General features: G+C 42.5%; 5 protein-coding genes across 6 annotated transcripts; 2 read left to right on the top strand and 3 right to left on the bottom strand.

Annotated features, from left to right (window-relative positions):
- Nucleotides 1-39,230: 39,230 nt before the first annotated feature.
- LOC147460597 (calcium uniporter protein 1, mitochondrial-like) lies at nucleotides 39,231-42,207 on the top strand. 2 transcript variants are annotated; one of them, XM_086508059.1, is made up of 4 exons: nucleotides 39,231-40,043; nucleotides 40,129-40,160; nucleotides 40,205-40,232; nucleotides 41,311-42,207. In XM_086508059.1, exons 1-4 carry the CDS (start codon nucleotides 39,714-39,716, stop codon nucleotides 41,752-41,754), a joined length of 834 nt encoding a protein of 277 aa, XP_086364185.1. In that variant the 5' UTR covers nucleotides 39,231-39,713; the 3' UTR covers nucleotides 41,755-42,207. The 2 variants fall into 2 exon arrangements, with proteins under 2 accessions (XP_086364185.1, XP_086364183.1); XM_086508057.1 differs by having other exon boundaries at nucleotides 39,235-40,232.
- A 2,380-nt stretch (nucleotides 42,208-44,587) lies between these two features.
- On the bottom strand, nucleotides 44,588-45,191 carry LOC147460596 (uncharacterized). The gene is made up of 2 exons (XM_086499035.1): nucleotides 44,971-45,191; nucleotides 44,588-44,841 (listed from the first exon to the last, which is right to left on the bottom strand). The coding sequence occupies exons 1-2, from the start codon at nucleotides 45,142-45,144 to the stop codon at nucleotides 44,617-44,619; spliced, it is 399 nt and encodes a 132-aa protein (XP_086355161.1). The 5' UTR covers nucleotides 45,145-45,191; the 3' UTR covers nucleotides 44,588-44,616.
- A 631-nt stretch (nucleotides 45,192-45,822) lies between these two features.
- Nucleotides 45,823-46,374, bottom strand: LOC147460595 (uncharacterized). The gene has a single exon (XM_086499022.1). It carries the CDS (start codon nucleotides 46,372-46,374, stop codon nucleotides 45,823-45,825), a length of 552 nt encoding a protein of 183 aa, XP_086355148.1.
- A 20,671-nt stretch (nucleotides 46,375-67,045) lies between these two features.
- On the bottom strand, nucleotides 67,046-67,540 carry LOC147460594 (uncharacterized). The gene has a single exon (XM_086499010.1). The coding sequence runs from the start codon at nucleotides 67,538-67,540 to the stop codon at nucleotides 67,046-67,048; it is 495 nt and encodes a 164-aa protein (XP_086355136.1).
- Nucleotides 67,541-67,545: 5 nt separating this feature from the next.
- Nucleotides 67,546-69,224, top strand: LOC147460593 (uncharacterized). Its single transcript, XM_086498999.1, has one exon. It carries the CDS (start codon nucleotides 67,546-67,548, stop codon nucleotides 68,980-68,982), a length of 1,437 nt encoding a protein of 478 aa, XP_086355125.1. The 3' UTR covers nucleotides 68,983-69,224.
- The last annotated feature ends 2,865 nt before the right edge of the window (nucleotides 69,225-72,089 follow it).

Genomic DNA, 72,089 nt, shown 5'->3' with positions numbered 1-72,089 from the left:
TTGGATGTGTGGAGCTTCAGAAAACGAAAGCTTAAGACGAGAAGAATGTATCATAGAAAGGGACTACACAGACAAAGCCTATGTACCTAAGCCCTTTCCAGAGCATTTGTTTGAGCCATTCAAGTGGACTCAAATTTTAGCGACAATGGATGTATGTGTGAATACGTCTATGCTTACTCAATTTTGCAATGAGGATGGCTACGACATAATTCCCATCCAAATGATTTCAATCCTCAATATTGAAGACAAAGATGAGGAACCCAAGGACTTAATGAAAGCTCAACAAGTCTTTTCAGACCTCTATTACGATGCAATTGATGAGTTAGATGAACACTCAGCTACCTCAGAAGGTTCGGGGTCAGAAAAAGAGCATATGAGAGCTAAGCTACTCTTAAAAGGAGGAGAGGAAAAGTTTTTTGACTTTCTACACCAGAAATCAAGAAGACAAAAATGGTATAGACGAAAAAGAGACACCAGAATTGTGAAAACACGACCTATGCCATCAGTCTCTAGTAAAACATAATTCCTGATGCAAATAGATGCAAATGATTGTGTCAATGACAAAATAACTAGCAGATATCCTTCAAACAAAAACTCAGAAATGTCTCAAACATTGAGAAAAACAAGGAAGGATACTCAAGCAAACCCACAGGATGAGAAACCACTCATGACCAGAGTCGAGCGAAAAAAGAAATATCAAGAGTTGAAAAAAGCTCTAAAAGAGATATACACGATTGAAATGGAAACTACGGAAGAGGATGGTGAGGTTAGACATGCGTCCCACATTTGGCAAAAAGTATACTCTCCAAGATCGAAAAATTATAGTTGAACAACCTGTTAGGGAATTACGAAAACATGGCGAGTCTTACGAAGGACTTGAAAATGCTAAAATGATAGATTTGGCTAAACCAGGAGACGAGGCCAGATCTAATTACATTGCAAATGACCTAACAGAAGAAGAAGAAGATCTCTTGCTGAGCTTGTTAAAGGAATACCAAGATATCTTCGCTTGGTCTTACAAGGATCTCAAGGGTGTTGATCCAGAAATCTGTCAATATACCATACCCATGAGAGATTATGCAAAACCAAGTAGACAAAGGCCATACACGTACAAGTGAAACATTTTCCAGGAAGATAAAAGAAGAGATTGAAAAACTAAAGGAAGCCGAATTCATTTACGAAATTGAACACACAGATTGGGTGTCTCCAATTGTGGTAGTACCCAAGAAGAATGGAAAATTACGAGTGTGTGTTAATCTCAAAAAGTTGAATTCAACTACTATTAGAGACAACTTTCCTCTTCCAATCATTGAGCATGTTTTAGAACGAGTTGCAAGAAAAGAAGCTTACAGCTTCTTAGACGACTTTTTGGGATACAATCAACTTTTGGTTGGTATATTTTCCTATTGGGTTATGTCGTTTGGGTTAACTAATGCTCCAGCCACATTTTAAAGGTTGATGAGCCATGCTTTCAAAGAATATCTTAGGAAATTCCTAGAAGTATATATAGATGATATATGCGTACATTCATCAATCCGAGCTGATCACTTTGAACACCTCAAAAAGGTATTTGAAAAATGTAGACTTTATAGGATTTTCTTAAATCCTGAAAAGTGCACATTCATAGGTAGACAAGGAAAAACTTTTGGACATATAGCCTCTAAAAATGACATAGATACTGATATTGAGAAGATTCATGTCATTGTTGATTTGCCTAGACCAACAATAGTCAAGGGGGTATAAGCCTTCATGGGGCATTGTGGATATTACCGACGGTTCATCTACATGTATGCTATAATTGCAAAACCCATGTATAGCTTGATTACACACTTTGAATGGACCAAGACATGTGAAGAATCCTTCATGAAGCTTAAGCAAGTTCTCACCTCAGCACCAATATTGAAAGCACCAGGTTGGAATAAGGTATTCCACGTACATGTAGATGCTTCCAATTTTGCTATCGTTTACATACTAGCTCAACCAGGAGACGGGAAAATTGACTTTTCTATTTCTTATGCTAGCCGACAATTGAACATGGCGGAAAATAATTACACCACCATCGAAAGGGAAGGATTAGGAATGATCTATGCCATTAAAAAGTATAGACATTACCTATTAGCCAACAAGTTTGTGTTCTTTGTGGACAACCAAGCTTTGTTGTATTTGGTCAACAAGCCATGCAGCACAGGGAGAATAGTGAGATGGTTCATCATTCTTCTCGAATTTGATTTCACTGTGGTTGTAAAAAAGGGCACTACACATCAACGAGCAGATCATTTGTCAAGGATTGTTTCAGGAGAATCACCTAAAGGAGTAGACGATGATCTACCAGATGCCTATTTGTTCTCCGTGGAAATAATACCTAGATGGTCGGAAAACATTGTGTCATTGATGACAATAGCTCAAGTGGATTCACAAATACCACTTTCTATCGCGATCAGATTAATCGATCAATCGGCTATGTATCAATTACTAGATAGTAGGCTCTTATGTATTAATCTTGAAGAAAAAGAACAGTACCTAAGTCAAGCACATGTTACCATAGTAGGATTTCACTTTGCGGAAGACCAAACTATGCAATGAATCTTGAGACTTGGAGTATTTTGGCCGACTATGAGGAGAGATGTTAGATCTTTTGTAAAGGATTGCCCTTAATGTCAAAAAAAACACCCATACCTCATGTAACATTGTTTCAAATGTCATTGTTCTTAAGTGGAGTAACTATCTAGTTACTTACTTATCGAGCCGAACATTTTCTGAGGATATGAGTAAACGTTGTCAAAGAGTAATTGAAACTGAAGTAAGAGACTATGCTCTTATTGGGAGCCAATTGTATCGGAGAGGTAAAGATCAACATTTGCGTCTTTGTGCAAATGAAAACAATTATATTCCGATTATAGAACAAGCACATGTTGGATTAGCTGGAGGTCACTTTTCTAGTGAGACCACCACAAAAGCAATCTTGATGGTAGGCATATGGTGGCCAACACTTTTTACAGATGCCAAAGAATATGTTCGAAGGTGTGATGCTTGTCAACGAGCAAAAATGCCAACACGAGTAGATAGCATGCCCTGAAGACCAATAATGGGGGCTAGAGCTTTCGCAAAATGGGGTATAGATTTTGTTGGACCAATACAGCCACCTGCTTATAGAACCCAAGCTCAATATATCATTGTAGCTACGGATCATTTGACCAAGTGGGCTGAGGCTAAAGCAACTCAAAGGAATGATGCCAGAACCACTGTTGCATTCTTATATGAGTATGTATTCATGAGATATGGACTACCAATAGAAATTGTTAGTGATCGGGGAACTCATTTCCTCAATGAGGTAATCGAGTATTTGCTTAATGAGTTTATGGTAATCCATAACAAATCAGCTCCCTATCACCCACAAGCAAACGGATAAGTTGAGCATACGAATAAAATTCTCAGCTCTCAGTGCTGACTAAAGCGGTTAGTTCAGGAAGGACAGACTGGGAAATGAATCTCCATGCTGCTCTATGGGCTTACCGAGTTTCATTCAAAACAGCTTTAAATGCTACACCCTTTAACCTTGTTTATGGTCTTGATGCCATACTTCCAGTAGAATTTCTATTGCCGACATTAAGGGTAGCACAGAATCTTGAGTGGATTGGATATGAATTGTCAGAAAGACTTGAAGATTTGCAAAAGCTAGATGAGCAAAGGCTAACTGCTGTAGCTCATATCTATGCACAAAAGCAGAAACAAAAATAGTTTTTTGATTCCCACTTAATCACAAAAATCTTCAAGAAAGGGGACTTAGTTTTAATCTATTCCCTTAAACACATTCCCAAGTGTAAGAAAAAAAGAAACGGACAGTTTATCATTGAAGATGTATCTCCAAGTAGTGCAGTAAAATTGTCCACCCTAGATGGTGAACCAATGGCTAATTGGATTAGTGGATGTCGTTTAAAGAAATACAAATTGCCACTAACCAATGAATTGCTAGAAAGAATGCATGATTCATCCAAGTATAGAAAGATTAAACGATAGCAGGTTATTGATGAAGCCCAAGAGGAAGCTCGGCTTCGGGTACTCAAGCGGAAAGCTGCTCTCAAGAATCAATAGATACCGATTCCCATCAACACTCTGGAAATAGATTACCGACAATGGGAATTACCTAAAGATGTAGTTTCAATAGATGATGACTGGTTAGACGGACTGGAACTACGTATCAAAGTACAGTTCAACAATCATAGCACCAATGCTTTGGTCGACACATGAGCCAGAGTAAATGCAGTAAGTTATTCCATGTACAAAAAGGCAACAAGTCAAGCATTGACAGCCGGAATAGCGACAATCAGTGGATGTAACAAGAACCCAACTCCAACATTGGGAGTAGTCAACTTGAACGTGATAGTACATGGATGTTCATGTCCTCAGTTTGTATGTTTACTAGATGAACACATGAATGAGACGATGATTCTTGGAATTCCCTGGATGCAAACATACAAAGCAGTACTAGATTGGGATACAAATCAGCCAAAGCTATCACCTAAAGGAGGGCAACTCATTGTTCCAATTGCACCAAGCAAGGAGGAATAAAAAATAAGCAATCAGCAGACCAAAACACGAAGTAGTCAATCTTCTCCATCCCCTCGACAATCAAATGCTACAAGTAGCATGCAAGGAGTCAGGTAAATTTGGGTACCAAAAGCACAACTTAAGGATAAACCGATTCAATTCTAGGTGCCTAAAACTTCACCGACAAAACAAAAGAAGGTTCCAAGGGTTAAAACACAAAGACGAGCATCTCTAAGCAAGGAACCTAACATGGAAATGGTTTGGAAGAAAAAAGAGCACTTATCTTCTCCACAAATCGTAAAACCAATCAAGCAATTGCGAGTTAAGTCTCAAAGGACTCCACCACACCATACAGCACCAAGCAGACCAAGCTACCAATGGCGAGAAAAAGCTCGACAACAGTCAAAAGTGCTACCAACAGCTCAAGCAATCAGTGTGCTAAAGCATCCTGATGGTACAATTAAAAAGAGAGCACACAAGCTACAAGATTTGCTCTTTGGAAGACATCAGCAGCAAACCTCTACATCAGAAACCCTTGAGTTAATTACTCAAGACCCACCTCTTGCACAACATATTGGTTTGAACTGCATTGATCTTCAAAGCATGGTAGAGCCAACCATGGCTATGCATAGACGCGATTGTTCAACCCATGCAAAACAGTCGTCCCGGAGTACGCCATCTAGGAGGGGTGGAAGAAGGGCACTAAGTACTAAGTAATTAAGGGCAATGTTTGAAGAGGAGGAAAAAGTTCGATGTTAACGTGTGATTTTTTGCAAATTATCTAATAATGCCCTTATAATTCATCATCAAGGAAAAATTCATTGATAATATCTTTTCGATGAGTGTAAATAGTGTATATACTATCAGAAAATCATCAAAAATAATCCTTTTTGGATATTTTTCATCATTTTTATTGTAAATGAGGCTTAGAAATAAAAAAATTCAACAAAAAACAATAAAGGTGTGTTTTTCAATGGATTCTTTTAATTATTGGATTTTCACTTTACTTGTTTAGAGCATTTTGCTATTTTCTTTGATTTTTTCAAATAAACAGGTCAAAAATTAATAATAAATAGCAGGGAAGCTCAGATGGAAAAACAGAAGATACGATGGTGATCAAAAAGACAAGGCGGACAAGTATAAAAATTTTCAGTGAAATCAGAAGATGGAAGCGGAAAGCCTAAATTAGGTGGCCAAGCCTACTTTTGCAAAATTCTTGTAGAATGAGCTACAGGAATCCCATCAAGGAAATTTTTGAGTCTAACATAGATTTCACGGCCTAGTAGGACTAACGGGGGAAACTGGGGAAAATTGGTTCGGGAAGTCCAGGTATAGATATCCAAGGTAGGCTAAAACCACCTCATTTCCACTTGCAGCCTTTACAGAGAGAGATTTCGACCTCTTTCGCGCGACTTTTTCGGAGTCCACAGTTGACCGTTTTCAGCGCCGTCTCATACGAGACATGAGGGGTAAGTTCTTTACTCATCAATGATCCATTTTGTACGGCCGGTAGCTAGTCTAAAGCCCTATAAAAAAACCTAAAAACCGAGCAGTGCACGAAGACCTACGACCAAAAACTGACCATAGCGGCCTGCCAGCTTGACCAAATCAGATGGGATTTGAACCATAGCATGCCCTAACATGATAGAACCCTTCTATATCATCAGTTGACCATTCGGCAGGGGTTGAGGGGGTCCCCAGTAGAAAAGCTAGGTTTTTGGCAAATACCAAAATTCTGATCTGACTCCACATATGGCTTGCTTATGAGGTCCATATACAATGTATATGATTAATTTGGTGAAATCAATCAAGCAAATCCCTCGAAAAGCAGAAAACGGCTCGAAGGCTATAAAGCGTCATATTCGACATACGGGGTCAAACTGACTCCAAATAAGCCAGAATTGGACAAGTTGCTTCACGACTATGTTGCGGATAAGTCCAAAGCCTCAAAGTTGACCGACCAACCCAACAGACAGTGTAGTCACAAAAAACGATGATTTCAGAGTCGAAAAAGCACAAAGTGATGACGGCATGACCAAACTTGACCAAATTCAATTTAGAACTTGTTTTAGGTGTATAGAATATATCTAGGTCAAAATTTGTAAGTTTTGCAAAGAATTTGTCATTGTTGTAAATAATCGCGATTATTTACTTTTGCATCATTTTTGCTTGGAAATTGTCACATCACCTCATCTATCATGTGTACACACCTATTACATGCCAAAAATCAAGTATGAGCCAAAATGACCACCCATTATGTGGAAAATTGTCAAAAAATGCAAAGAAGTCTTTGCAAGCCAATTTTTGGGTTATGAACAACATTTCTTGATCCAAATCACCTTATATCTCATACATAGGGTCTATACAATGCCTAGAACTGGTTTGTACCAAAAAATGTTAATTTTGAAAGAAAAGTTAATAATCCCGATTATTTACTTTCTAGCCAAAATTGATTTTTTTTTATATTTTGCAATCATACATCCAAATTACATGATGTGTTAAGCCCACTAGCCAAGTTTGAACCAATTTGGAGCTCAAAATCTCAAATTTCTTTTATATCTATTGTTTCAGAGACCTAAAGCCCAAATTTGGTACCATTTTCATCATATGCATCCAAATGAGCCTATATTTCACTAAGAGCATGTATTTGGTATATACTTCAAGCCTATGAAGCCAAGTTTGCAAAAAGTTGAAAAATTTGCTCAGCTGTAAATATTCGCGATTATTTACTTTGGTTGCAAAATTTTGTTTTGACTCTATAGTTTTGTTCCTTGCATGTTTTTATGCATCTATGCTTGTTCAGAAATTGATTTGAAGCAAATTGGACCAAAATTGTCAGCATTTCAGACTAAAGGACACTTCAAAGAAAATTCCAACAAATCTGCTAACTTTGCACTCTATTAACTGAACAGGAGCCATGCAAGCAGCAGAGAGGGCCAAGAAAAAGCTCAACCAGAAGGAGAAGTTGCAGGAACTGCCCGCTTATCAACTAGACCCCGATTAAGTCAAAGCAGCCAAGGCAGCATACCTCTCTAGAGAACAGCTAGAAGAGCATCACACTACAGTCTTCACCGGTAGATTCAAGAGTGAAGAGGGGCATCAGGTGGAGTTGCAACTCCTACCTAAGGAAGTATATGATGTTGCTGCGAATCCAGAGACCAAAGAAGCCGAAGCCCTCAAGCTGAAAGAAGCCGAAGAAGCGGCTAGAAAAGCCAAAGAGGCAGAGGAACAGAGACGAGCTGAAGAAACGGCAAGGGAAGAAGCACAAGAACAGGGCTAAGAGTCTCCCAGACCCACCTCACCTCCTACAGAGCAACATGACCATCCTATGCCAAGCCCACCACCATCACCTGCAGGCAAAGACACCAATAAAGAAGCGGAGCCTGAGAAAGAGACAGAATCTGAGTCTACCAAAGAAACAGAATCTGCACAAGAGGCTGACCAGCACAAGAAACAAAAAGATAGAAGCAGAGCCAGAACAAGAGGCTACCACTGCTCAAGAGGCCACTACTACACAAGAGCAAAAGGAAGTGAGCCCTGCACCTGAAAAGACTACACAGTCTAAGCCAGCACCCTCTACTTCCACACAGCAAGAAACGACTGAGCATCAAAGCCTTAGGAAGACAAATAAGCAGAAGACCAACTTTCTACCTCCACGCAAAAAGAACCAGCAGCTACGACACATCCAAAAGACTCACGAGGCTGCAGGCACATCCACTCAGCTAGCAAGACAGGAGGATTGGCAGTCAAATAACGAGGTCATATTGCAAGTAAACGAATATGCAAGGCAGATGCAAGAAATGACGGAAAGACTCCGCTCAGCCGCACTTGGCCTCATCACAAAGGCCAAAGAGCTCGAGATGGTGATTGATGCTCTCCAAGGAGAGTTAGAAGACAGAATGATTGTCATCACCAATCTTCAGAGGCAAGTGCATGAGATGAAAGACGAAGCTGAAGAGCATCAGCTAGCAAGAGACCATCAACAGAAGAAATGGAAGAGTTAGGTGATCTGCTCACCAAGTTATCCGATGCTTGCAAAGCAAAAGATGAGCAGCTGACAGAAGTTACAGATGAACTTCTTACGACATCCCTGTCAGCTCAAAAAATTCAAGTGCAATTGGATGTTGCAATTGCCTCTTTACAGTACTCTGAACAGTGAATCAATGATCATGCAATCTTCTTATGGCAAATAAGAGAAAATCCATCCGTGGCCTCGATCAAGGGGACTAATGAGTATACAAGGCACTAGAAAAGAAGAATAATGACCTTGAGTTAGAATTAAAGCTAAAGCAATCACAACGCAGGGGCCTGGCTTTGATGCGGGTCACGAGAGAAGAAGAGCTCCTTAAAGAAATAGCTGATCTCAAGAGAGTTAACCAGCTCCTCAGAGATGGAAAGCTAGAAACGCAGGATGAGGCAGGCACTTCAGAGCCGCCACCGCAGATAAATATACCCTTGGTCTCATTTGCTGAGTTGGAGACACAGTCCACAGGAGAGCCGACTGTGATGAAGAGGATTTTCAAATTAACATCACAGATGTAGACACAGTGCCTATGGTCCAGCTCTCAAAAGCTGAGGAGGACGCACTGAAAGAGAAAATCACCCAAGAGGTGGATGAGCAGTGGAAAGCTGCAATGGATTGGGAGTTGAGAGTTCTACACTCTGTCAACGTTACTCAACTCACTCCCAACCAGATCAATGCGCAATGGCATCAGCAATCCCTACCATACCCTCTCATAAAAGTGGAATTACTACAGGTAAAAGAGAGGATGTACAAAGATATGCAAGAAGATGGCACAGATAAAGACCACCCAAAGTGGAGATTAAGCTGGCTGAACAAGAATCCGTGGTATTTGATTCTATTTACAAGAGCACTTACAGCCCTTCAAAGAGATCCAACATTTTGTCATGTACCCAGAGTAAGGCATGGCAAGAGCATGAGGCACTGACAAAGAAGAGGCCAACCTTGCTAAACTACCCAAGACTACCAGCTCTAGAGAAAGGACAAGCAATAGAGGAATACATGGTGAAAACCCTAATGGGCACCATGTCTTTCTTCAAGAGTCTACCGGATCTCTCATGCACCATGTTATATAAAATATTCCGAATATTGCTCACTTGTATTGAAGTATTTCATGAGCCGGAGCAAGCAGGCATCCCGTGGATGTCATTTCTCGAGGGAAATAAGGGGTTATGCTATGATCTAAGTAGTCAGCCTTCCGAAGAAGTACTCTATGGCTTCTACGCCCGGTGTATGTTCTTGCCATCACATAATATGCTGGCGTTTGAGGAAGCTTTCTACACTGGATTCTTCACTTGGTGAACGAAGATCTTTGTGCCAGTGATCAGCAACCTCACATCCAAATTTGTAGGCTACTCAGCGATGGAGCTGAAGAACAGAGTGACCATGCAATTTCTGCAAGTTCCAAATAAAGAAAGAAAAATCAGATACCAGAAGGCACTGGATGCGCTTAAAGACCACCTCGCCAGCCGTCAACCCGAAGATTATTTCAGCCCATAAAGCTGTGTCAACGGACGGCACATGTGAGGAGGGGGGAATGTAAGCAGCAAGCTAGCACGGATACCATTTTTCGGAGTTCTCTTTGTAAAACATTTATTATTTTGATAAATCAAGAATATTATAGCTCTTATTTTCTCGGATAAACTCTGTAATTAATGATCCAGGGCTACAAGCTTCCAGATTGTATCAACCAGTCACTTCCCAGCTTTGGTAGAACTCCAGATTATTAGTTTTGACCACCCAAAAACCTTGGCTAAGGTATAAAAGCCAATTTTTGTAAGTTTTTGGATAAAAAATACACAGCGTGAGCTAACGGAACTCACTCCTCTCCTTCTTGCGCTTCCTACTCCCTCCCCGGTTGTCACATTGCAATTGCGTTTGTTGCATTGCAACCGTAGGTAAGAGCTCTAGCATTGATGTAAGCAGTTCACAGTATTTCGTAGCTTTTGGCATCGCCAACCCGCGGCCTAATTTCATCATAACTAGGAATTTACACTTTCAAATCAAAAACTAAACATAGGCGGCGTATTAGGGCATCATTGCTAAGCATTTAGATGCATTCTGGGTCGAAAACGACTAGGTCAAAAATCCATAATACTCGCGATTTTGGAACTTGACCTAAAGTGGGGTTTGAGACCATAAGCATGTGTGCTTAGGTCTTATAAACATGTCCTAGAAGTTTCGTTACGTTTGGATGTCATTTGATGCTGTAACAGATGTGATTTTTTTGCCGATGAGCGATTGGCTTTTGGTGATTTCAGTCACTTGAGTGTAGCTTGAGTTAGATGCGAGTTTTTAGTTGTTTTCCGAGAGATTGACACCCTCTTGTAGCCTCTATGCACTAGTCGAGTCAGCTTCGTCCCATGGATTGACAAATTAATCGTGGTTCTCACTAATACTGCAATAAGGTAGGATGGTGAGGTTAGACATGCGTCTCACAGCACCTTGCTTACATCCTAACATACACTTGAGAGTTTTCAAGTCTCCTGCCAAATGCCACTCCACTTGGAACGTACCCAGACCTGAAACCTGCAATCGTTGTCCTTCTTGTTGTTGTCGAATGACGTCAACGATTGGGGTGTGATTAAAATACCATTTGAGAGACTCATGTGTCTCATGTGGGAGATGAAAAGCTGTCAGCCACCAAATATTCTTCTCGGATTGAACACCTTAACAGGTGTTTCCCTTCATGCTGGTATTTAGCTCAACATCAACACCCACCAAGGCTCTGTTCATAAGCGTAACACTTATCCTTTTGAGCCGTTGACCTTTAACAATTTGGCACTCATCAAGCTTCATCACAAATATAACTTTGCCATCACACTCTTCCCGTGTCAACTCATAATCTCATCGTTGACTCCTGGAGCTTCAACAAGTCAACATAGACATTATTGAACTCGTTGTAACGAAAATATTTGTTCTCTTCTAGTAGCAGGACATCCTCCACATATTAAAATCCATCGAACAAGCTTGCAACATTATTATTGGTGCACCTTTTTGCGACACTAACACTGTAAGGTGTTGGCAGCAACCTAAACAAACCTTTTTCTCTGTGACCTAGTGTGACAAGCCTATACAAAGCTTTGTAGGCCTTGAAACTTATTCATGTGCTGTCACACACCTCCATCATCTCCTGAGGTCAAACAATGTTCTTCAGCTCACTGAAATACTTTTGGCGCACAACTTTAGCAATGCCAGCATTGGATGGATCATCCAATAGCTCCACCTACTCCTTTGGTTTGATGATATGCTGCAGCAGACTATGTACGATCGTTTCATCATTGGACTCGATTCCCATCATCGTCCGAGCCAAGTTCCTACATATCGAAATAATATTACAGCAACCTACAAAAAATGTATGAAATTAGAAGCTTGCATTTGTATTCCTACCGAGTTTGACGGATACGTGTCTTTCGAGCTCCAACACTTGAAGATAGCATAGACATCGCATGTCTCTTGCGCTTGCGAATGTGATAGCCCAATGGAATGTGTGTGAGATGATCGATTCGCCGACGCATATTATGTGTAGTGTGTTGTAGCTGAACATAATTGTCTAGATGACGCTCTTGCTCCATTTTTTGATGCTCTGCCTTTGTAATAAGCTTTGAAATCTCGTCATTAAGCTGCTTCGTCTTCTCATTGGCTTCCTCTCTGACTTGTTGAATGTCTTTCACGTACTTCTCTTGCAATGAAGAATAGGAAGCACATAGATGTTTTCTTGCTTCCCTTTCATTGAAAAAATCTGAATGTAATCTCCAACAGTAGCCAAACAGTACGTCTCTCCCATCTCCAATAAATCGCAGTAGTTCAGTGACATTATGGAAAGGCGGTGATGTATTGGTCATTGGATCTCCATGGTAAATATAGCCATGAACCCATAAGTTGATTGCCTTGAATCCATGGTTCCGTAGTAGCTGGTCTCTAGCATTAGGATTAGATGTGCCAAGTCGCACAGTTGCATACTCTTGCTCTAAATCAGTGTTTAATCGATATTGTTTTGATTTGTTAGTAATGTCTTGCAGTGGTAGGGGATTAAATGACATTATGTTAGTTAATCAAGCAAATTAGTGAGAATGTGTAATGGTGACTGCTATAAGTAGGTGAAGGTGTCTATGGAGGAAAGAAGTGGAGAGTACTCAGGGTTAAGAGAAAAAGATTATGTTGTGGAGGGAAGAAAGAGAGGGAGTGCAGCTCAATCTCCTTTGAATTCAAATTGTTGATCATGACTGTAGAGAGACAAATGCTGCAGTACATAGAGGTAATGGAGTTTTCCATTGCACTCAGCTGGAGTTGGAGTGGGAGAAGCATGAGAGAGAGAGAGAGAGAGAGAGAGAGAGAGAATAAAGGAAGAGAGAGTGGGAGAGAGGATGGGTCTGCAACCTTGGAGGATCTGCACTTTTTCAAAAAGAGACAGCCAAGAATGTTCCTTAATGATTGGAAGAGGAAGTGACATGAGAGAAAAGGGGGGAAAGAGAGAGAGAGAGAGAGAGAGAGAGAGAGAGAGAGAGAGAGAGAGTTGGCTCACGTTTTAGAGAGAGAATGCAGTGAGAGAATGTGAAAATTTTGCTTTTCTGGCAGGGGCGGCTAAAAAGTGCCTCCTTTAATGAGTTCTAAGTGAGAGAGAATGTTTTATATGTTAGAGAGAGAAGAGGGGTGGAAAAAGGACATTTGAAAATTCATTTACCCCCCTCTCTTTTGGGTTACTAAATAATCTATTTTCAAATTCAAAATATGGAAATGGCTTTTTTTAAAATCTTAGCATAGGCCTTTTTGCCCTCTCTTTTAGGCTTGGTCAAATAAAGAGGCCCTCCTATACCTCATCACTTCCTAATGTTGACCAGAGAAAATTGAGAAGCTTGCCAATGGTATTATTAGTTGACGTCTAGTGCCTTTCGACCGTTAAATTAGCGACCCCATACTTGTTTAGTTTTTTACCTTTACAATTGTTTATGCATTTGATTATATTATAGTTTAATGTTTATTGCTAACAAATTGTTTAATATTCTATTACCAATCAATTTGCCTGCCTACAACTGCATATACTTTTTAATTGTATATGAGAATGCAGTTACTGTGCCAATTTTGGTTGATTTTGCAGTGATTGAAGACGGCTAAGGACATCCAATCTCGGATGCTCTTCCACCTCGATAAACGTGCTTCATCTCAATAGCTTTCGAGGACGGAATCTACATGAGGAAGGGGGGACATGTTAACCCTCATGGACACCGTATCACCTTCAACGGACACATATTATTTACTTGATTGGGTCATGGGCCGGGCTTGTCGGTCCAATAGGTGTGTAGGTGATCGCCAATGAGAGGTGCACCATTTATATTTTTTTTAAAGTAGTTTTGCAACAATCGGTCACTGTGAGCGTCCATGTGTATATAGGTCAAACACTTATAAAAGGTCCATTTGACCTAAAAATCCTCATTCTTTGAGGTGTAAGCTAAGAAGTTCTCTTGCTCCATCTCTATCTCCTTCTCCTTTGTGTGCTCGCATGTGTGTGTGTGTGTGTGTGTGTGTGTGTGTGTGTGTGTGTGTGTGTGTGTGTGTGTGTGTGTGTGTGTTTTTGCTTGAGAGAGAGAGAGAGAGAGAGAGAGAGAGAGAGAGAGAGAGAGATCGAGCATTGCGGTGGCATCGGCGGCGGCAAGGCGGTTGAGCACAGCATTGACGGTGGCTCCTTCTTCTTCACAGCACATGATCCTTCATGATGGAAGCATTGAGCGGTGAGTGACACACACCTGCCCCTTTGAGCTTGCTAGGTTCTTCTAGTTGTGTGATTTCAGCCTTTCAAGGCTCGCACACAGTGCACATGCAAGTTCCCAGCTTCGACACGTATTATGGCAAAGCGTACACTAATGATTTGCTAGAAAAGATGCATGCATCAAAGCATAGAAAGATGAAACGACAACAGGTTATTGATGAAGCCGGAGGAGGAAGCTCGACTTCGAGTACTCAAGAGGGAAGCTGCTTTCAGACAAACTCCTATTTCCATCAACACTTTGGAACCAAATGAAAGACTATTGGAATTGAAGAATGATGCAGTGTCAACGGATGATGAATGGTTAGATGGAATGGACCTTCGCATCAAAGTGCAACTAAACAATCATAGCACAAATGCACTGGTAGATATCGGAGCTTGAATGAATGCAGTTAGTTATTTCACTTACAAGAAAGCAACGAATCAGTCTTTAGCATGGGGAATATCTTCTATCACAGGATGCAACAAAAACCCAACATTGGCATTGAGAGTAGTCAACTTAAATGTGATAGTACATGGATGTTCATGCCCTCATCAATTTGTATGCATACTAGACGAGCACATGAATGAAGCAATGATTGTTGGAATCTCATGGATGCGGACGTACAAGACAGTACCACATTGGGAAACCAATCAACTCAAGATATCACCTAAAGGAGGACAACTCATTGTTCCAATTGCACCAAGCAAAGAGGCATGGAAAAGAGGTCACCCACAGAAGAAACAAGGGAGTAAGAAACCTTCTTCATCCTCTAGACCAGCAAATGCTACAAGCAGCATGCAAGGAGTCAGGAAAATATGGGTACCAAAAGCACAACTTAAGGACAATTCGTCTCAAATCTGGGTGGCTAAAAACTCATCTACCATACCAAAGGATGTTTCACAGCTATCGACTCAGAGAAAAACATCTTCGAGAAGAGAAACTATATCTAGATGGATCTAGAGAAAAAAGGAGCATTTATCTTCTCTACAAACTATAAAGCCGATGAAGCAGTGGAAAGTTAAGTCTACAAACACTCAACCACAATAGTTCATCAACATAAAACCAAGCTACTAGTGGAGAGTTAAAGCTCAACAATCTTCATCATTGATACCTACAGCTCAAGAAATCAGTATGCCAAAGCATTCAGATGGTACAATCAGACAAAGAGCACACAAACTACAAAATTTTCTCTTTGGGAAACATCCATAGGAAACCTCGACCACGGAAATCCTTGAGTTAACTACTCAAGACCAAACTCTTGTACATCATACTGGTTTGAATTACATTCAAAGCACGGTAGAGCCAACCACGGCTATGCATAGACACGATTGTTCAACCCATGCACACAGTCGTCCCAGAGTACTCCATCTAGGAGGGGTGGAAGGGAACTTCAATAATTAAGGGCAATGCTTGAAAAGGGAGGAAAAAGTTGGATGTTAAAATGTGATTTTTTGCAAAATTACCTAATAATGCCCTTAAAAAATCATCACCAGGGGAATTTCAACTAATAACACCTCCTTGATGAGTGTAAATAGTGTATATACTATCAAAAAATATATTTTCTTAATTATTGAATTTTCACTTTGGTTTTTTAGTGCATTTTATTACTTTCTTTGATTTTTTCAATAAACATGTCAAAAATTAATAATAAATAGCAAATGAGCTCAGATGGAGAAATTGAAGATACGCTGATGATTAGAAGAACAAGGCGGACATGCATAAAAATTTTCAATCAAAACGACAAATGGAAGCGAGAAGCCTAAATTAGGTTGCCAAGGACTGCTTTTGCAAATTCTTACAGAATGTGCTAATGGAATCTGATAACGTTGATTTTCACGGCCTAGTAGGACTAACAAGGGAATCTGGGAAAAAATAGTTTGGGAACATATCCAAGGTAGCCCAAAATCACCTCATTTGCACTAGTCACTCTTGGAGGAGAGAGCTTTCTACCTTCTTCACGCGCGATTTTTGGAGTCCATAGTCGCCCATTTTCAGCATCGTCTCACACAAGACATGAGGGGTAAGTTCTAAACTCATTAAAGAACGTTTCTATACAGTCGAATAGCAGGTCTAGGCTCAGGAAAAAACCCTAGAATCCCAGCTGCGCACGAACTCCTTCGACACAAAATTGACCATAGCGGCCTGTCAACTCAACCGAATGGACGAGACTTGAACTATAGCATGCCCCTATGTAGTAGAACATTTCCATATCATTAGATGACCATTTGGCAGGGGTCGAGGGGGTCCCAAGTAAATAATCTAGGTTTTTATCATATACCAGAATTGGATTCTAACTCCACGGGCAGCTTATAGACAAGTCTATACACAATGTACCTAGATGGTTTCAAGGAAACAGTCAAGGCAAGCTCTCAAATAGCAGGAAACAGCTCAAAGGCTGCAAAGTATCAAATTTGGCATATGACGTCAAACTGACTCCGAATGAGCCCAAACTGGATGAGCAGCATGAGGACTATGTAGTGGACAAGTCCATGGCTTCAAAAGTGACAAAACAACTCTACATGCCAAGTAGTCACAAAAAGTGGTGATTTTAGAGTCGACAAAAGCACGAAGTGATGCCAACATGACCAAACTTTACCAAATTAATTTTAGGACTTGCTTTAGATGTATTAAAGATGTTTCGATCATCCAATTATCTTTTCATACAAAAAAAGTGACTGCTGTGAATAATCGTGATTGTTTATTTCTGTGTTGGCTTGAAAATTATCCTGTCACTTCACCTATTATCCTGTACACATCTATTACATGCCACATGTCAAGTATGAGCCAAAAAGATCAAGAAAATCTCTGATTTTGTCAAAAAATCGCACTAAAGGCTTTTCAGTCCAATTTTTGAATTAATTGTCACATTTTTTGATCCAAATCCCCCCATATCTCACACACAGACTCTATGTCATGTCTGGAACCAACGTGCAACAAAAAATGTACAAATTGATGCAAAAGTTAATAATCACGATTATTTACTTTTCTACCAAAATGGGGTCAAATTTCAACTTTGACCTTATGGGACCAAACTACATGATGTTCCAAGCCTACCAATCAAGTTTGATCAAATTTGAATCTCAAAAACTCAAAATCCCTTTATATCTACTGTTTTAAAGTTTGAAGCCTAAATATGGCACCATTTTTACCCAGTGCACTCAAATGAGCCCACACTTCACTCAGAGTACCTAAATACCACATGTTTCAAGCCTATGATGTAAAAGATGCAAAAACTTGGAAAAATTTCCCAGTTGTAAATAATCACGACTATGTACTTTTGGTGCAAATTTTGCCTAGACTGCATGATTTTGATCTCTACATGTTTTTATGCATCTATGTATGCTCCAAAATTGATTTGAAGCAAAATGGACATCATTTGCCAATCAATTCAGAATTAGGTCATTTCAAAGTGGAATCCATGAAATTTTATAACTTTGACACTGTATTCTCGTAATAGGTGTAGTACAAGCGACTGAGAAGGCAAAGAAGAGGATGTCTCAGAAAGATAAGCGGCAAGAATTGCCACCATACTAGTTGGATCCAAGTTCTGTGAAGACGGCAAAGGCAACCTACCTGTCCAAATAGCAGCTTGAAAAAAACAACACTACGGTCTTCACCGGCAGATTCAAGAGTGAATATAGACACCGGGTGGAGTTGCAAATGCTACCCAAGGAGGTTTATGATGTAGCTGCAAGGCCAGACACTAAAGAAGCTAACAAAAGACTGGGACTTCGGGAATTCTACGACCAAGAGCCATGTGGGGTAGATTTCCAAAGAGCCTATGCACTGTTGTCCACAATTAAAGAAGATGGATCTGCTCAGATCTCGGATCAGCAGGGGCAAAAAGTTAAAGTGGTTATCAACAAAGATATAGTGGCCGAGGCATTGAAGCTGCCAACAGAAGGTATGACAATGCGGACCAGGGATAGGAAAACAACAGGTACTTTTACCAAGGACATCGCTGCCGCCACCTTCTCCAATCTCATCCTAAAGCAAGTGGAGGATCCAGCCCATCTTTACCACCAACATTTCCACTTCCTTTCAAAGAGACCGCCACAATACACAACTCCGAATCATGCAGTTGCAACTACTTTCACACAAGTGTTGAAGTCAACAACAAGGCAAGCAATAGATCACGCGTAGTACGTGCTGACCACACTCAAGAGCACAAAGAAGGAAGGAAAGATAACATATATGGGTGCTCCAAAAGTTCTAACAAGGATTGCATATCATGCTATTGGAATGGAAAATAACTTGCTACTAGCCCCATATCAGAATACATGGATAGTATGAGCTCAACCTTCTCCAAGAACCACTAGATCAACGAAGAAAAGGGTACATAAATCAGATGAGGAATCAGTAGAAAGCTTGCATGAATCCCACAACAGTGAAAGCTCTGACAATGAAAAAACAAGGGCACGAAGAGAAGAAATGAAGAAGGAAGCAGTGGTAGCTCATCAAGAGGAACTCAACAGAAAAGGGCACGGTTTGAAAGAGAGAAACAATCTTATGAAAGAAGCCTCCAAGCTGTAAGAGAAAACCTGGAATCATGGAGTCCGAGGGAGATTAGGGGTCCAAGTACCCTGCAAAGAAAGTCCCAGAAGATCCAAAGGATTTACTTGAGCGGATGTATACAGAAGCCAAAGCGTTGAAGATTCAGGAAGCTCTAGAAGTGCAAAGGAAAGCAAGAGAAGAATCGGTTGAGCAACAAAGGCAAGCAGAAGCTGCACAACAAAGTGAATCACATCATGAACAAGGAGAGAATTCCTCAAGACCCACTTCCCCCACTACAGAACAAGAAGATCATCCCATGCCAAGTCCAAGCCCTTCACCAACTGCTAAATCCAATGAAGGCGAGGAAGCAAAGGAAAAAGAGAAGCAACAGGAAGAAGCAAGTTTTGAACAGCCCAAGGAAGCAAAAAAAATTGAAGCTGGACCTTCTACAACAACACAACCAGAATCAGCCGAAGCAGCTACAAAGCCTCAAGAAACATTAGCTGAAGCATCTACAAAGCCACAAGCAGAATGTGTTGCATTGTCGAAAGCGCCGTAAGCCAAATCTACTGGAACTTCTAAGCAGCCGTGGATAGAACCTGAAGAATGGGAAACGACGGATGAAGTGATCATTCAGGTTAATGAGTATGCAAAGCAAATGCAACTAATGACAAAAAAGATGCGAGCAGTAGCACTTGGCCGCAGTGCCAAGGCTAGAGAATTGGAACAGGTAAGAGATGCTCTACAAGGTGAGCTCGAAGATAGGATGAACATTATTGAAGATCTTCAGAGACAGATTAAAGAGCTAAAAAACAAAGCAGAACAACACCAAACAGTCAAGGAAAGACATCAGAAAGAAATGGAAGATTTGGGGGAGCTCCTCACGAAGTTGTTTGATGCATGCAATAGTAAGGACCAACAACTGACTGAAGTGACCAAAGAACTTAAAATCACTACTCAGTCAGTCCAAAAGATCCAAGTGCAACTAGATGTAGCCAATGCCTCCTTGCAGTACTCCAAGCAAAGAATCAATGACCAAGGGGCATTTCTAAGGCAGATAAGGGAAAACCCAGTTGTAGCTTCACTCAAGGGAACAAATGAAGTCTACAAGACTTTGGAAAAGAGGAACAAGGACCTGGAACTTGAGTTGAATCTTGAACAAGCACAAAGACGAGACCTTGCATTGATGCGGGTACAAAGAGAAGAGCAATTGCTCAAGGAGACAGAGGATTTGAAGAGAGCCAACCAACTGCTAAGAGAAGGACATACAGAAGCTCAAGAGGAGGGAGGAACCTCTGAACAGCCAAGCATAGACATACCATCAGTCTCCTTTGCAGATATGGAAACACAGTCATCAAAAGGGATAGTAGGAGATTTTGAGTTTCAAGTACCGATCATAGAAGAAGATCGTGCTAATGGTCCAGCTTTCTAAAGCTGAAGAAGATGCACTAAAAGAACAAATAGCCCAAGAGGCAGATGCTAAATGGAAAGAGGCAATGGATTGGGAGTTGAGAGTTCTCCACTCAATCAATGTAACTCAGCTCACTCCCAACGAAATCAATGCTCAATGGCATCAACACTCGTTGCCCTACCCTTTGATAAAGGTGGAGCTACTGTAAGTCAAAGAAATATTTTACAAGGATATGCAGGAAGAAGGTTCAGATGCTCTCCACCCAAAATGGAGAAAGAACTGGCTCAACAAGAAGTCACGATATATCATTCTGTTTACAAGAGCACCTGCAACGATACATAAAGACTCTACATTTTTTCCTTTATCAAGGGTAAGGACATGGCAGGCATACGATGCATTGAGGAAGAAGGGACCAACATGGCTCTAGAGCAAGGATAGCAATGGAGGAATACATGGTGAAAACCCTAACGGGCGCCATGAACTCCTTCAAAAGTCTACCTGACCTCTCATGTGCAATACTCTATCAAATCTACCGAATGCTGCTTACATGCATTCAAGCTTTTCATGAGCCTGAGCAAGCAGGAGACCCATGGATGTCTTTCCTAGAAGGTAACAGAGGTTTATGCTATGATCTGAGTGGACAGCCCTCAGAAGAAGTCCTCCACTATGGATTCTACGCCAGATGCATGTTCCTGCCATCAAGCAATATGTTGGCATTCGAAGAGGCTTTTTACACAAGATTCTTCACATGGCGGACAAAGATTTTTGGGCCAGTGATCAACAATTTGACATCAAGGTTTGTTGGCTATTCTGTTATCGAAATTAAAAACAAAGTCACTATTCAGTTTTTGCAAGTCCCTGACAAAGAAAGACGCATCAGATGTGAAAAATCTTTACATGCACTTAAAGACCGCCTCGCCAGCCGTCAACACAAAGACTACTTCAGTCCATGAAATTGTGTCAAGGGAGGACACATTCGAGAAAGGGGGGAATGTTAGTAGCAAGCTAACCCAGGTAACATTTTACGAGAGCTTTTATTGTAAAAAAATTTATTCTTTTGATAAATTGGGAATATTGTAACTCCTATTTTCCAGATGGATATTGTAATCGATGAGTTGGGGCTATAAGCTTCCAGATTGTATCAGCTTATCATTAGTTAGAACTCCCAGATTATTAGTTTTTGACCAAAAATACCTTGGCTATGGTATAAAGGCCAATTTTTGCAAGTTATTTTTCAAGTTTTGGATAATAGAAACACAGCGTGAGCTAACGGCGCTGATTACTCTCCTTCTTGCGCTTCCTACTCCCTTCCTGGTTGTCACATTGCAGTGTCGTCTATTGCGTTGCAAGTGCAGGTAAGAGCTCTACGCATTGACGTAAACATATCATGGTAATCCACAGCTTTTGGCGTCGCCGACCTACTACCTAATTTCATCATAAGTAGGGATTTAAGCTAGGAAATCACAAAGTAAACCTAGGCGGGGTATTGGGGCATCATTGCTAAGCATTTAGATGCATTTTGGGTTGAAAACGACTAGGTCAAAAACTCACTGCTGTTAATAATTGCGATTTTTGCACTTAACCTAAAGTGAGATTTGAGACCATAAGCATGTGTGCTTAGGTCTTATATACATGTCCTAGAAGTTTCATTACATTCATATGTTATTTGATGTTGTAACAGTCATGTTTTGTTTGCCGATTAGCGACTAGCTTTTGGTGAGTTTGGTCATTTGAGTGTAGCTTGTGTCAGATGCGAGTTGTCTATCATTTTCCAAGAGATTGACCCCCTCTTGTAGCCTCTATGCACTAGTCGAGTCAGCTTCATCCCATGGATTAATTATATTCGTGGTTCTCGCTATATCTGCAATAAGATAGGAGTGAGGTTAGAAACCCGTCCCACACACTCTCTCTCTCTTTGTGTGTGTGTGTGTTGTAAGCTGCTTCGGTCAGCAATTATGTATTCTTTGTTGGAATTAGGGTTGCAGAGAAACACACACAGCTTGGAGAAGACGAAGGAATCTCAAGGCACACAATAGAGAGTGTGTTACTTAGTGTGCAATGGAAAGATAGATAGCCCTAGAGTGATGGGCGTATATACAATGCACGGGGGGAAAAACCTCCTAAAGAGGGAAAAAATGCCCCGGCGGTCCTAGTGTGTTCACACACATCACTACCACATGTATATGGTAGCAAATCCCCTCTGGAGTGATGCGGTGAACGAGAGCTGGCACATGAGTAAAGGGAAGTGCCATGCCCTGAGGACAGGATCAGTCCACAAAGGGGAGTAAGCCCAAAGCTTTGCGGAAAGCTTCAAGCTTCTCACGAGACAATGCCTTTGTGAAAAGATCTGCAAGGTTGTCCTCTGTTGGCACATAAGCCAAGCTGATCTCTCCTGCTGAGAGCCTCTCCCTGACATAGTGGTAATGCACCTCAATGTGCTTTGTGCGAGCATGAAAAAATGGGTTCCTCGCAACTGCCAATGTGCTCTCACTATCAGTGTAGATAGTGTTGGCAGTGTCCTGTCCAACACCCAAATCAGCCATAAGGCGTCTGAGCCATACACACTCAACCATAGCTGTGAAGACTGCCCTGTACTCAGCCTCACAACTCGAAGTGGCCACAGTAGGTTGCTTCTTGCTCAACCATGATATACATGAACTGCCAAGCATGAAACAAAAACCACTTGTGGACACTCGCGTGTCAAAACAACTAGCCCAATCTGAGTTCGAAAAAGCATGTAAGTCTGGCGGCAATGATCCCTGCTTGGGATAAAACAAGCCAAGATGTAAAGTGCCACTAAGGTAGCGGAAAATCCTCTTGACAGTTTGCCAATGCTTAGACCCTGGGCTATGCATAAATCTACTGACCTGTGAGACTGCAAACTGAATATCTGGCCTCATGTTGCGTACATAAATGAGGCAGCCAACAACAATTTGGTAAAGAGTGACATCAGCAGGATCACCAGCATCATGTAGACTCAACTTCAAACCTATTTCCATGGGAGTGGCAATAGGTTTGCAATCCTCAAGTCCAAACTTACATAGCAATGTCTCTATGTAACTTTTCTGACACAAGGCAATACCACCATCACAGTGCTTAAACTGTATACCCAAATAATGATGCAACAGCCCCAAATCTTTCATCTTGAAAGTAGCATTCAAATCAGCCTTAAATTCAGAAATATGTCTCTCATTTAGTCCAATGATCAGCAAATCATCAACATAAAGAACCACAACGAGAAGTACATTACCCTCACGCTTTACATACAATGTGCTTTTTGTTGGACTGTTACGAAAGTCTTGTTTGACCAAATGAGTGTCAGCTTTCTCATACCAAGCACGAGGAGATTGCTTCAACCCATACAAAGCCTTGTTACATTTGCACACTTTGTCCTCTTGTCCTTTTATGACAAAACCGCGAGGCTGCGTTACATAAACTTCCTCAAATATGTCACCATTCAAGAAAGCAATAACAATGTCTGATTGATGTACATCCCAACCAAAATGAGCTGCCAATGCACATAGAAAACGCACAGTAGTCATACGACAAGTGGGAGAAAAAGTCTCTTCATAATCTATGCCTTTTTGCTGTGCATAACCCTTTGCAACAAGTTGAGCCTTATGGCGATCGATCTCACCATCCGGCTTGCGTTTCAACTTGTAAACCCACTTCGTACCAATGGCCTTTTTGCCAGGAGGCAAATCACATAAAGTCCATGTGTTATTTTCTATAAGTGCATCATATTCTGATTGCATGGCAGCCATCCAATTTTATGAATTTTGTGCTTCATCAAAAGTCAGAGGCTCCTCAACATCATGTAAGCTAGACACAGCCAAAGCATAACAATCTGATGCATAAGATGCATGGCGAGAGCCTGAACGAGTACGCCTAGACAAAGGTGCATCCAATTTACTGTCACGCAAAGTGTGCACAAGCCATTTTGGCATACCTCTAGCCTGCTCATTTTCAGCCCTTTCCTCATCAAGTACATCATGTGCATCTGCATCAGTAATAGGCTGATCTAGAACATTTTCAGAAACCCCCATAGGTGTACATTTGCCTCATTGGAACTTACATTCGTATTTCCACCACTGAAAAGAGGCAACAAAGTGTCATAAATGTCCTGTGAGCTTACATTACTGTCTCTAGTACATGACAGCAAGGGCTGAACAGTATCTTCCACAAACACTACATCCCGTGAAACCAGAATACGTTTTGTTTGCGGATGATACAACCTGTAACCTTTGCTTTCAGCACTATAACCAACAAAAATACATTTGACAGCTTTATCATCCAATTTTCTGCGCTGCACTTGTGGCACCAAAGCATATGCCAAACAGCCAAAAACACGCATGTGCTCAAAAGAAGGCTTTCTATCATGCCATGCTTCATATGGAGTAATAGACTGCAAAGCTTTTTTAGGACACCTGTTAAGTACATAAGTGGCACACATAATGGCCTCAAGCCAAAAATAATGCAACAAAGCTTGACTTTTGACCATACATCGTGCCATTTCCGTCAGTGAGCTGTTTTTCCTCTCAGCAACACCATTTTGCTGAGGTGTATAAGGCACTGTACATTGGTGTTTTATCCCACGACTAGCTAGAAATGCATTAAATTCATGAGACATATACTCCCCCCCTCGATTAGAACGGAGGGTGCCCATAGTACATTTCGAGACATTTTCATCCATAGCCAGAAATTGTTTGAAGCACATAAAAACTTCGGACTTCGCTTTAAGTGGAAATACCCATGCATGCCTGGAGTAATCATCAATGAAACTCACGAAGTACAGGTAATTGCCCAAGGACGAAGTTAACATGGGCCCACAAACATCACTATGCACAAGCTGCAACCTGCATGTGGCCCGAACTGAACCATCCTTTGGAAACTTAGAACGCTGCATCTTACCCAAAATACAGCCTTCACAAACATGTTTGATAGGTGCTTCAAGAGGTGGCAAAGAAGCAACCATATCAGATTTCTGCAAACGCAGCAAACTGGCAAAATTCAGATGACCAAAACGTGCATGCCAAAGTTTTGCATCTGAAATAGCCCTTGAATCTGCAACAGCATTTGCAAAATTTTGTCCACACTTGTCATACAAAGTGAGCTTATACAACCCACGGCACAAAAGCCCAGATGCAACAATTTCATCACCAAAACTGAGATCATGAATTGTACATCTGTCATCCACAAATTTGACTACAGGTCCAAGTCTAGCAAGAGCGGATACAAACAAGAGATTCTTCTTGATCCCAGGTACATAAAGTGCATCAACAAGTGTGAAGGAACTGCCATTAGCAACAATGAGCACAATCTTTCCAACTCCCTAAACTGGATAAGAGGCGTAGTTGGCACAAGTGACTGAATTCCCATGAGGGACAGACTCAAGAGAGGTAAACAATTCACGATGTGAGGTAATGTGCTTTGTAGCACCACTGTCGAAATACCACACATGTGAATCTGCAGCAACTGACAAGCATGCATCATGGACAGCAGGATTGTAAGTGCACTCTGATCTAAAAGCCCATTCTGCATCGACATCAGCAACACAGTCTCCTTTCACAGAAGACTCAACAATGGCTGCATTTGTAGTGGAACCAGCATTTGCAGTGGAACCACCCTCTTTCTTCTTAGCCTCTTTGGCCTTCAACTTAGGACACGACTTGATCAAGTGATCATTGGCTTTACAATAATGGCAACGCATCTTCTTTTTGCCCTTATCACCAAAATTGCCAGACAAAGTACTGCCAGCAGAAGCATTAGGAACAGAATTTTTGCCACTCGCAGCAGAACCATAAGAAGTGGCTACATTACTGTTACCACCCTTTCTTTGAAAAGCAATAAAAGCCTGTTCAACTGCACGCTGCCTAGTTCTGTTTTTTCTAGAAAGTGACTCTTGCAACAGCAATGTGCATAATGCATCAAACTTGACAACTTCAGGATTTCATTGGGTCATCAGTCTCCAAGTACTAGCAAAAGTCTGGTAGGAATTTGGTAAGGCATCAAGAACAGTCTACACAAGGGAACTGTCTGAAATGACTTCACCTGCAGAAATAAGATGCTCATTGATATCCTTGACACTAGCAAGGAAAGTGTCCATATCATCTTCCTCATGCATAATCTTCGACTCTAGCTCTTTACGCAGCAAAGCAATTTTAGCCTCATTGCGGCTTGAATAAAGACCTGCTAAAATATCCCAAGCATGTTTTGCAGATTTTGCTGAACGGATGTGAGGAACAATGGTGCGCTTCACAGACAACGCAATCCATGCATGAGCCTGCACATCCTTAACATCCCAACGAGCTTGTTCTGCCGTAGGCAAAACAACTCTAACAGCTGCAATCCTTGCAGCAAGACCTACAACATCCTCAACATCGCCTACATCCTCAGAACCAGGACGTACATCAATGCCCTGCACAATGTTCCAGACACCCTTTGACACAAGAACATGTTGCATCATATAAGCCCACATAGGGTAGTTGTCCCCATCCAACCTGTCCTCAGCAGCAAACATCTTGAACACATCTGTGTTGTTGTTGTCAGCCATGGTAAATGCTGCACCTGATGTGAAAACTGCCCGAAAATAGGAGAAATGGAGCGGGAACAACTTGTGCTATATAGCACAAACCGTAGAAGACTATAAGGCACCTGTTATGCAAAAAACGGCACTGACAGAAATTCTGCACAAAATGACGAAATAGCGTGTGCAGTACTGCCTGTAGTGGAAACGGAGGTCGAAATGAGCCCAAATCAAAATTCTGAGCAGACCGAGCTCTTTGAGCACGTCCAAAATTTTTGTCGACCTGCGAACGCTCGCCAAAGCTCACTGAAATCGGAGAAAATGAGCAGGCGTGTGCTGGAGCAACTGGCGACTAAGCCCGGGAGGACGTGACCTGCTCTGATACCAATTGTTGGAATTAGGGTTGCAGAGAAACACACACAACTTGGAGAAGACGAAGGAAGCTCAAGGCACACAATAGAGAGTGTGTTACTTAGTGTGCAATGGAAAGATAGATAGCCCTAGAGTGATGGGCGTATATACAATGCACGGGGGAAAAAACCTCCTAAAGAGGGAAAAAATGCCCCGGCGGTCCTAGTGTGTTCACACACATCACTACCACATGTATATGGTAACATTTATGCCATAGAGACGATATACTCAAGCTCGTCCCAACAACTGTAAAAGATCTATTGATGCCTTTGACAATGATCTCGCTTTCAAGAGCAATAGATTTATTTTCTGCACTGAGCGTCAACTTCCGTGAGTCCCATGCTTTGAGCAGTAATGGGCAAAAAACAACTCTAAAGATTCATCAATTTTGAGCCTCCAATAACCACTTTCCGTGTGAGGGGATCCATTAGAAACTAGTATCTCTAGTCAAAAGATGCAATTCGAAGGATGTCTAGGTGCGATCCCTCCAAAAGATGCAGAAGCCAATGCTTACGACAGAGGTACCAGTAGTTCTATTAATGATACAATTGAGGTGGCGGCATGAAGCATGTGAGAAATCTAGCCCTTTTTTGCATACAAACAGATTCCATATGTTCAGTCCAATCAATGTCACTGCCACTGCCCCATGCATCCAACTCTCCCTCTCAAGCCCTAGCGGCCCTCCAATCTGCAGCATCCTAGCCAACCCCTCTATCTAGACAACCCTCCTCAAATTTTTACCGGTGTAATGGATCTTATATGCTAAGCTAGTAAGAGATGCAAAGAAAGCTGACTCATCTCGATAAGAAAACTGAGATAAGATGCAACATCATGAGGAATGTATTTGCAGAAGAGGTGCTTGACACCCAACATTTATGATATATTGAGTGTATAACTAAATAAAATAATTTATGAATCTTGAGGTTGCAAAATGCATTTATCTGTAGACAAACTCTCTACAATCCTCCTGATGTTGAAATTGCTTCCACACTCAGACAATATAGTAACAACAATATGCCCTATGCTATGGAATGTCAAGTCGTTGTTGGCGATAATTGCACTCGGTCTGTTCGGCATCTATAGCTGCTATATGGAGTTTCTACCTCGATTGCCTACTGTACAAAAGACCTTTGAGAAGATGGGAATAGATTTTGACTGCCCGCCTTGGAGTAGCTTTCCTCCAAGGGAAAATGAGGGTTTGTGTTGGCTATAATACCAAACTGATGTTTGCCATCGACAACCATCTAAACTTGATCTTTACATACCGCAATATTGGCCATATTGTTTGTAAAGTTTCTGCTATCCCACCAAGTTGTTGAATGAGCAGAAGTGAACCACTGCTGGTGGCTAATAGGTGCTGACATATTGGTATGCATGTCTCCAGAAATGCCATTACTCCACAATCAGTGTTCTTCGGTTTCTCCAGTATCAAATCTCTTTGTGTGGAAAAAAGAATTAGCTTCCACTTCTACTCTTTGACTATTCTTTTGATCCTGGCCGGCAACATAGGCACCTGCATGATTGACTACTTAACTTCCACTGCAATGCTACTGCATCTCCTTGGAGCTACACATTAACCAACTCCCACTGACACCATATTCTATGTTGAATTGGTTGTGAGAGATGTTTCTATTTGTCTGTGGATCATGAAATGCTTGCCTCATCAAATTGGCTATCAACAGAGCTGGACGAGGAGTGTGACTGAAGCCAACGACTCATCGGACCATGACTTGCACTATAAGTGTCAATATTCCCCAATGCCTTTTCCCTCGACATTGAGTTGTCTGCCACTAATCCCCTCACACTCTCTGCTAAAAGCGCAAGCAGCTAGAACTGAAGCCGCTGGCTTAATTACTCGAGGATAACCATCATAAGCTTAATTCGGTGTGATTGATCCTGCTAAGCTTTTCTGCCCTCATGTCCACTTTGACGTTTACTCTTTCCATTTCTTCGACCTCTATCTTCTACTGCCTGATGCTACAACTAACCATCGATTGAAATATGATATCTTCTGTTTTAGTAGCACAAGAACAGACCTCTGCCATGGGTTGATCGCACGAAATATATGATATTTGAGAGTGTCATCACGTTGGCAAGCATTCGAAGTACTCTCCAGCTTGATGATATGCGAATAGAAGATCGAAGTGCTTCTGAGAGCAATCGAGCAACGCAGAGTGCATTTATTGTAGCTTTTCATGACGAAGTTTTTTTTAGAGCATTTCATGGCAACGATGTTTTTTAAAAAAATCTAAATTTAATGCCACGTGGTGTCTATACTGCAAAAAGAGCCTTTGGCTCACCAAGTAAAGAAGTTACGCCCAACTTGCCAAGACTTAAGTATCAAAAGGTTGCTCAATGGGAGCTTAAACACAAAGATATACGATTTGCATTAGACATCGAGAACCTTTTCTTCATGTTGGGGTATAAAGCCCTATGTGGTCGCCCAGGTAAGTGGGCGGGCCGCCAGGTATGTACACATGTTCTTTTGTAAAAACCTAATAAGAACTCACTATGCTCTACACATTACACTAGAGCGAGTTCACCATATCGTCGTGCTCTTCTTCTTGCACTCTCTCTCATGTCGCACTTCCGCTCGTACTCCTTCAAATGGTATCAGAGCTCAGATCGAGGCTCGGGGCAGCACTGCAGGAGGCTAGAGTCACCAGCTCAGATTGGAGTGAAATTCGACAGGCAAAGACACGGCCCCAAATCTCGCGGGCGAGCCCGAAGGCCTCGGTGTTGTCAGAATTTCATTCTGAGGTCATCTCGGCCACCGTTCGGCTTCGACAAAGGTCTGCGCAGGCCATTTTCGACAACGTGGTCTCGGCGGGTGCACATCCGACTTTGCAAATTTGGGGTTTTCGGCCTACGACTGCAGGTGCTGAGGATATCGACACTCCCAGAGTGTTGATTTGTGGCTGTCTACACATCGAAGGACGGCTCACAGTTCTTGGAGGCGTGTCACATACGACACGGGCGCATCTACACACAGACTGTAGGCGACATCCACTAGTTCATCAGGTAGCTTGTGTTTGCTGCTTGATATTCCAGATTTCATCCTGACATTGCAAGTACTTCCACATGGGATGTATTGTCAGAGATGATGTATGTTTGTTGAGGATTTGTTGGCTGTGAGTCACGCAGCAAACAACCGCCGCAGCGGTTACAGCATACAGTGGGAAATTTGTGGATGTATGACTTTGTGGGAAGTCTATGTACTGTCAGATTTACTGCAGCCTTTGTTGAGGGTCGAGTGAGGTTTTATTGAGCTGGGGGATTCTCGAATGTTGAGATCCTTTCGGTGATACAGGTCTTGGAGCGATCCCTCGAGCACCCTTAGATAGGCAGCTAGGATGTATTGACTGTGAGTTAGACAGTTGGGATTGCATCTTTGCTTTACTGCCGTTGAGGCATTGTCGCAGTCTATGCTTATAGGACAGTGAGAGACAGTACAGGTGCAGGACAGGTTTACCCGCAGCTTACAGTCTCAGAGAGACAGTGTTTTTTGAGCTATTTTTTGGTCTGTTTTTTAGTACACCAGAGCCATTTTACAAAGGAGACTCTGCCAAAATTGTTGGGGTTAAGGCCTATGTGCCTTGACCGGTCGCCCAGGTCATGGGCGCCCACCCACTGTTATCCTATACTTATAGTGAGTATACTGTATAGGGGGAGCTGCCACTTCACAGTCTCCCCACCCATATCTATGTGTCGTGTGTCTCCTTCTCTCTCTCACTCTCCGTCTGTGGTGCTCCCCGATCCCCTTCAATTGGTATCAGAGCTATGGTGACAGCGGAGAGCACGACGGCTTTGAGAGCTTCGAGGCGATAGCTCGCTCGCTCTCGACGGTAGAGAGATTAAGAAAGCTTGGAAGCTTTGTGAGAATGCAATGGGAGCTTGTGAGCTCAATTGAGCGTGATGTATGCTCTTGTGGAAGCTCAGAAAGGAGTGTGGAAGATTGTGTGTAAGTGAAGGTGCTGCCCTAAAACTGTGTGCGCAGCAGCACTGTTTTCAGATTCGTTTTTCTCCTTGTAGAATGCAGATCTAAGAATTCTGTCCGCCATGCCCATTTGTTTCGACGTGGTCTACAACTTTGCAGAAGAAACTTTTTGCAAATTCCTCACCGTTTTGCTGATATTCAGCTCAGACTGACTGTATACAGAAATTCCAGATTTTCTGTTGTCGCATTGTGTGCGAGTTTGATGCACTTTTGGAAGCACGGGAGATGCTTGAAGTTGAGTGCATAAATTCTGAGCTGAAGATGCAATTGCAGCTTGTGTTAAGCTTGTGGTTTGAGGGTTTTTGGTAGACTTGGGCAACGAAGTACGGAGGCGTTTACACACCATCGAGGTGGTCTCTTGAGAGACGCAGTTTTTTGGAGCACACAGGTGGAGCTTCTTTCACTGGTTTTCACAGGATACTTTGGCAGTGATTTTGTGCTTGGATTCATGGTCTTTGCGGATGGTTTGCATATGGTTATGCCGCATGGTTGATGCCCATTATACATGCATTTTGACGAGCACTTTCAAGTGCCGGTGAGCTCTCTTGAGAGCATTGTTTTCGCATTGAATAAGTTTCCGGATTGCAAATCTTTTGGCGCTTGCTTATGCGCGGTCACTCCGTTGATGTACGTTGAGTGCGCATTGCCATTGTATGTGAAAATGTGGAGCCATTTTGGCATTTCTACTCATTGGCATTGAGTAGTGTTATGGTTTATGGTAGAGATTGTACTTGAGTTTTTTGCTCAGTTTTCAGGGGAAATTCTGTCGGATTTTTCCCAGATTCTCGCCATAGTTTGTGATCGAGTGTTTACTCTCACTTTGACAGGTTTTGTCAGTTTGGACACAATTTTGTGTTTTTTGTATCCACTCTCGCAAGAGTGAGGAGTTGTGTATCTTTCTTTGCTTGAAACAGTGGTTTGCTCTCGGGTGGGAGAGTCTTGTGATCTCGAGCATTGTTTGCCATAGTTTTGCAGAGCTTATGCATGTATGTTGAGTGTAGTTTGATGCGCATTGATTGCTCATTGTATTGAGCTTGCAGGACAATGGTTATTTTGTGTTGATAGCCATTGTGCGTCGAAACTCTGGCGAAATTTTCCCAGGAGTTTTATGCGTATCATTTATGTGATCTAGGTAGAGATTGCAGGTTGCACTCAGCATTTGCGTGCGGTGTTCTCTGCAGGTGGGAGATTTGTGCGTGTGTATGCATCGATACCGCACAGTGTGGGCTTGGTGATTAGCTCACAGATTGCAGTGTGATACTAGAGCAGGCGAGGCTTGTATTGACATTGCGGGAGCTCTATTTTGGAGTGTGTCTCACAGGTTTTACATTGTGTTTCTGGCCATATTTGTAAACAGTTTCCAGGTGTTGTTGGTGAGGTGGTTTTGCTTTCTAGTTTGCTACATTGTGCTCATGGCAGAGACAGGTGATCGCTCAGATTATGATCTCTCCGAAATGTGCATGTTTGATGGGTCAGACTTTGCAGCATGGAGAGAGTGTATGCTTGATGCATTGACACAGCGAGGGTTGCATCGACCATTGAGTGGTGATGCAGGTAGACCTTCAAACATGTCTGACGATCAGTGGCAGGAGCTAGAGGAGATGGCACTATCTACGCTCTCTTTGCACCTTGCGGAATCTGTATATGCTCTTGTTATGTATGAGACTACTTCGAGAGCACTTTGACGCAGATTACATGATATGTATGATAGATCTGAGTCATCACGGACTCGTGTGAGACATGTACATTCACGAGCATGCCAACAGGTGACATGTTGGTATTGTGGTCATTCTGGACACGTTAGACGGCGTTGTTTTCGTCGTATGCGACATCGTAGGAGACATGGCAGTCTCAGAGATGTATGTAGTGATGCCATGGACTCAGTTGCTTTGACAGTTGAGGCAGATGTAGTGTCGGAGTATACTAGTGACGGGGATGTCACTTTTACCTCGAGCTATGCACGAGATGCTATACATGTGGATAGTGCACTCCCTTCGCAGTGGTTGCTAGACGTAGATGCTATGTTTCATGTCACGCCGCATCGTGCATGGTTTTGTAGCTATTCTAGCGGGATGCTTGGCAATGTACGTTTGACCGATGGATCGGTGCATGCGATAGCAGGTGCAGGAGATGTGAGACTGTCATTATCGAGTGGTGCATCTTACTTGTTACGACATGTGCGCTATGTACCAGATTTGATAGTGAGTTTGATCTCGATTGGTCAGCTTAGAGATTGTGGATGTCAGATTTCGCTATGAGAGCGAGATTTTGTGATGCATTTGGGTTCGCTAGTGATTGCGAGAGGTGCCAGGAGTGGTACAGGTTACCCATTGCATGTGGATCATGCGAGAGACAGTGCTGTCTCTGTGATCATGCAGCCAGGTAGAGAGCGAGAGAGCAGGCGAGTCTCTTTTGTTTGTGGGTTGCAGGATGCTTTGCATGGAGTGCAGAGCAGCGACCTTGTTGTGCAGGTTGCGTCTACGGATGCACAGCTAGAGCGGGACAGCTCTAGTGAGTCACAGCAGGATGAGTCATCAGAGGTGATGACAGAGATGACTCACATGGATGCTGAGATGTTGGCTATTGTGGAGTCATTTCTTGATATGCTTATGCCAGAGCTTGATGCAGATTCAGGACAGATGGATACTCTTGGTACACATGTGATATGTGGTGGGCACGAGGAGTCACTCCAGAGCTCGGAGTCAGAGTGGCATGGTCTCTATGATAGGGGACAGGATTACCATGAGTTGAGTTCTGAGTTAAAGGTGGCAGAGGTTGCCAGGGTTGCATCAACATTCGGTGTCCTCATGTACGAGATGCTGATCTCGAGGCCCGACATAGCAGCTGCAGTGGGAGCATTTGCAGCAGGGTTGATTAGTTGTTCGATGACTGATCTCAGCATAGAGCATAGGGGAGGTTTGCAGGTATTGGACCGATACTTGCAGGAGTGCATGAGCTCTTGTAGACTCTTTGCAGAGCTTGGAGCTAGCTCTGTGTGGCTTCCGCAGTGGGATATTTGTCTATCAGTAGAGCCGAATGCACTAGCTCATCGAGAGTCAGTGGGCATAAGTTGAGAGAATATCTCACCTTCTATTAGTTGTACACTAGTAGATCTTGCTTAAAGGCACATTGGCCTTTAAGTGAGAGGTTGTTGGGGTTAAGGCCTATGTGCCTTGACTGGTCGCCCAGGTCATGGGCGCCCGCCCACTGTTACCCTATACTTATAGTGAGTATACTGTATAGGGGGAGCTGCCACTTCACAGTCTCCCCACCCATATCTGTGTGTCGTGTGTCTCCTTCTCTCTCTCACTCTCCGTCTGTGGTGCTCCTCGATCCCCTTCAAAAATTTCTGCAGAATCTGAAGCTTTCTTGGTTCATTTGACAGGTTGATATTGGTTCAGAGGTCAGTTTACAGAGGAAACTCTGCCGAATTTTTCCCAGAAAAGTAAACTATTGTGAAGCGTAGCTATGGCTGGATCACAGGACACTGCTCTTTACAATATCAAGAAGTTGGATGGAACCAATTTCCCATTGTGAAAGAAGCAAATTTGGCATGTGTTGGTACAAAAGAAGCAGATAAAACCTATAAAGCTCAAGGGGATAAAACCAGAAGATATGGACGAAGATGAATGGAGCGAAATGGATGAATTGGCACTTTCTACCATTATGCTGACTTTGGCAGAAAGAGTTTACTTCAATGTAGTAGACGAGATGTCGGCTTATCAAGCATGGTTAAAGCTGAGTGATCTTTATGAGAAGCAGAGTGCAGCTTCACAGGTATACTGGCTTAAGAAGCTTGTTGACTTGAAGATGAAAGAAGGGACACCTATGTCCAATCATCTGAATGAATTCAACACAATCTATAGTCAGTTGTCAGCTCAAGGTGTCAAGTTTGATGAACCTGTTAGAGCTATGTTCCTGTTGATCACATTGCCGGAAAGTTGGGACACTTTTCGCACAGCTTTGAGTAATTCTGCACCTCCATATGGTTTGAACATAGCAGGTGTAGAAGGAAGTCTGCTTACTGAAGAAACCAATAGAAAGACAATGGACAAAGGCAAAGGAACAGCCTTAGTTGTCAGGGGAAGGACCAAAGAAAAGTACAAAGGTGGAAAGAGGAATCAGTCTCGTAGCAAGTCACGCAGTGCTAAAGGCAAGAGTGACATAGAATGCTACCATTGTGGCAAGAAGGGTCACATGAAAAGAGACTGAAGAGAATGGAAAGCAGAAAAAGGCAAAGAGAAAGCTGAAGACCATGGTGAGAAGAACAAGTCCTCAGTGAAGATTCAAGAAATAAATGTGACAAACACTGTTGTAGAGGATGAAAGTCTAGTGTCAGGAGACATCTACTTCTTGAAGAATACAATGGACTCAGCTCTTCTTACAGCATCTGATGGAAATGCACTGAGTGACTGGATTATAGACTCAGGGGCATCACTTCATGTGTCTCCAAACAAGGAGTGGTTTACCTCTTATGTGACCACTAAAGATCATGTTCGGCTAGGCAATGGGCAGACATGTGAGATCTTAGGTGTTGGAGATGTTCAATTGAAGTTTCAGAATGGCTCTTCTTTCACGTTGAAGAATGTGAGACATGTTCCTGCAATTACAAAGAGCTTGATCAGCACAGGTTTACTTGATGATGCTGGCTACGTCACCACTTTTGGACAGAACATGTGGAAGATATCCAAGGGTTCTATGACAGTAGCACATGGAGTAAAGTCTGGAGGACTTTACATGATTTATGTATCAAATGTCTCTAAAAATGTAATCAATGTAACCGAGCAGCCGAACATTTCTTTGTGGCATAGCCGGTTAGGACATATGTCCAAGAAGGGAATGGAAATCTTGTCTCGTTCTGGTTATTTGCCTGGCTTTTCATTTAATGATTTTGAATTCTGTGAACATTGTCTGTATGGTAAGAAAACACAGCAGCCACATAAGCATAGAAGCAGTAGAAGAGATACACAGTTGGCACTTGTTCATAGTGATTTGTGTGGACCTATGCCTAACCTATCTCTAGGGGGAGCTTCTTACTTTATGACATTTATAGATGATTACTCGACGAAAGTATGGGTTTACTTTCTCAAGCACAAGGATGAAGCGTTTAGTGTTTTCAAAACGTTTGTGACACTTGTGGAGAATCAGAGTGGCAAGAAGCTTAAATGCTTACGCACTGACAATGGTGGAGAGTATGTTTCAAAGGCCTTTCAGGACTTTTGTGAGTCAAAAGGTATAAAACGTGAACTTACTGCTCCTTACAATCCTCCTCAAAATGGTGTTGCTGAGAGGATGAATAGGACCATACAAGAGAAGGTCAGAAGTATGTTGTCTAATGCACAACTGCCAAATGGGTTTTGGGCTGAAGCTGTATCAACAGCTGTTCATCTTGTAAATAGATCTCCTAGCAAGGTTTTGTAGAAGGATTCAGTGCTAGAGATGGTATGGTCAAGCAAAATGCCCTCATACAAACATCTCAGAGTCTTTGGCTGTGAGGCATATACTCACGTTCCAAAGGAATTTAGGAACAAACTTGAGCCAAAGAGTAGAAAGTGCATCTTTCTAGGCTATGGTAATTATGGTGAGATGGGGTACAGACTTTGGGACCCCGAATCCAGAAAGGTTGTCCGCAGCAATGATGTTCACTTTAATGAATCCAAATATCATTCTAAACCAAAGAGGGTTGAGGAGATTAGAAGAGTTGTCTTCCAAGAAGATGGACCTGCACGTGCAAGACAAAATGTCAGGGCTCAAGAGGAGCAAGGACAGGATAGAGTGGAACCACAGGTTGTGGCTGAGCCTGAGCCACCTATTGTGAGTCGATCTGGACGTATCACGCGACCTCCTGATAGGTTTGTTCTATCTATGAACTATGTCATGTTAACTGATTGCAATGAGCCTTCATGTTACAAGGAAGCAGTGCAAATGAAGGACTCCGGGAATTGGTAATTGGCCATGCAGTCAGAGATGACAGCTCTGCATAAAAACCAGACATGGAAGCTAGTTAAATTACCACGGGGCAAAAAGGCTCTACCTTGTAAATGGGTTTACAGGTATAAGATCACCGCTCATGATAGTCAGCCAAAGTACAAAGCAAGGCTTGTTGCCAAGGGCTTTAAGCAAGAACAAGGCATTGACTTTGATGAAGTCTTCTCTCCGGTGGTCAAGATGACTACATTGAGATGCTTTCTTGCATTGGTTGCCATATTAGATTTGGTGTTGCACCAAATGGATGTCAAGATAACGTTCTTGCATGGTGATTTAGATGTGGAAATTTACATGCAGCAGCAAGAGGGGTTTGTTGAGAAAGGCAAGGAAGATTGGGTATGCCAATTGTTAAAGAGTCTTTATGGCTTAAAACAATCACCGAGGGCATGGTACCATAAATTCCACAAGTTTATGCTTTCTCAAGGCTACAAACGTAGTGAGTTCAATCACTGTCTATATACAAAGAAGGCTAAGGATGGCAGTTGGCTGATCCTTATTTTGTATGTGGATGACATGTTGATTGCTGGCAAGCACTTGGAAGAAATTTCAGCTTTGAAGTCAAAGATGGCAAAATCGTTTGACATGAAAGACATGGGTGAGGCAAGTCATATACTTGGTATGCGCATTGAGAGAGACAGATCAAAGAAGTTGATTTGGTTATCTCAAACAGAGTATATTGACAAGGTTTTGCAACGTTTCAATATGGAGAAGGGAAAGGCACTGAGTGTTCCATTGCCACCATATGTGAAACTTAGCAAACAAGATTGTCATGTGTCTAAGGAAGAATAGGCTGAAATGGATAAGATTCCATATGCGTCTGCAGTGGGTAGTTTGATGTATGCAATGATTGCTACTCGCCCAGACATTGCATTTGCAGTGGGAGTAGTAAGTCGATATATGTCAAACCCAGGCAAGAAACATTGGGAGGCAGTGAAAGGAATATTGAGATACCTGAAAGCTACAAAGAGTATGCGTATATGCTATGGGAGTCAGGAGCTAAGTGTAAAGGGTTTTACAGACTCAGATTATGCAGGTGACTTAGACAACCGAAGGTCTACGTCAGGGTATGTCTTTACATTGGCTGGTGGAGCAGTATCATGGCGTTCTAGATTACAAGATTGTGTTACTCAGTCTACTACAGAGGTTGAATATGTTGCAGCATCAGAGGCATGCAAAGAATCAATTTGGCTTAATCGACTAGTAACAGATTTGGGAATCAAAGAAGAGATGCCTGTGTTATATTGTGATAGTCAAAGTGCTATACAATTGGCTCGCAATCCAGTTTATCACTCAAAGACAAAGCATGTGGATGTGAAGTATCATTTCATCAGGGAAATGCTCGAGGATAAGCAACTTCAGCTTGTCAAAGTTCACACCACAGAAAATCCTGCTGATCTACTTACAAAAGGACTTCCCTCAGAGAGCTTTGCGCATTTTCGCAAGCATACAGGTGTAGGGTAGTACATCACTTCTCTACATCTCTTGTATATTAGCTTGTATAGTAGCTTCTCTCACACTTAAAGTACCACATTGGACTTTAAGTGGGAGGTTGTTGGGGTATAAAGCCCAATGTGGTCGCCCAGGTAAGTGGGCGGGCCGCCAGGTATGTACACATGTTCTTTTGTAAAAACCTAATAAGAACTCACTATGCTCTACACATTACAGTAGAGCGAGTTCACCATATCGTCGTGCTCTTCTTCTCGCACTCTCTCTCGCGTCGCACTTCCGCTCGTACTCCTTCACTTCATGGTCATGAAAATCATCATCTTAGGTTCATCTTTGAAAAGAAAAATTTTCAGGGAAAGAGTTGCATGAAAGTGGCATCCAAGGTGGCTCTAATTGGGCACATAAGTACATCTCAAACTAGGCCGGCCCTAGTTGCAGCTTGTAGTGTCAAACCATGCCGTGTGAAGGCCTCTTAATGTTGCTGTTGGTGTGTTGTAAGATTTAGTTGCAATCGCCTTAAGTGATTGGCACGTTGAGAACGCACCCAACGACCTACACACTCACACTTTCACACACTCTGGAATTTTGGATTCTGGAATCTGGATGTTGTATTTTCCACATAAGCGAGGTTATCTCGATGGCCTCTCCCCTCTCTGCGTGCGTCGGCGGATGCGCGTCGACCTCGCACGGTTCGCCTGCCTGCGTCCCAAATTCAATTCTTCTCCTGCGCTTTGGACTTTTCAATTCGAGCTCATCTCTACTTTCCCCCCCCCCGCCCCCCACACACACACACACACGCATTCCAAGCGCGGGCGAGGGGGAGAGAGAGAGAGAGAGAGAGAGAGTCCGCCTTTGTTGGGCTCGGTCAGAGGCAGGCCAAACTTTGGTAAGTTTTCCCATTCCAAGCGAGAAAGAGCATGTCACTTACGCGGGCAGGGGGGAGCAACGACGTTTGAAACTTGAGAGAGGCTGTGCGTCAAGCCTTCCTAAGTTCCATTTCTTAGAGGGCAGTCAGAAAACAGGGGTTTTGAGTAAATAACTCAAGCAGAAGTTTCTGCGAGGTCTACTTCCAAGAAGGGAAAGGTGGGATTTGAGTCGGAGGGGAAGAGTGAAGAGGACAGAGCATGGCGCTGCGCAGGTCTGTGGCAGGATTGCTACGGAATGCCAACAGGGCTATGGTGTATGTCGGCACCCAACATCCCCATCCGCATCATGAACAGCATCTGCATCACCATCATCATCACCACTACAGTGCATATGGGTCCCAAGGTCTCCATGTCTTCTTAGCAACATTGCCTGGACCTCCTTTGGGCCTCACCAATTTCTCAACAGAAGCGGCTCCTTCCTCTGAGGATCCCCTCGATTTCCACAACGAGGAAGGGCCTCCTGCTGCCGCCTCCGCGGCTCCGGCCCTGTCGAATGCAGAAACACGGAAGCTTCTGAAGCTCATCAAGGTAGACGATTTCAAGAAACTTTTGCTTAGCACTGGCAACCACTGCATGCCCGTGAATGAAGTCCTGAAGCTCTGTAAACAAGCAGGTGCGGCTACTACAGATGCCGAGGCTGAAGAGGTTGTTAGAAACTTGGATGAAGCTGGGGTCATTTTGATTTTTAGGCACAGGGCGTTTCTTGAACCAGACAAGGTATTAAGTTCATGTGACCGTCTTTATTTGGCTCTTGTATGTCAGGATCTTTATTTTGCCTTTTGCTTTTCTGACTCACAGCCCGACAACGCACACAGAGACTAGTGTATAATAGCCATTTGGGACTTCTGCATTGGTTACCCAATCTCAGTAGATGTTCTGCATCTGTTATGTGGTCCCTTAAGTAACACATAATGTACAGCTAGCTCAGCGGGGAGAGTCGGAGACTCAGAGGATTGATTGCATAGACATAAACTGCATAGTAGAGAATGCCCTCTTAGAGCAGGGATAAGCAAGCATGCAAACTTGCAAATAAGCAAACCCTAGCAACCGGGGATCTTGCTCCAAAGTGCCTGACCTGGGTTTGGGTTACAAAAGCTCTATTAAGCATGATGTCTAAGCATTCAAGCTCGAGCGTAGCCTAGTTAAAATGCAAGGAATTGTTTTGGAAATAACGTCTCTTAGTATCATGGAAGCACCATCCACTCACATGGGGCAGATTTTGGGTCAATCACCTTTGTTAAGAGGGCTAAAAGTGAGTGTGTGGGTGGTCTGGATGTGCACCGTGTACATTAAAGCCTCGATGAAAGCCAATGTGAGACCACCAGCTATGTATCTCCATAGCGGTCGTCTCTGAGCGGCTTCCTGGAGCCCTTGTTCTTAAACCCATAGGCTAGAGTTTGGCGAATCACCACCCAACCGTACTATATATAGGATGAGGCTCATCCTATATATAGTCCTTAAATTGCCAGCTCCTATTGGGGTAGGGCAAGTGCTACCGCATGTCTATCAATCCAAACTTGATCTCTCTTGTCACAGAGTGTCTACACACCACAGCTATAAAGATTGTATCATTGTAGAATAGACATCCAATCGTTTTCGGCAACATTTTTCGTGCCATTTGCTTAATTGGGTAGCTGAAACTATGACTCAATCAAGGGACGATGCATATATGCATGTAGGTCACCTGGTTTTTCTTTGTTGTTAAGCCAGCCAGGTCTTTTGATTTTGATTAGTGTCGTTCTAGAGGTCGCTGCATTAGTCTTTTTCATGTATTGATGTTCTCTTTTATCTTTAGGTTGCTGAATTACTGGCCAAGACTATGCCTTTTCACTTGGCCTCAGAGAACGATCCCAGGATTGAAGAGCTCGCACAGCTTCAAAAAGAGAAAGAGGAGATTGATAGAACTGCTCAGAAGCAGGTAAGGAAGATGCTGTGGGGAGCATTAGGAGGCTTTACGCTACAATCCGCAATCTTCTTCCGCCTCACATTTTGGGATCTCTCGTGGGATGTGATGGAGCCCATTACATTTTTTGTGACATCCAGCAGCCTCCTGGCAGGGTTCTTCTTCTTTGTTCTTACTCACAGAGATCCATCTTATCATGACCTTATGAATACACTTTTGAGCAACAAGCAGCAGAAGCTTATGAAGAAGAAGCATTTCAATGTGGAAAGGTTCAAACAATTACAAGTGCAGTGCTGTGTTCCGAATCACGAAAACCAGGTTCATGCCAGGCATTAGCCGTCGTTATTGGTGTTGTTAACTGAGGGTTTGAGGGATAAAGTTGAAAGCCCTCATCCCCAAGGCACCATTGACAAAATTGACCAAAAGTTCTGTAGTGAGATTTTGTGATACTTGTATTGGTGAGCGGTGCTGAGGGCCGGCCGGGGGCATGCATGAATCCAAATGCTAAGTTGCAAGTTTTCATACAGGACCTCGGGTGAAGTTTGGATGGGTTAGAAAATTTTCATTGTAACATTGATTGTAGCTTTAAGGCTTTATGTTGTGCTCATTGGATAACTGGTATCTTATGGGGCTTGCGAGAAACGTCTCTACGAAGCAAAACTCATTACATCCAGAGGGTCTTTGTGGTCACTACACTGATTTGTTTTCTTTTTGGGGTGAAAATGATGTTTTTATTTGAAGGCGCACGGCCCAGCAAAGCAAATAACATAGCTGGTGAACTTCTTGATAGTCATTATGGTCACTTTGAATATAATAAGGTTACATGCTAAAAAGGAATGAAGTGAGAGTGGCTACTTAAAATTTTGGAACAGTGGCATTTCTTCAAGTTCACATTTACAAGTGTTTTCTGTAGTTGTCCATGATTGTGGCAGTATCTGTCATTCCTGGCTCGATAAAACCTAGATTTATTGGCTCGATAAAACCTATAAATCTAGTGTACAAGTATTGTTTTGAGTAAAGGGACATACTCCCTCCCCATTTTTTTAAATAATTTGTTCGGGAAATCATTAAAAGGTCATCACTCTTAATAAGAACTAGTACGGCCGGCTGCCTTCGGCGGCCTCTCTCTCTCCCCCTCTCTCCCTCTTTATCGTGTGCAAAGGGGCTTGTTTTTGTTTTGGACTTTAGCCTTCAGGTCACAGATTGCGACACATGTAAAGGGCCCCCTTCTGCCATATTATGTTAGTAGATGTGTTTTCTTTTTTGAATCTTGTAAGAAGTCTCTCTCTTTCATTGTTTTTACAACATGTTTTCAAAGTTATAAAGTTTAACTGCTACAATGAAAAGAATCATACAGTTTTTTGGGAACATAGTGTCATTTGACCCAACTAAATGATTACTAACCATCGAAGTTTTGAAATCGAGGACAACTTCAACATTCTCAGAGTAGTATCCAATTAATCAAAGTACTCGTCAAAACTTTAGAACATCACATAACCAACAATTGCTCAATCCTCCAAGAGTTGCCCATTTGCAATTGTAGAAATTCTTTTGCATGCCTTTTCAAAATTGGAAATTTACTCGTGCCAATTCCCATGAGGGTTTTATTGAGTAGCCCTTCCAAAAATATTTACTTTTATGCAACAAGACTTATGCTTATTCCTTTGAAGGTTTGATTCAATAGCCCTTCTAAAGTACGTTGTTATATCCAATCAGATTTAGACAATTGGCAATTAAATAAGACATAACCCTAAGCTAGGCAAACCGAGTACACATTACAAATGGTAATCTTTCTAGGGTAAGAGCCTTAGTCAAGATCAGAATGTCGTCAAAGTAAGCCTTTCGAAGAAGCACCATACGTTCGTTGACTAATGAGTTCAAATTTGTGGATAAATATTAGATTAGAAGAGGATACCATTTCAAGGCAGTTAGATAAAAACCATACAGTGATTATGGTATTGAGGCTAAAAAGAGGCTACAATTACCCTTGGTTAGACATCCAATAGATGTACAAGGTCAAGAGTTCAAGGTAAGAATTCCTTTAGTATTAGTAGCGGAAGATTATTAGTCTCAAGACACAACTCAACAGATCAACCAGCCATTCAATATTGTAAATCTGCCTAATTACTATTGCTAGAAACTGTAGGATGTGCTCGTCTCACAAAGACGACGAACTTGTATATTCTCTTCACCCATACAGAAAATGAGAGAGAGAAGATAAAAATACAACTAAGTGTGTATAACTCTCCACCCAACCTTTGCATATGTAGGAAAAGGTCTTGCCATGTTTAGGTGTTGTTATTGAGGGTTTGAGGAATAAAGTTAAAAGCCCTCATCCTCAAGGCACCATTGACAAAATTGACCAAAAGTTATGTAGTGAGATTTTGTGATAGTTTGATTGGTGGGCGGTGTTGAGGGCCGGTCAGGGGCATGCATGAATCCAATTGCAAGGGTGCAAGTTTTCATACAGGACCTTAGTTTCCTTAAGCAAAGAGTGAAGTTTGGATGGGTTAGAAAATTTTCATTGTGACATTGATTGTAGCTTTTAGGCTTTATTTTGCGCTCATTGGAGGGGCTCATTAATAACTGGTATCTTATGGGGCTTGCGAGGAACGTCTCTACAAAGAAAAACCCATTACATCTAGAGGGTCTTTATGGTCACCACACTAGTTTGTTTTCTTATATGATGTTTTTATTTAGGGAAAATTACCAAAATACCCCTCTAATTTGATGAAATTCCCAAAATGCCCATAAAATACACCTAAAATTTCCCAAAATACTCTTAAATAATTTGAAAATTCCCAAAATACCCCCAAGTCCTAAATTAAGCAAATTGGAGAGAAAATCGTTCATATGCATTCAAGCTTTCGACAACCAATGAAGGCAAGTCAAATCTCCGCTACATATACAACAAAATCGCAAGGAAAATGTGGTATGGCTTCCTCATACAAAATGAAGCCAAATCCTTGCTATAATCGGAAAGAAAATCTCTCACATGCTGAGAGTAATGCATTCAAGCTTTCGACACAAAATGAAAACAAGTCAAATCTTCGCTACATATAGAGCAAATCGCAAGGAAAATGTGGTATGGATTTCTAATACAAAATGAAGCCAAATCCCCACTATAATCGGAAAGAAAGTTCCTCCCACTCATTGTGAGTTTCCCACACAAAATGAAGCCACATCCCAGCTACATATTCAATCTGCAATTGGAGCTTTGCAAGAACGCTCATTGTGGCCAAGACCACCACAACGTGAGCATGTGAAAATACGCTTTTCCTTGAAGCGATCCTCAGTTCTAATACGAAGTTTTCTAGGACGCCAAGGTGGCCTACGTGTGGCAGGTGGTTTCAATTGATCACTAGCATCTTCACTTGCATCCACAATTGGATTTATGACACCACTATAAGTGTTACAATAGGCCTACAAAGCATATGCCTTATGTACATACGATTGAACACACTCTCTCTTGAACAGAATAGCTGCAATAGCATGAGCACATGGAATTTCAAATGTTTGCCACTTATTACATGAGCATGACCTTGTACATACATCAACTACACATGTTTTTGTACTTGTCAAGATCTCAAAAACCATATCACTAGAGGGAAAGATTCGATATTGCCGAGCACTATTTCCAACCTCACGCAAATTCTTCTCTACGTTTGCAACCAATGCAAACTGTGCTCTATCTCCTAAAGACTCACATGCCTTCTTTCCCTCCATTCCACGTGCATAGAACCAAGCTGTTAATTGGCGACGAATGATATCAAGCATAGATGTGATAGGCTTATCTCTAGCCTCAAGCAACCATGCATTCAATGACTCAGCAATGTTGGATGTAAGATGCCCATAACGCTTTCCTTTAAAGTGTGTCGTCGCCCAATGAGAAGGGGGTGAAGTAGTCAATAAGTAGTCCATCGTGGCAGGACTTATAACTCTCATCCCTTGGATAGCCGTGTCATAGTCGCTCATAGTGTTAGCATAAGCTGCTACCCAAAACAACCGAATAAATTCTCCATTGTTGCATTTCTTCTTGAGATTAGCATCCAAATGGCGCATACAATATGCATGCTCACATCCTGGAAAGACAAGCTCCACTGTTGGGAGAAGACCTTTTTGCTTGTCTGATACAAAAGTAATTGCATTGACGCTCGCCATACAATCATGTACATTTTGCAAAAACCATACCCAATTGTCTTCATTTTCTACATCTACAACACCAAATGCTATCGGAAACAAGCCCCCCATAGCATCAATCCCTGTGGCTGTCAACAAAGCACCAAGATATTTGCTTGTCAGGAATGTGCCATCCAACCCAATAAAGTCACGACAATGCATGAAACCAGTGATGCATGCTCCGAACGCAAGAAACATTCGAAAAAAACGACCTTCAGTGGTTTTCTACAAATGGGCCACAGTGCCCAAATTGCTAGCCACAAGCTTGTCGCAATAAGACTGAAGCTTTCCATAAGATTTTGCATGATCACGATGAATAATACCCAAAGCAAGTTGCTTCGCCTTCCAAGCAATCTTGTATGAAATTGACACTCCAACTTCTCGACGCAAATCGGCCATGAGCTCCTTTGGCCTATACATTGGATGGTCTCGAAGTTTCTCTACGTACCTTGTTGCAACCCATTCAGCAGTGGCTTCCTTGTTTCCAAGTTGTGAAGCACCACCACAAGTGTGCTCATCATGAAATGCCTTGACCATACACCCAGGTCCACCAGAGACCAAAGACGCATGCAAGCGCCACATGCATCCCTCTGCCTTGCATACAACGGTATATCTGGATCGATCATGCTTAGCATGCCTAAGCTCCACATGAGACTTGATTGCTTGTTCTTGAACCTTTGAACGAAGCACATCAAGAGATTCAAATTGAGCACCAAGAGAAAGAGTTGCAGACATGGTAGCATTATTCTCCGATGTATTTGCATTACTCTCGGCCATGGTTGCCCTCTTGTGTGTACCCGCAATACCACACTTCTTTACATACAAACAATAACGAGCTCTTGCATCAATATGTATCTTGCACTATGCGGATGGACATTTGCCTTGCACATAGCCATTCGCATACATCGCACAAAAGGCTCCCAACTAGTCTGTGGAGAGAGATGCACTGAAGACTCCCTCGTTTTTGTGACCTGTCGACCTCAAGGCCCGCCGTGTAAGCAGACAATGGCCTGCGTTGCTGCGACTCAGAGCTGGCTGCCTGCGTTGCTGAGACTCAGAGCTGGCAAGGCGACAATTTTCCTGCGCGACAGTTTCGGTGCTGCTCGCTGTTTTTTTTAACAGTTTCAGACGAAACCGTATGTTGAGAGAATACGAGGGGCTTTTTGGGAATTCTGAAAATACGAGGGGCGAATGGGGAATTTTGGCAAATTGGAAGGGTATTTTGGTAATTTGCCCTTTTATTTAAAGGCGTGCAACACAACAAAGCAAAAAACATAGCTGGTGAACTTCTTGATAGTCATTATGATCACATTGAATATAACTAGCATCTACTAAGGTTCCATGCTAAAAAGGGATAATGTGAGAGAGTGTGGCTACTTAAATTTTGGAATACTGGCATTTCTTCAAATTCACTGTTATAAGCATTTGTTGTAGTTGCTCGTGATTGTGGTCGTATCTATCATTATTGGCTCGAAAAAACCTAGATTTAGTGGAATCCCACCTACAAATTTTGAGATGTACCTCTAAATTTTAAATTTAAGGTGAGAAACCCTATAAAATCTAGAGAAATTCAGTATGCAAGTATTGTTTTGAGTAAAGGGACATACTCCTCCCCCATTCTTTCAACTAATTTGTTTGGAAACCATCGAAAGGTCATCACTCTTGATGGGAATGTCTTTTCTTTTTTGAATCTTGTAAGAAGTTTTTCTCTCCTTCATTGTTTTTACAGCATGTTTTCAAAGTTATAAAGTTTAACAAATGTATTATTCTGTGCTATAATGAAAAGAATTATACAGTTTTATGGAAACATAGTGTCAATCCAACATGGTGTCATTTGTGATCCAACTAAATGATTACTAACCACTGACATTTTGAAATCAAGGACTTCACAACTTTAACTCATTCTCAGAGTAGTATCCAATCAATCAAAGTACTCATCAAGATTTTAAAACATCATAGAACCAAGAATTCCCCAATCCTCAAGAGTTGCCCATTTGCAATTGTAGAAATTCTTTTGCACACCTTTTCAAAATTGGAAATTTACTCGTGATAATTCCTATGAGGGTTTTATTGAGTAGCTCTTCTAAAAGTATACAGTTTTATGCAGCAAGATTCATGATTGTTCCTCTGAAGGTTTTGATTCAATAGCCCTTCTAAAAGTACGTTGTTGTATCCAATCAGATTTACACAATAGGCAATTAAATAAGACTAGCCCTAAGCTAGGCAAACCTAGTTCGCATAACAAATGGTAGTCTTTCTAGGGTAAGAGCCTTAGTCAAGATCAAAATGTCATCAAAGTAAGCCTTTTGAAGAAGCAAAGTGTCATCAAAGTAAGCCTTTTGAAAAAGCACCATTCGTTTGTTGACTAATGAGTTCAAGTTTGTGGATAAATATAATATTAGAAGAGAGTACAATTCCAAAGCAGTATATAAAAACCATTTACAATGATTATGGTATGGAGGATAAAAAGAGGCTACATTTACCCTTAGTTAGGCAGCTAACAGATGTGCAAGGTCAAGATTCAAGATAGGCATTCCTTTAATATTAATAGTGAAAGATTATTAGTCTCTACACAACTCAACAAATCATGAGTCATTCAATATTGTAAACCTGGCACGTTACTATTGCTAGAAATTGTGAGATACGATTCTCTCACAAAGACGATGAAATTGCATATTCTCTGTACCCGTAGAGAAAATGAGAAGAGAAGTATAAACTTCCACCCAACCTTTGCATATATAGGAAAAGGTCTTGCCATGTTTAGGATAGCCAATGTGAACCGGCTCCCATTTCCACTTGGCATTCCCATTAGCCCTCTGTCCCATGCTTGCCACTTGTTTTTGCTTATAAGCACCCTCAAGCGTAGGCTAGATTCCTAGTTGCTTGCTATAATCCCTTGCTAATCTTGGTATCTTTTTCCTTGTGCTTTGCAATGCACACTTGACATGCCTAAGCCATCTAGCATAGATTCACTTACTTTTCACTACTTGTTTCCGTGTAAATATGCCGTGGCTTACTTGATGTCTAACATTCTCACCCCCTTAACTTAGATAATTGTCCTTAGTGTATTCATTTGGAAGGATGTAGTTAATAAATAAATAAATAAATAAATAAAGTCTCATGTGAAAAACATGTGCCAAACTAAGCAAGGGGTTGTTATGGTCAACTAGTCATTTTCTCGCTTGGTTTCTTATTAACTTACCATTTTCTAGCTTTGTAACTTGGACATCCTATTGCCCCTTGAAATATCTACAAACTATATCGCTACATTGACCGAGGACACTAATGATCTAGTGGTCAATCTAACACCCCATCAACAATCATAATCTCTTCTTTTATAAAAAGATTCTTTTAATGATTGTAGTGGTCTATGATGTACTTATGACTCTTTATGGAGTGGCAAGTCTTTTGCTATTTTCTCCACCACTTTAAAAGATGTATTTTCCTCAATGATAGCTAATTATTGGGAAACGTAAGCTGCTACTAAGATACAAATATACTCAACACATGTGTCTCATACCACACTGTAAGGCAATCCTTGCAGCGAAGTAATCTCGCATTTCTAAGATCTTAATCTGCTTGATCAAAATACGGAAAATATTAATCCAAAACAAGTTTCTATTTAGCTATATAGATACTCGACATATGTGTCCTATACCACACTATAAAGCAATCCATGCAACTAAGTGAACTCTCTTTCGGTAATATTGGTCCGCTTGACCCAAACAAAGTAATGGTGTCATCTTGGTCTGCTTGACCCAAACAAAGAAAATACTAATCCAATGGAGATTCCTATTTAGCTACATGGATACTTGAGAGATATGTCCCGTACCACACCATCCTAAAGTAAAGCACTCCACGTAGCTAATTGAACTCTGCTTGTAATAATATTGATGAGCTAGATCAAAACAAAGAAATGGTGTCATCATCATGAGAATCACAATGACGTGTTTACTATTGTGCCATGCTATTCTTTTATCTTTCTTAGACAGCTTGTCTGATGTGATCGAGGTGAAGTGTCAAACGAATTTCTCCATCACCTTTATAAAATATACTCGCCATGTCAAGACCACAACTTAATAGAGTCTTCCAAATTCTTTTGCTACATAACTTGCTTATTTATTCGTTATCATCAACCTTGGACTTCCTTGGCTAACCTGACCCTTGAATTTCTTTGGCTACCATTGCCCATGTACTGCCTTGGCTACCTTCAAAGGAGAACTCTAAAATTAACAAAGTTCCATTATATACTTTTCCATGCATGCGCTTGTACTCGAGACCTCTTGCCCCGCATGATACTGTAAGTGGTCAATATAAATTTTCTCGTTTATCCTTTTCTTTAAGAAAAAATAAGTGTAGTTATCTGCGACTTGACTCCGACTTGCAACTTTGTGGAGCTTTTTTTTTTTTTTTGGCAAAACTCACAGGTGTGAGTGATTGTATTATAATGTCATCAAGAAGTATACAAACGAGTCTCAAGCTCATGTCAAGCCTTGAGGAACATAAGGTTACATCTGAGCTTAGTTAACACTATACTATTATGAAAAGTCCCATCCTTTACAAAGCAAGGCTTGACCAAATGGAGAGGGTCGCCCTAAGCCAATTATTTGAGGTATGATTTTTACCTACCACATATATTATCTCCTTTCTTTCTTGTACAATCTCCGGGAAGCTAGCCACAAAGAGAACGCTATCAAAAACACGACAACTCCTGGCCTTCCAGATATCAGAAACAAAATCTGACAATTTGAGTACATATCAAAAGTGCAGAACTTCGAAATTGTTTGCCACCAAGGCACAAATCATTCTTGAAAAACCCTATCTTTCATGTTCTTTGTATCCATTTGCACATCTTTCCTACTAGGCCTCTAATAGCTAGGCATTCCATGAAAATATGAGCGAGGTCTTCGCTACCCAATCTGCACCCTGAACATCTGTCAGACCTGATGCCGTGTACTTGAATCTTGATGCGTGTCGGTAAGGCCCCCCCATAGAACCTTCCACAAAAATATCTTCATAAACTGAGGCCACTGTGGATTTCAAATGTTCTTCAAAACCTCTACCCATCAAGCCTCCGACTATTACTTCTTCCAGTACCTGTTTAACGGGGCGAACCAACAATCAACCTCATGCATTAAAACTTGGTATATGCCCTTGGTATGAGGTTTAGAGAATCGGCCACTCATGGGCCACTTTCAAGTTTTCCACTCAAAAGTAGATTCACAGATCAGCATCAGAACATTGTCCAAGCCTTCTAGAATCCTATTGACAAGTAGCTTCTCACTGCCATTGAGCTGAAACTAGGCAGTTGTTTGGTCAGAGGATTTCCAGCATTTGCTATTTCTATCCCAGAAGTGGCCCAGTTATTGTTCATCCTTCTTGCAGTTTCTCTCCTTCTTGCAGTTTCTCTCCAATAAGGGTTCAAGATAACCCCAACAACTTTAGACGTCCAAGAGGACCAGTGAGAGATAGTGTTCTCGAAGTATCTGGTTAATTCACCCCATTCTAGTGCCCATGTTGCTCTATTGCACTTTCGCACCAGCTCTCTCGTGATGCCACTCAATCTTAGGCTAGCCCATCTCGGAGCTAATAGTTTGTCGTGCACCTCGATCCTTTTCCACTGACCACGTTCAGAGCAAATTTTTACTTTGCCTATCATATCCTTGGTCATGATAGCCCAAGATTGGTCTTGTTTTGTGATTGAGACCACAAACTTGGCACACAGGGCCTCATCATGAACAACAGGGTTGAGAATTTCGAGGCCACCTTGGACCAATGATCGAGCAATGCCTTCCCTTTGCCCATTGCCATGGCGATGAGGATTTAGTATTGCTCCTCCATAAGAATCTTGTAACAAGTTTCAAAAACTCCTTCCAGTATGTGTCCCTAATCATCGCAGCAGGACACTTTAATTGGAATCTGAGGGGATTCGCTGAGGTCTACCAAGGAAAAAAACCGAAATGCCGCACGTGGAGGAGAGAGCATAAGAGAGAGGAATGGACACGTGAGGAGCAGGAGCTGGAGCGCGCAGGGAGGGCAGCGCAGGAGGATTTTTTTTTGTTGTGCAGAGCCTGCCAGTGGGGCACCGCATGCACTGAAGGCCTGTCTCTCTCTGTCTCTCGGTGTCTGAGAGGCGCACATTTGCGATGATTTCACTGCGAGGGACTGTTTGTTGGAGCTATGCTGGACGTGCATAGGCCTGCGAGTGATGCTGGGAATAGTATTGTCAAGGGCAGAGAGAGTGCCCAATGCTGTAGCGAGATAGAGAACAAGGCCAGGTAGTGCTGTCGAGCACAGAGAGACAGCCCAATGCTCTTGCCAGATAGAGAGGGAGACACTGAGATGGGAGGGAGAATGCGCAGGATGAGAATCAACGCGCGAACGAGCAAGAGAGCGAGATCAGATGCAAAATCGATGAGGAGATGCGCGTGTGCATTGGCCGCTATTTTGAAAGTTAAGTGGTTGATGGAATCTTCGATGCAAATTAATTAATGTATGTCGAAGTAGACCCAAGTATGCCATTAGACCCAGTTACATTTGGCTATTTTGAAACTTTGTGGAACTTTTAAGAAAGAAACACAAGTTGTAAGAATTTGATATGCATTGCGGAACACTAAAAGGGCGTGGGAGAGTGTAAAATATTTTACCAAGTTAAAGCATGAAACAACTTGACTTAAAATCAAGTTTTGAATATCCCAAAGACAAATTAAGAACATCTTGCCCTTTGACATTAAGAACATCTTGCCCTTTGACTAGTACTATTTACTGCAGATGCCCCTTGCATGTATTAATAGCTTAGCAACAATCGTGTAACCTTGTCTAGTCAATAGTCAAGTGCCAATATATTAGGGACCAACTCTTGCGGGTGGCCAACTAAGTTTCCTCCAACACCCCAAACAGAGGAACCTAGATGGGTGGAAAAAATAACAACCTCCTACATAAGTATGTACAGAGGGACTAAGGCACCATCCACTTTTGACCATAACATTGTTACTTACCCCTTTTTTTTCTTAATAATTTTTGGTTGGTTTATAGAGTCTAGCCATTGATTTAAGAACTATCAATGGCATGTTCCTCAAAGGATACAAATTTCGTGTTCAATTCAAATGAAAACTTGCAGATGATGCTTATGAAGACTATACTAGCCAACCTTGGGTTTAGTCGAACCACATCACATAGATCTACAATCCTTGCTAGTAGGTGCTCAAAACGAGTTTTTTAGGGAGAGCCATTAATTAGTTTGGGGGGAGCGGGGGGAAGAAAGGAAAAGGGAAGGGCGGGCGAAACAAAGGGAAAGGAGAAGAGGGAGGGGGGGTTTTTGGTTTTTTTTTAATGCTTAAAGGGACCCATAAGGCACGCAGGCATATAGCCTAGTGGTTAAGGTTGAGCTTTATACATCTCTATGTGACGAGGTCAAATCGTACCCATTGGGATTGATTTTAAATCGTGAGTTGCAAGGAGATGCTAATTGGAGATGCTAAAGCATCTTGGGAAGATTCATTGTAATAAAAATTCAAAGTAGAGCCAGTAGGTACGGGACCATAGTAGTGCCACAAACGTGCAAACGTAGGGGATCTACAATCCTTGCCATTATGCTTTGACATTATTCTCTGTCTTGCCTAATTAGCTAAGCATCAGAGAAATCCTTGCCCATAAGGTCCTGTTGCTTTCTTGTGCTTAGCTATTTGGCCCGTGGATACACTATCTATAGGTAGTGCCACTTGCACTTATAATTAAATTCATTTTACCACGTTCATTTACTCTCACAGGACCCTTTGTTAGCTTTGTCCATGCTTGACATTGTTTTTTATTTAAACAATGTATATTTTGCAATGAACATGACCTGCAACAAAATTCCTTAAAAACCTAAAGGTCAAAATAAGAGATCCACTATTAAGTGTATCTATTCTTTGCTAGGCATAACTAGCTCTTTTTCTATGCACTACTTGTTGTGCAATTTTTGCGAGAAGCAAGATGTAGTTAGACCTATTGAGTGTGACCTTGGTCCACTCTTCAATCCATGTTTGAGCCAAGGTGCAAGTGTTATAACAAATAAGTTCTTGTTATATACACTTATACCAGAAACTATGTATATAGTACTCATTTTAGTATCAGTACCATCTGAGAGATAATTCCATTCTCATGTGCTAGCCAACATGGCCATGCAACTAATATAGCCCATCTTTTTGAATATTCTAGGGGTTCTTTGTGCACTTGGCACCCTGTTTGGTTAAATTCATCAAGAGGCACCACAGAATGTGATCAAAAGTTCTAGGCTTTACTTAACGCATGCTTGTAATCTTTTTTTTTTTGGGGCAAAACTCCCAATTGTGAGTGGTTGTTGTATTATAAAGTCACAAAGAGTAAATTACAAAGCAACCTCAAGCTCATGTTGAGCCTTGAGGACACAAGGTTACTTCAGAGCTTAGTCAACCCTTACGGATGGCGAGAAAAGGATCCGATACCGCGTGCTTGTATCTTGACGATTGGCGGCAAGGCCCCCAAAGAATCTTCCACATATATATCTTCATAAAGCTAGGGATCTGTGGTTTCCAACCGTTCTTCGTGACCTCCACCCATCTAGCCTCCGTCCATTGCTTCTTCCATTGCTTCACTTGGGAAATGCCCTTGGTAAGAGGTTTAAATAAATGGCTATTGAAAGGCCATTTCCAAGCTTTCCAATCAAAAGCAGATTCACAAATCGGCATCACAATGCTGGCCAGGCCTTCGTCTGCTTGTAATCTTAATCACCTCAAGGCTGGTTCTCTAATTTTACGCTATGCTTAATTCGATTCTCTCACGGATTGTGAATTTTGCTAAACTAGTATTCTTCAAGAGGCACTCTCACTTTTGTACTCATAGAGATGTTTGAGAGAGTACCCATGTTTGTCCAAAACCAGGATTTAATGTATTTTTAACCAACCAAAATTACACAATCTTGGCTGAAGTCCGAGCTTGCCTTTAAGAAAATCGGCAAAATGCCACAAATTGTCATGTCCATATCATTCCAAACTCCAATTTATTTTAAGCCCATATGTTCTTAGGCTAGGAGTTTGTTTTGATAAAATTTTTATTGCAACTCTTGGAGAGCAATGCTTGACAAATGGCTCCCTTTATTGTTCTTGAAAATCGAGGTCCAATGAAGTGACGATGAGGGATTTATTTTTCCCACTCCCTCTCCCTCTCTTTCTGTCTCACTGTCTCTCACAGCAAGACTTCCCCTTTTTGGCCTTCTATAGGCCTAAGTACCCTAAGGGTGAAAGTCGTCAATTTTCTCTCTTAGACAAGTGTACCTAGGGCTTCAAAAGTCTTAGCCTTTTGAATGTTATTCTCTAAAGCCAACATTCACTTTTTAAGCATGCTTTAAAAAGATCTTAGAGAATAAAGGATTAATATATATGTGGATACAATTTTGGATTGATTCTTTTAGTAAGAATCCAATGAAATGTCGCTTTGTTGAACAATCAGAGGGAGGTTGAAAATGGTGGGCAACCAGCCACTTGGAAGTGAAAGAGTAACCTGAGGGTTGGCAGTAGAGGCTACGTTATAGAGCTAGGAGAAGATTGCCTTTTTTTTATATGTTTGTGTTCGTATTGCGCGTAGCGAACAGCTCGTGGTTCAGTCCAAAGATTTATCTCTCGCTTGGTGAGATCATGAGATCAAAGTCGCTCACTGCGTGGTGCTTATTTGAGACGTACTGAGCTTAAACTACTAAGTTGAAGTGGAATCTACAGCGATTCGATCTAATGAGAGTAGAAAGAGCGCGTTTGATCCCATGATGTGAGGAGTTGATAAATGGTCCTTTCATTTAAGGACTTCAAAAAATTTCATTTCACTAAATTGTTTTATTATTTTTTATGTTTATTAAATCGATCTTTCTTATAATAAACATTAAAATAATCTTTTGTTTAAAATTTTGACGTGTTTTTATTTTATTATTTTAATTACATATAAAATTTTCTCAAAATGTAAAAGTTATCAATTTCTTTAAATTTATTATTTCGTATGCTTATTAATCCTACTTTTTTCTATCAAAACATTAAACTTCTCTTTTAATTTTATTTGACACTAGGCTCCTTTAATGTTGTTTTTTTTTTAAACAGCAAAATTCACAATTGTGAGTGAATTATATTGAGCTGCTGAAAAAATTACAAGGTTTTGTCATGTTCATATTAAGCAATGACAACATCCAGGAATCATAATTACACCGGCTACTAAGGCAACCACTCCTACCGATGGTCAAGGTTTGCCCCCATTCCAAGTATTCCGTTTGCTGACAACAAAACACAAGTAGTCTTAAACCAATCCTCCGAGTGATGCTTGCGTCCGAAGGCTCCTTTAATGTTTTTATTACATATAAATTTTTCACAAAATGTAAGATAATTATTTTTTTAAATTTGTTATATCCTATGCTTATTAGACCTAGCTTTTTCTATGAAAACATTTTTTTTTTTTTTGGGTTTTAATTTTGCAATGGCGCCCTTTATTTGTTTGACTTCTTTTTCATCTTTTTTTTTTTTTTTGCCAATGCGAGCCTTTCAATTTGTTGTTTACGTGGGGCTCCTAACATATAAGCAATTTGTGATTATCTACTAACATACTATGGCGGACAGGGGTGCACTTTACACGTGGCACAAACTGCGACGTTCCAAAAGAGGGAGAGAGAAAGAGAGAGAGAGAGAGAGAGGTGCCCTCACGCACGAGTGTGCTTTGCATCAACACTGCGTGTGTGTGTGTGTGTGTGTGAGAGAGAGAGAGAGAGAGAGAGAGAGAGAGAGAGAGAGAGAGAGAGAACGCGCGCGCATTGGAGCACTCTATGACTCGACTCCCCTGAGGAGCCGTTTTCTCTGAGGCACAAGCAAAGGCTCGCGGGATTGCATACGAGAAGAAGAAGCGGAAGAGGCCACCACCAGCTCTTGGCGCGGCGCCCTTAACAACAGATCATCATCATAATCATCATCAAGCTGCAGGTACCGGTGTGAATACAGGCGCCCCTTCCTCATTTCTGTCTTCACATACAGAGCAAGGATATGCAGCTTCTTCAAATATTGCTCATGTAGGTATAAACCATCATGAAAACAAAGTTGCTGGAGCAGGTGGTCCCCCAAATCTGAGAGAGAAATTCGACTCTAGAGTCTACACACACATATGCATGCGTGTGTGCATAGACCAGCAAAGAGCTACTGCGGGTGTGATTGGGCTGGGACGTGGAAGGGAGGCAACGTGGGGCAGAGCGACGAGCAGATTGGGCGTGAGGTGACAGGTTCAGCAAGGGGAAGGATCAGCGGCACGCAGGTCTCTCTCTCTCTCTCTCTCTCTCACACACACACACACACACACACACTCTCTCTCTCTCCTCTCATACACACACTAGCATACCCATAGAATCATCGGCAGTTGGATGCTTGGCACCAACTTGGGCAAGGCCAAGGAGCTCTGGGCCTGGGCTGTTTTCAGTGAATGCGACGTCGTGCTTGGCACTGTCTTGGTTGACATGTATGCCAAATGTGGGCACTTCATAAAGCACAAAAAGTGCTTACGCAGCTTCCTGTCCAGGATGTCATCTTTTGCAATTCATTTATTGTAGGATTAGCCCAACTTGGGCAAGGTGGCCAAGGAGCACTGGGCGTTTTTCAGTGGATGCGAAGCGAGGCTGTCTCTCCAAATGCAATCACGCTTTGGGCTGTTTTCAGCTGATGCAAAGCGAGGGTGTCTCTCTAGATAGGTTATGACAGTTTTTTATTGCAGGTTATGAATTTTCTTTTGTGGAATGCAATGTGAGGGTCTCCCATTGAATGAGCTTGAGATAGATATAAGATTGCACTTATTGGAGCTTGGGAAGAGGAAGAAGCTCTAAGTTGTTAATGTGGAATGTGAAGTGAGGGCCTTTGTGCAAATATGCAACCATCTGATCCTTTTTTGCACTTATTGAAGGTTATATTGTCTCCTACGGGCAAGGTAAAGAAGCTATGAGTTACATTTTTAGAATGCAAAAGTAAGGGCCTCTCAGCAAATGCAAGCAGGTGGTCATCTGTGGGACTTTTTTGCAGGTTATGCTCAACATGAGCTTGGGGAAAGAAGCTTTGCTAAGTGGTTTTTGTGGAACTTTGAAAAGTGTGGGCCTCTCTATAAATGCCATTACCTGAGGCTATGCTTGCATCTTGAAGACATGTGGATCTTGGAAAAAATGGTGACAATGTGCTTGGCATTACTTTGCTCAACCTGTATGATGTCAAGATTTTCCTTGGATGGAGGACACGGGGAAGTGGTATGACCAACAAGTGTAGGTCCAGGAGTGCGCCAAGGAGCACACTCGACTCTTTCGAGCAAATATGAACTGAGGTGTTTTCTTGGGATGCAGTGACCTATGCTTGCTCGAAGGCATGCGGCATTATCCAAGGAGTTGACATGGGCTAACAGATTAATGATGATGTTGTTAGTTAGGGACACTTCACTACAAGAGGCTCTTCACATTAGCGACGCTCACACAGCGACGCTCAAAAAAAAAAATCCCGGCGTCGCTATGAGCGTCGCAAATTTACAAAGAAATTTGCGACGCTCATAGCGACGCTCACTGGGGTAAAAAAAAATAACCGAGCGCGCCCAAAAACTCAGATCTCAGATCTGAGTTTTTCGGCGCCCTCAAGCAAAGAGCAGGTAACGCTCTCCCTCACTCTCTCTCTCTCTCTCTCTCTCTCTCTTTTTCTTTTACACACACACACACACACACACACACACACGAGGAGAGGAAGGAGAGCCAGGTATGCTCCTTCTCTCTCCTCATTCTCATGTTCCCTTCCCCTCTTTCTCTCTCCATCGCGCTCTCTCTCACACACACACACATACACACACACATATAGTGTTTTTGAGAGAGAGAGAGAGAGAGAGAGAGAGAGAGAGAGAGAGAGAGAGAGAGAGTGCAAAAACGCACACATACATAAACAAAGAATGCACACACACATTGAGAGAGAAAAAGAGAGAGAGAGCATGCATAAACAAAAAACGCACGCATTGAGAGAGGAAAAGAGAGAGAGAACATGCATAAACAAAAAACGCACACATTGAGAGAGGAAAAGAGAAAGAAAACATGCATACGATCCAAAAAAACGCACACACATTGAGAGAGAAAGAAAGAGAAACTAAGGGAGCGTCGTAGGAAACTAATTAAAATTAAAAGACCTAAAGATCTAGCCGACGAGGAGTTGAACTGAAGACCTATTATTCAAGAGAGAAATGGCATAATCAATCTATCATACTTGGCATGAGTGATAGAAAGGTTATACCATTTATCTCTTTTTATTGGCACACACATCCACACACGCGCACACACACAGGAAGAAGAGAGTTATAACGTCGTAGGAAACTATTTTAAAAGACGTTAAAGATTAGGTTATATGTAGACTTACATTAAATTAGATTTAGGTTTATTTTTAACTAGATTTACATTTATTTAAGCTAGATTTAGATTTATGTTATATTAGATTAGATGCGGGTCTCCATAGAATGCGATGCCTGCATGAAGCGGGTGAAGAAAGCCCTCAATGGAATATAGGGTATTGCTGCCTTCACTCATAGTGGGCTCCGTCGATCCAAAAGTACTGGTGAAATGTCTTCAGAAGATAGGGAAGAAGGTGGATCTTCAGGGCGGCAAGAGTCACTACATCCCCGACACAATGACCATCTAGACAACCTCTAGTCATTAGACTTACGTTAAATTAGATTTAGCTTTATTTTTAGTTAGATTTACGTTTATTTAGATTTACGCTTATTTACGTTAGATCGAGTCCACGCAAGAATTACTTACGGTTTAGGGTTTAGAGTTAGACGAACAGTGAAAAGATCTACTGTGAAAAGATGTTAAGATGAAGTGAAGTGCTACAGCTAGAGAAGAGGCAAAGGGATTTTGTCCACTACATGCAGTATCATGTAGACGTGGGTGTCTAGATTTCTTGTACCCACAAATATAGGTATTGACCAATAAAGACGAGATTATAACCCGGTGGTTCTGATCTCCGTGCACCTCTAGACCGAGGTGTGCGGGGATTGGACATGACTAGAGAATGTGAGGTAAAGAGAGAGAGAGAGAGAGAGAGAGAGAGAGAGAGAGAGAGAGAGAGAGAGAGAGAGATAAGATGAAGAATGCCAATAGAATATTAAATTTGTTGTCTAGGTTATAAGTTTTTTATCCTCATTATGAGTAGCGACGAGGATGTGGGACCGTCCAACCGAAACACCTATCTCTCAACGAGGGTCTTATGTCCTTGTAATCAATGCAAGCATGCTGTGCGACGGACAAGACGTGTTTCTTTGCAGCACGTTCGTGAATTTGGCGAGTTCGATCCATCTATTATAGATCGAGTTGTTGCCAATTATAACTCGTCGGACTCTGACGCTGGCCAACAAGCAGCAATCTTGCAACCCAATAGACGTATTCGCAGGCGCTTTGGTCAAGCAGCATATGTGAGGCCACAAGATGTAGCCTCTGACAGCTCGGGGGATGATCATGCAGAGCACATTCCCAACGAGGCAATGTTTGAGCCCGAGATTGATGAAATGATCGAGACGATCATGGATTCAGAAAGGCTTATCTATGATGATATGAAAAGTGAAGCCGATACATCATTGTATAATGGAGCACGTATGTCTAGATTGAAAGCACTCCTGGTTCTTCTCAACATGCAGGCAAAGTTTGGATGGAGTGACACTAGCGTCACAGCGCTTTTCAGGTGATCTATTACAATTAGTTTACTTTAATAGAACTCATGGTGTATAATGATCTGATAGATTTTTACACGACTGTATCATATTTTTATGTTGTGTAGATTGCTGAAAGAGCACATTCTACCAGCTGACAATGTGATGCCAGATTCCCGAGATGAAGCAAGAAAGATTTTGCGAAACTTGGGGATGGATTACAATTCTATCCACGCTTGTCCTAATGACTGCATTCTTTTCAGAGGGGAATACACAGACATGGAGAAGTGTCCGAAATGTGATTCCGAAAGATATCGAGTAGATCTCCACGGGACAAAAATTCCACAAAAGATTTTGCGACATTTTCCTTTGCTTCCTCGCATCAAGCATTTCTTCGAATGTAAGTCCATGGCCGCCCTAGCATCATGGCATGAGGAGAATAAATCTTCGGATGGTGTGCTACGAATTCCTGCAGATTGCGCAGCCTGGAAACATATAGATGGAACATGGTCGGATTTTGCCAGGGAAGCTCGAAATTTGCGCTTAGGCCTGGCTATGGATGGCGTAAATCCATTTGGTCAAAGATCAACATCTTACAGTGTATGGCCCGTTGTCATCGTCAACTACAACATTCCCCCGTGGTTGACTACGAAGAAGGGGCACCTATGGCTAAGCTTGATTGTGCCAGGGCGATATAAAGTGGGGAATATGGATGTGTATCTTCGTCCACTATTGGAAGAGCTACAACAATTGTGGATTGGCATAGAGGTGGTGGATATGAGCCGACACACAGGACGACGGAATGCTTTGATCAGAGGTATTCTAATGTGGACCATGCATGACTATCCCGGGCTAACAGAATGCTCAGGTGATCTATTGACACTCCTCTCTCAGACACTGTAAATCTTGTTTTTCCCCATAGTTGATCTATTATCATGTGTATACATGCAGGGCTTCAAACAAGCGGATACAGAGCATGTGTCACATGTGGACCTAGACTGAATGCACGTAGGGCACCCTCACTGAAGAAGCAAATCTACGAAGGTCATCAAGCGTATCTTCCGGAGAATCATGTGTTACGCGACGGCTTTTTGGGAAGAGAGCCACCAAGGATGTCTGCACAAGCATGGTTAGAGCAGAAGGAGATGTGCGATGACGGATTGCCTCCAGGGATGAAGAGACTATCTCTATGGTACGAGTTACCATACTGGCCTCGACTCGTGATCAATCACTTGCTCGATCCAATGCACATATTCAAGAATGTGGGTAATCTACTATGGGACCATTTGACCGGCAAGAAAGATACTTTGGGAGCCAGAGTTGACCTTAGAAATGTGGATCGTATGGAGCAATATTGGCCGCAAACAGCGTCTGATGGATCGATAAAACTTCCTAAAGCACCATGGATTTTCACAGGAGCCCAAGAACGCAAAGTAAAAGAGGCCATTCGATCTTTGCGGACCCCCACTGGCGTAATGCACTCGCTCCGAACGTGTTTTACTAAAGAAGGAAAGCTTACCGGTTTGAAGTCACACGATTGGCATAAAATGTGTCAGGTACGTTCATAGTGGACTTTAATATCATTGCATAAAATGTGGACTTTAATATCATTGCTGCACATACTTTACAGTTTATTTTACCGGTTGCCATTGAGGGATGTTTGTCTCTCGACATCCGTAACACAATCTACAAACTTGCAAAGCTGGTGCAATGGATCTCACAAAAGGAGATCGACGTAGACTCCATACCATTCGCCAAACTAAATGCTGCGGAGCTTGTGTGCATGTTTGAGAAACATTTTCCTACTACAATGCTAACCATTCAGGTGCATCTTCTTATTCACATAGTTGATGAGGTGGAAATAGCTGGCACAGTTCATTCCAGATGGATGTTCTTCTTAGAGCGTTTCATGAAAACGCTTAAGGGATATGTGCGTCAAAAGGCACGTCCGGAGGGTAGCATGGCAGAAGGTTGGTTGGTATCAGAGTCCCTAGTGTACATTGGAGAGTGGTTAGACGGATTTGATAAATCCCGGGATACGCTATGGCGAACCATAGATGATGAGCGCATATCTGGGATTGTCATGTGCAATCTCGGTGTTGAGAAGAAGATGACGGAAGATCTAGAGGCTAAAATCAACCGATTTTGCATGCTTCACAATCCAGTGATGCAAAAGTGGATTTCACAATATGAGGATGCAAAGCAAGAGCGACAAAGGGCACGAATCGAGTGGAGACGGGGAAGACGACCACCGATGCACTATCCAGCGGTTCTGGAGAGCCTACCAACCTTCATGAGCTTAAGATGGTTGCACAACCAATTGAAAAGCGCACAACAATGCGGTGACGAAGTGACTGAAGAAGAGTGGGAGTACTCTCGGGGTTGCGCGACCAAGGTAAGTTTGCAATGTACGACTAGCAAGTGACTTTATTTATAAACGTTTGAACGGCCACTCATAATCTTTGTTCGTTGTAGTATAAGTCATACACAGCAGCATGGTGTAAAGGTCGACATTTTAGGGTGGAACGAATCGACAAAAAGCGTTTTACTCAAGATTGTGGAATCATGGCAAAATTTGAACAGTCTAGTCGACGACGTTCCTCTGATGCAGATCCCGTGGTGGCGGAACTCACTTACTTCGGCACGCTGCAAGAGATTTTGAGGATCGATTACAGAGGATTTTTTGTCGACTTGTTCGACGTGCAATGGTTCAAGATAATCATGGAGGGTCGAAACGCTACTGTGCGTAGAGGAGAGTCTGGTTTTCTTGAGGTGGATTCTACTAAGAAATGGACTGACCTAAGAGACACTTTCGTACTACCCGAGCATTGTGAACAAGTAAGTATATAAATAGTTAACATCCCCCTTTTACAAGTTATGTGCTTGAAAGCTCTCATGTAAGTTATGTGGCTCTGGCAGGTAGTATTTCATCCTACAAAGTCTACATCAAACTGGTGGTACGTCATAGAGGTAGCCCCTCGTAGTGCAAGGACGTATGAAGGCTACCATGTGCCAATCACAACGACATCAATGGAGGAGATCAGAGAAGATGCTCAATCAGAAGCCGCTGCGGTGGTGCCAGACGAGCATCAAGATGCTACTGCTCTATATGGGGTGCATGCAGAGGAGCTACAAAATGAAACAGAGGATATGTGTTTAAACGGAGAGCTCTATATAGATATAGGAAGTTATGCTGAGTTATGCGAGGATGAGAGAGAGATCTCTTAAAGCCACAAATATTGTATTTGAACAATTTTGCTCCGTGCTGTAAAAGCTCTAGCTCTTTTGATTGAAAATTCTGAGTTTTCGACTTGCCTCTTCTACCACTCGATTCATTTCGTCATTGTATTTATATGCGTCATTACGTCATTGTATTTAATGGTATTTGCGTCATTGTCTACTCTATTCATTCAATATTAAGTTTAAATATTCGTGTGTTTAATGCAGGTATGGATGATGAGGAGTTTCTTTCTTCTTTGTCACCGCAGCAGAGACAGTGGTACGTGGAGCGTCATCGCTCTGGCGCATCATCGCGCGTTCCTACACCATCCGCATCTCCCTCTCTTTCGGAGCATTCGGCGCGCTCCGAAGCTTCGGCGTCGACGAGACGAGCGTCACACTCTTCTAGACACCGGCGCTCTAGTGGTGGCGGTGGCGGTTGTTGTGGGGATTCCGCCACCGATGCCTCCACACCGCCTCGTGTTCGACGAGGCTCTTTACCCTCCCCTTCTTTGCCCGCCCCCACACCAGCCACAGCATCGCCGTCTACGCCAGGTTTTGCACGGCTGACTGTTCCTAGAAGCTACACACCTCTACCTACTCCGCCAGGAGCCACCCCACTCGACACTCCTCGCTTCGGGGCCCAGACGCCGGTGGAGACACCTGACGTCCGTACCCCCATCGACACGCCGCTAGAGACCCCTGCCGGGACACCCAGGTTCACGCGTCACCGGCCAGAGGGCTTGCCTTACTCCGTCGACATCAGCGGCGGCATCATCATGGATGATGACGGCAAGAAGGTGATCTCGCGCATGCGTGGTCTTTGCTCTCAGCTGTTTAGACACTATATACTAAACAAATGGAGTGAAGTACCAAGTGATTTAAAAAACAGAGTCATCAGCATACTTCATGATGAGTTTCCCGTTCCAACACGGGATCGGCGCTTCAATGAAGACCTGATGAAGATTCGAATGCGCGAATACTGCAAACACAAGCGTTCCGAAGTGCAAAAAGCAATCAAGAATGGGTGGAATAGGCCAGATTGGCTGGCCAAAGAAGATTGGAAGAATGCGAAGAAAGCAGCGCGCGAGAATCCCGACAAGTGGAAGCAACAAAAAGATGCAGCCAGAGCGCGAGTAGAGGCAGGGAGCTCGCACCACTTGGGGAGCGGTGGATGGGCATCATTTGAGGCCGATTTTGTAAGTCTTTTCACATTGCTCTTTATGCATGTTCGATAGTTTAGGGTTTATGAGTTTTTTAGTTCTAACATAATGAAATCTTTGTATGTTTTGACAGTGGTCGATGACAGGACGTGATCCCACACCGTACGAGCGCGAGTACGCAGGCAGGAAGGGCTTAAACGCCCTGATGGACATTCTCAGTTCTCGCAGCGGCATGGTTAGTATTACGGTTTACTCTTTTTTATTTTTTGTATTGTTTTATAAATGTCGTTATATGTTTATACTTACTGAAAACTGTCTTATTGTCTTTTTTTGCAGAATCCGACAGATACGTCGCTTGGACGCGATGAGACGTCTGATTAGACGACGTCAGTTTAGCCGTAGCTAGATAGCATTAGTTTAGGGTTTCTCATAGCTTATGTATCATGAGACGGATTTTATACGTCTTTTTGAACCATGTATATTATTACATTTGTCACCGCAATTCCTTTTGCCAATCAATTCTTTATGCCTATGATGTTGTACAATTGTCATTATTACATTTGCCAATCAATTCAGTTTGTCTATGATGTGTACAATTGTCAATTTTGCAAACAATGCGTCTTGTGGGTGACTATTTTGGGTCTATTATTTACCTTTGCACTTTTTTTAAAAAGTGAATCAAGTACAATATGGTTGATGGGTGGCAGGGCATTCAATGCCCTGCCACCAAAAAAATATTCTCTCAGGCGTCGCTATAAGCGTCGCTATTTATGGCTCTGTAGCGTCGCTATATGCGTCGCTATACTCTTCTGTGAGAGCGTCGCTATAGGCGTCGCTATAGGCGTCGCTATATAGCGACGCCTATAGCGACGCCTATAGCGACGCTCTCGTAGCGACGCTTTTAGCGACGCTTATAGCGACGCCGGGGGTTATAAAAACCCAGTGTATTTCCGTCGCTAAGAGCGTCACAAGAGCACATAACCTCTTGTAGTGCTTGAAAATATTGCCATGCCTAGGATTGCTTTGTCTTTGCATGCTAATATTTCTAAAAGTGGGTTGTTTCAAAAGAACTCAGCCCAGCGCCCATGCAGTGGTGCATATTGCCCTCCTACGGGATGTTTGTCAGCAATGCCCAACGTGGGCTGTGTCTCAATCGCAAGTGACCCTAGAGGGGTTGCCAGCTATGTATTTTGCTTCCTATTTGCAATGTTGTCTCATGGAGTGCATTGATTATGTCCAACATGGTGGGGGTCAGCAAGCTCTGGGCTGTTTTCAGCAAATGCAGAGAGAGGGCATCTGCTGTTGATATGGGCAAAAGAAATTACGATGATATTGTTAGTCGGGGGTTGTTGAAAGAAAACGTCATGGTTGGCACTGCCTTGGTCAACATGTATGCCAAATGTGGTGCACTTCATAAAGCACAAACAGTGCTTGAGGAGCTTCGTGTCCGAGATGTCGTCTCTTGGAATGCACTGATTGTGGGATATGCCCAAGTTGGCCAAGAAGTTTTGGGTTGTTATCGACGGATGCCAAGCAAGGGTGTCTCTCTAGATGCAATCAACATAGTAGTGCCAAGAAAGTAGCAATATCCACTCCACAAGCAAACATGGGGGGGAAGAGCGCAACATGTCCTTGATGAGCTTCCTGCCCGCAATGTCGTCTCTTGGAATGTACAAATTGCAGGTTACGTCCAACATTAGTAGGAGATGCATCTTGAAGACATGTGGCATTATGCAAAAACTTGGAAAGCAGCATTTGTGCTTGGTACTGCTTTGCTTTACCATCAAGAACGTTTTTTGTTGGAGTGCGTGTTTTTAGGATATGCCCAACATGCACAGAGTGTTTTTGCAAATATGGACTGGGTGTTTTTCACTTGGCGTAATCACCATGTGCTTGCATCTTGCTTAGCGATGTTTTGGTCAGCACGCTTAGCGTGGATAAAATGTCTTGCCCGATAGTTGTAGGTTGCACGCAGTGTGGGAAATAATAATCCACATCATCATCATAGTCATCATACACGTCATGAGATGCCAAGAGGCGCGTGCAAACTCCAAGAATCACACGAACGCTAGTGTAACTGTATTCACGTGTATATAACTACACCTTCTCTTGAATACAATCATCGCCTTCTTGTCTAGCTCTGCGTATCTCTCTGTCCCTTCTCTCTCTCTCTCCTTCTCAGTGAGTTCTCCTCATTCTCACATGGTATCATCGTAGTGGTGATCCTGGCTCACCTTGAAGGTGTCCCACCACAACCCCTCTGCGCAGTACCTCTCCGAACCCTGGCAGAGCCAACTCACCCAGCCAAGCATGGCTGATGAAGAAATCGCAATTCAAATCTTCCTTGGGAGCCTTACTGATGATGTCACACATCATCCAGTTCGTGGTGCAGTTGAGCATGTACTCACATGTGGCAGCTCTCCGAGCATGTGCCCTCCCAAAGAAGTTGATGCCGCAACTACCACCATTGCTGCAGCTGCCGAACCTGCTGTAGAAGTAGACCCTGCTGCAGACGCCGCCGCTGCTGAAAATCTTGCTGCCAAAAACGATGCTGCGTGCGCTGGTGCCGCCACCCTTGCGGCCATGCCATTCGTTAACCATGCCGCAGATGACGCTGCAACTGCCACAGGTCCTACCTCAACACCTTCAGACACTGATCCTGCCGCAACCCTACCTGATGCCCTTGATGCAACCGCTGCAGACGAAGTGCGGGCAGCCAACGATGCAACTGTGACTGACGTCACGCCTGCGGCACAACCTGCAGACGAGCCTACTGCGGTCAATATTGCCACCACCCCTCTCGAATTACCAACTGCTGCGGCCAAGAAGGATACCCTTGCTGCCGCGGTTACTGCAAGTGTTGCCATCAACCATGGCCGTTGTTGCGAACCTCGCTTCCCCTATCCAGAAGCCACTTGGTCATTCACAACCCATCAATGGCCAGAATGCTGCACCTGCTGCAACATTGTACTCTTGCAATGAGGCCCCCTCCGTGCTCGGTGCCCTCCAAGAACCCAAAACTGCCACGTCGGTCATACCCTCTTCCATACAAGGGCAGCAATATACTGGCCAACTGGGGCCCAAGCTTGCCTCTCAGGCTGAAGCCCACTCCTTCTGTGGCAATCCCTTGCATGCCCACATAGAGCCTCCATTGGGCGTCTGTACCCATCCAACACGCCATCAACCTGATGCTACACAGCCAGCAAACCCCGCTCTTATTGCTCCCAATTTTGCAGTTGGTAGAGCCATGTGTGCAAGTTTTCAAGGCTCCCCTTTTGCACACACACAGCCGCTCATGGCTGACGACGTGGATGCGGATGACACCGCCATTCAAGCCTTCCTTGAAAGCCTTGCTGCTGAAGAACCTACTTTGGTTAAATCCATCCATGCCCGGCCCCTTGAAGTTGCTACCCATCAAGCTGCAAGTCATGCTCCTGAAGCCTCTCAACAACTTGCTCTCGAGGCAGCCATGCCTACATTCTCTCAAGGCTGCCCCGTTGCTGCCATCCGGTTGAGGCATTCCAGTCCTCACGTCGATGCTCCTACACCAACTGTCCCTTTCGCTGGCCCCAAATACCAATTTGATCCAGCCCTTGGAGCCTCTTTCTATGCTGCAAACTCTGTGCCACCATTGAAGTCTGTTGCAGCTAAAGATGATGCTGCCACCATCGAAGTGTTTCTCGCTTTCCTAAACACTTCTTTCAAGGCTTACATATTTGGGCATACAGCAAGTGCAAGTGTCCCTACAAAGCCTTGCTATGATGAGACTTCTCTGAACGCTACTCCAACTGATCTCCTTCAAGCTACCTTGGATGCTTCTTCCAATCCAATATCCAAATTGGATTTATTTGATGCTTATATTGTTGTTCCTCTTTCACCTGAGCATCATTTCCACTCTTTACCGGTTGAGAGCCTCTTCTACACGGACTCTCAAGCTGCTGCCACTCCCCTGAGTTGCTTTCCTTTGACACTTACCAATGCTCAAGCATTACGAGCACCAGGCAAATCCCTACTTCCATGGATATCAATCAACTTTGATCCAGGAGGTGAAGCTTCTCATGGTAGGTCACTGCTCCCTACCAACTCTCACTCTACCATGCTTGTGCTTCAAGTCTTAACCTCGACATCGACTCACACGTCCCAAGTTGGATTCTTTTTTTCATTTCGCTTGCGGGGGCGAATATGTGGTTTACAAGCTCGTGAAATTACTCATGGAGTGGACGTGAAGAAGTCCTTCAAAGCTCGTTCAATGAAGCAATCAGAGTTGCTGAGCTTCGCCATTATGAAGTCGGACCTTGATCCAGGTTGAAGACCTTGGAAGTCACACCAAGAATAATTGCATACGCATATTGTATTTTTCCAAAGCATGTAGATTGAATCTCACACTTTTCACATGCATGCCTCTGTATAGATGATGTGTCTTACGAGGGCATGTGGGAAATAATAATCCACATCATCATCATAGTCATCATACACGTCATGAGATGCCAAGAGGAGCGTGCAAACTCCAAGAATCACACGAACGCTGTAACTGTATTCACGTGTATATAACTACACCTTCACTTGAATACAATCATCGCCTTCTTGTCTAGCTCTGCGTATCTCTCTGTCCCTTCTCTCTCTCTCTCTCTCCTTCTCAGTGAGTTCTCCTCATTCTCACACGCAGGAGCACGAGGCCCAATGCCCATGCAATGATGCATATCGTTCTTCTAAGTGCTGTTTTCTAGCGATACCCAGTGTGGGCTCTATCGCTTGGGGCATGCGGGGCTCCTAAACCGAGCAGGTCACGATTCCTAAGAGCAGAGGAGGTCATTGTAAGAGCCGGAGGTCTAGAGCCTGTGTGCTGGTTCATATTGACCTTTTGAGGGTGGTTGCCTAGAAATGCACAACGTGGGTTGTGTCTTGGCCACAAGTTGACCCTAGAGGGGCTGTGAGCTATGTATTCTGCTTCCTAACTGCAATATTATCTCATGGAGTGTATCGATTATGTCCAACACGAGGATGACAGTCAGCAAGCTCTGGGCTGTTTTCAATAGATGCAGAGAGAGGGCATCCGATGCTGATATGGGCAAAAAAGAATTCACACCGATATTGTTAGTCAGGGGTTGTTGAAAGGAAACGTCATGCTTGACACTACCTTGGACAACATGTATGCCTAATGTGGTGCAAGGTAGTGTCAAGCATGACGCAGAGAGAGGGCATCCGATGCTGATATGGGCAAAAAAGAATTCACACCGATATTGTTAGTCAGGGGTTGTTGAAAGGAAACGTCATGCTTGACACTACCTTGGACAACATGTATGCCGAATGTGGTGCACTTCATAAAGGACAACAAGTGCTTGAGGAGCTTTCTATCTGGGATCTTGTCGCTTGGAATGCGTTGATTGTGGGATACGCCCAACTTGACCAAGAAGCTTTGGACTGTTTTCAACGGATGCCGAGCGAGGATGTCTCTCTAGATGCAATCAGTAGAGTAGCACCAAGAAAGCAACAATCTCTCTCTCTCTCTCTCTCTCTCTCTCTCTCTCTCTCTCTCTATGTCTAGGGCTTATGTAGATAGTGTTGGCATGCCTAAGCACTGCCCGAGGCTTTACCATTGTATTGTTGGTAAGAGCGAGCGAGACTTGCCGTAGGCGGGTTGCGCGAGTCTGTAATGTAGTATGCTTCACACATTGCATATAAAATCCTAGGACAAAGCAATGGAACACCCTCAGCTTTGGAAAATTTAAAGAAATCCACCCCTTCACCTTCCACCAAGAAATATTCATCCTCGCCTTCTTGTCTCCATCCCAAAAACCTTCCAGTGTCTACATTTTTTATAAACACATTGTCCGATTGCGATACCGTAGGCCTGTATTGGTGCTCACGATGAATAACGTTTTTTCCCATTCGATGGCAACAAGAAAAAGGTTAGTACAACATGATGGAATCCTTTCTCTTTCTGAGTTTTTTTTTCCAAGGTCTTATATGCAAGGTGTGTTAAAAGCAACTAAAATGAAAACATGTAAATCTCACTAACCTGAGGTCTTTAGTGAGGTATGTGAACATATATTTAGCTCCATTTTCCTTGATTGCAGCAACGAGCGGGTCACATACTAATTAAGGACGCGGGTCACATACTAATTAAGGATAAAGAAGCCAAAGGAGGCAGAAGCTATGTGGGTAGCCACATGTCAAGAACACATGGGTTGCAGTGGTGGAAACAAGTCTGTTGCAAGGAGCACATGCCACCTGTCAAGAACGCCTAAACAACCAAGGCACGCCACAAATGTGTGCGTAGAGGGGACAGCCTGGTGTTTTTTTTACGCTAATGCAGAGGAATGCGAACACCAAGGTTTGATGTCTGCGCGATGTACGTCATCAATTGCGTGGTTTTGTTGTGGATCGACTTGCGTTCGATTTCTAAGCTAGGTGTGGGCCTTTAGGACCGAGTAGAGTATGTCTCTCAAAGAGTAATACAATCTATCTATACTATATATAAATGAGAGAGGAATTCAGGTGGCCATGTGGCTGAAAATGAAGTCGTCTGCCTGAGTGACGTGATACCAACAGGCCCCCAGCGAGTGTGCTCTGCGTCGATAGTGAGGACAGTGCGCGCAGCTAGACAGGTGACACTGACGGCACCCGAGCATTCTCTCTCTCTCTCTCTCTCTCTCACACACACACACACACACACACACACACACACACACATGCGCAGACAGAGGACTCCACTGGCACTGGACAGCATACTCTCTCTCTCTCTCTCTCTCTCTCTCTCTCTCTCTCAATCACATGCGTAGACAAAACTGAGAACTTAGAAAAGTCCATGGCCCGCAAAAGACCCCAATATTTTAATTCTCATAACACTCCTAATATTTTGTCACAATTCCCAAAATGCCCTTCTATTTTTCCAACATGCCCAAAATACCCCCGGTCGTGGGATTAAATTTCTTGAAAGACAATTTAGCTTTTCATAAGAAGACTTGATTGCCTATCAAATCAAGATGCTAAAACTAGAATTTGAGTCCATTAAGTAGGCTCTCCGGATGAATTGCTTCGTTACTTTTAGACATAATATTTTTCCTTTTTTGCTACGTAATTTGTGACTAATTACATGCTAAGCACTCAAAATCGGATCTTAATTGTCACTCAAAAAGAAATAAAGATTAGAAAAATAAATGCAAGGGTAGTTTGGTAACTTTTTAAATTTGGGGAATATTTTGGGAATTTTCACAAATTAGAGGGGTATTTTGGTTTGGTAATTTCTCCAAAAAAAATCAATCGAACGTTTGCTTTGGAGTAGTTTCAAAGAGAAATTTTTTCAAGATAGAAGATTTTTTTAACAATTTAACTCTATTTTCTTGAATTTTCCAAACAGACTTTCTCCTTCTCCCCGTCTCTTCAACCAGCTATTTTGATTGTTCAATTCAACTA

Source organism: Adiantum capillus-veneris, chromosome 3, assembly GCF_014529385.1.
Source record: "Adiantum capillus-veneris isolate H3 chromosome 3, ASM1452938v2, whole genome shotgun sequence".
Lineage (NCBI taxonomy): Eukaryota > Viridiplantae > Streptophyta > Polypodiopsida > Polypodiales > Pteridaceae > Adiantum > Adiantum capillus-veneris.
Note: the sequence above shows the minus strand (reverse complement) of the source record. Positions and strands in the feature narration are given on the sequence as shown.

Coding starts and splice junctions, on each gene's coding strand:
- LOC147460593 (XM_086498999.1), top strand. CDS start 67,546: ATGGCCGTTGTTGCGAACCTCGCTTCCCCTATCCAGAAGCCACTTGGT.
- LOC147460594 (XM_086499010.1), bottom strand. CDS start 67,540: ATGGCAACACTTGCAGTAACCGCGGCAGCAAGGGTATCCTTCTTGGCC.
- LOC147460595 (XM_086499022.1), bottom strand. CDS start 46,374: ATGGCCGAGAGTAATGCAAATACATCGGAGAATAATGCTACCATGTCT.
- LOC147460596 (XM_086499035.1), bottom strand. CDS start 45,144: ATGGAGGGAAAGAAGGCATGTGAGTCTTTAGGAGATAGAGCACAGTTT. Junction 44,842..44,970: donor CAAAAACATGTGTAGTTGAT/GTATGTACAAGG, acceptor TATGCTTTGTAG/GCCTATTGTAACACTTATAG.
- LOC147460597 (XM_086508057.1), top strand. CDS start 39,714: ATGGCGCTGCGCAGGTCTGTGGCAGGATTGCTACGGAATGCCAACAGG. Junction 40,233..41,310: donor CGTTTCTTGAACCAGACAAG/GTATTAAGTTCA, acceptor TTTTATCTTTAG/GTTGCTGAATTACTGGCCAA.